Source organism: Strix uralensis, chromosome 5, assembly GCF_047716275.1.
Source record: "Strix uralensis isolate ZFMK-TIS-50842 chromosome 5, bStrUra1, whole genome shotgun sequence".
Taxonomy (NCBI): Eukaryota; Metazoa; Chordata; class Aves; order Strigiformes; family Strigidae; genus Strix; species Strix uralensis.
Window position 1 is genome coordinate 35,175,381 of NC_133976.1, and position 72,089 is coordinate 35,247,469.

General features: G+C 43.1%; 1 protein-coding gene across 3 annotated transcripts; it reads right to left on the reverse strand.

Annotated features, from left to right (window-relative positions):
- Positions 1 to 7,533: 7,533 nt before the first annotated feature.
- Positions 7,534 to 50,302, reverse strand: SLC38A1 (solute carrier family 38 member 1). 3 transcript variants are annotated; one of them, XR_012629187.1, is made up of 17 exons: positions 50,088 to 50,302; positions 41,452 to 41,664; positions 33,730 to 33,805; positions 33,041 to 33,156; positions 27,209 to 27,282; positions 25,487 to 25,579; positions 25,096 to 25,177; positions 23,831 to 23,913; positions 22,917 to 22,975; positions 22,659 to 22,784; positions 20,374 to 20,453; positions 19,092 to 19,192; positions 15,820 to 15,938; positions 15,153 to 15,294; positions 14,946 to 15,043; positions 13,728 to 13,915; positions 7,534 to 10,445 (listed from the first exon to the last, which is right to left on the reverse strand). XR_012629187.1 is itself a non-coding variant. In XM_074870418.1 (17 exons), the coding sequence occupies exons 3-17, from the start codon at positions 41,568 to 41,570 to the stop codon at positions 13,814 to 13,816; spliced, it is 1,470 nt and encodes a 489-aa protein (XP_074726519.1). In that variant the 5' UTR covers positions 41,571 to 41,664; positions 45,190 to 45,243; positions 50,088 to 50,302; the 3' UTR covers positions 7,534 to 13,813. The 3 variants fall into 3 exon arrangements, 2 of the variants coding, with proteins under 2 accessions (XP_074726519.1, XP_074726518.1); XM_074870418.1 differs by adding an exon at positions 45,190 to 45,243 and having other exon boundaries at positions 7,534 to 13,915; XM_074870417.1 differs by having other exon boundaries at positions 7,534 to 13,915.
- Between the last annotated feature and the right edge of the window lie 21,787 nt (positions 50,303 to 72,089).

Below are 72,089 nucleotides of genomic sequence, written 5' to 3' on the forward strand. Positions count from 1 at the left end.
GCTCTCAGTGGTTTAGGAACTCGACGGGGGCCAAGAAGCTGGCTCCGTCCTTCCTGCCCGGCCCCTGAGAGCAGACAGGCAGAGAGCGAGGGTCCCCAGTCTGCCCCGGAGTCTCAGGTCTGAGCTGCCTCTGCAAAAATGCAGCCATGGCTACACCACCTGGGCAAGGGGGAGAGGGGAGGCACCTGAAAATGCTTGGGATTTTTATAAAAACTCAGGAAAAAGATATTTTCAATAAAAAGGCAGAGGGAATGCACATTTTAAGAATATAAATAAAGCACGCTTTCTGAATTATTATAATTATGATAATGTAGCAATATAACGAGTATTATTATTACTAATATTATTGAAATGCATTCAAATTGCTTATGTTTTGACACTGAAATTTCAACCACAGGACAGAGGCTGAGTCAGACAGAAGAGGACAAAAGTGTTAAAAAAGGGAGTTATAAATAAATGGAGCTGCCTTATTCTCCTTCCCTGCCCTCCTTGAGGCCCTCAAATGCAGGATTGCAGGCGAATGAGCCTTCTGGCCAACATTTCCTTGCCTGGCCAACTCTGAGGAGGTGTTGGGTCTCTTGTGGGCACTTTCTTCCTTTGCAGTTTGTTTTGTGCATCTCTGCAGAATGCATTGAACAGAGACTTCACCATCTTGACTGGCTGTGCACTGGGGGCAGTTTGAGCCTCTCTCCTGAGAAACAGCGGTATGAAAGCCTGAGATGAGAGGGCAGCACATTCTAAAAATGAAAGCATGGCTCGTCAAGGGACCTATATTTTTACACAAAGCTTTCTGACCCTCTGTCAGTCTTTTCTTACTTCAACCATTGTTAAGGTTATGTGTGCAACCTTTTCCTCTTACTCTCCTTCTAGGCATCCCAGGTGACACGCAACTTGCATCTCTTTACGGAGTCTACCAAACTCCTTTGGCAGCCAAGATGGAAGACAGTCCTTCTAAAAGCACCATGTGCTGACTTGAAACAGAAAAAGCAGCAGCCACCCAGTGTCTTGCAGATAGGTTAAGGCTGTCACAAGCAACGTGAGATGGGCAGCTAAATGACACACACACATTAGCGTTGTGGTATGACTATTTTTTTCAGATGTTGAAGCAAAACATGGGCTGTCTGTCTTATCCCAGACCTAACCGATGAAAAATGAAAAAGTCCCAGTGAGGCTTGTGGTTGCTCTTTGTTTCCTTTCTGGGTGAGGTGGATTTGTTCCACAGGTCATCAGGAACTTGTGCACTGCAGTAACACTTCTGTTTCTGTGTGTTCAGATATAAAACAACAGTGCAGGAGGAAATACTTTTGGTGACCCAGTTTCACCGGAATTGAGAGCAGATATATTTTCTGTAGCATGCAGTACTGCTGCAAAGCTTATTGGTTTAGTGCTAAACTGCTGGTGTCTGTGCTGATTTACCTCTTGACTTGGATAAGAAAGATAAATTTGTGTCAGTGATTAGTCTGCGTGTGTAGCCCACAAGGAGAAATCATATAGCTAATGATGTTTTTGCACAACTGACTGTGGAGATGAGAGAAAAGAGCAGCAATAGCTAAAGACACACTTAGAAATATGAGTGCATTTGCAAAGTAATGTTGCCCCAAGAATAGAGCAGTCTCTGGTGTCCAGTTGTGCAATTCTCAACAGCCATCACTAGCCATGTTGGCTGCCTCCTCACAGCTTGGGCCTCACGCATTAGATGGGATTTCACTGAGCTTTACACCCACACTTGCACTTGCCTTTAATTTTTTTATTCTCAGTTAAGATTTGCAGTAATGTTGCCCTAAAAGACCTGGAGCTCCTACAACTCCATTGTGGTAGTTTTCATTCCTTAAAATGTTTTCCTCAGCAGTACAACACTGGCATCCTTTGCTATTTATTTTCCTGGGTTTTTGTTGATTCTCCACATCTTTACTGAGTTGGTTTAGGTGATTTTTCATTTCTTACTAAGATTGGAACCAATAAAATATAAATCCTATATCAGCAGTAAAAGATATAAAGGCTTGAAGCCTACCTAGCATTTCTTTCGTCCCCTTCATCCCCCCAAAGCAATGAATGTATAACTTAATGTCTTAGTAGAGACCCACTAAGACAGTTCTTCAGATTGTGAATGTCTGAGACAGTTCTTCAGATTGTGAACGTCTAAAACATTTTATCAGATTATATAAATCTAAGGCTAATTCCATTGACCACAGCGGACCTCAGCCATTTCACAGCAGGCTGCAAACCTTGGAAAGTCTGTGGAAGTAATGCCTGAGAGTAGCTCTGTGTATCTAATTAGTAATTTGTCTGGTCCTTTTCAGTAGTGTTCCTACCACTTAGTGGTGGCTGCTAGTGACCTTTGTGAAATAAGCTTTGTACCAACCCAAGATCTTTGTGGCTAAATTCCTTTGCTCATAAAACTTGGCAGTCTAAATGGCATCCTTGTGAGCCATTAATTCACTTTTAATTCTTCGAAGATGTACAGCATTTGTATATGGGTTCTATATAGCTAATCCGGTCTATTGTAAGTAGACTGGGTTTTCTGCCTTTGACTCATCCAGATCCTCCTGGAATGTCCCTGGGATTGAAATTTTGCTGGGGAAATGTATGTCAAGGACACATGAAATCTCTTTTGCGGCTTTGAGCCATAGGACATCCCAAAGTTAGTACTTCCCCAGCAAGGTAGCGGAGGTGATACCAGCTGTGTGCTGGGACAGTACTGCCTTTGGTGGAGCACTTACGGAGGTCCACTGAGACAACACCTATAAAGTAGTGGGGTTGGAAACAGTGCATGGTCTTATTGTGGGTAAACGCCCTCATCCTGTCTGTCCCCTTGTGAAAAGTACACCTCTCAGAGCTGGCTTCAATGAATCCTGCTCTTTGTGGGTGTTGTTTTCATTGCTCACCTGTGCTAACCACAGTGTTTCCTCAGAGGTAGGTGAGTAAAGAGCATGTTGCAAAAGGTGTTTTCTAGATGTTAATTTTGACCTATTTTGTTTACTGGCATCTGGACTGTTTGTCAATACCAAAATAAAAAAAAGCTTTCCAATTTTAGATAACTGTCCTGAGCCCTCGGAGTGGTGTTCACATGTCCTCAGAGGAAGTATGGGTCATTTCTTCAGTAAACGGGACTAGTGATCTATTGTGCTTGATAGAGGGTTGTAATGTAAATATAGACATGTTCTTACTTGAATGAACTGATTTATAATCATCCTCTCTTTTAGGATAGTGAGGTTGTTGCCAGAGAAGTCAAGGTGTTGGTGATGTGTTTGCCTGGCGTGTTGTAGTGCCAACCCACTTGCTCAGTGCTTTAGCTGCCTGCATGGGGGTTGCAAACTTCACCCCAAAGATGGGGTGCATCTTCTGCTTGATGGGCTCATGCTCTGGTTAGCCACAGGAAGGAACTTCCTTGTGACTGCCCAGAGCATGAGTCCCACCAAGAGCTGAGTTTGCCCCTGTGTAATCTGGAGCAGGCAGGGACATGCCGGAGCACGGGATGAAGGAAGATAATTAGGTGGCACGCATGTGTCTGAACACACTTCCTGCTCCCTAGAGAATACTCTGCATCTTGGTGGGCACTGGCAGCCCCATACAAAAGATTTCAGGCCATTCTTTATTCTTTGGCACAGAGCAGAGGTGAGAATATCTTCCCCTCCCTGGATTAGATTGGTCCTGAATGGTACAGCCAGTTATCACATTTTACCCTAGGAAATCAGCATCCCATGTGAAGATGACACATCTGCTTGTGTAATGATACTGAGTGTGTGTTGAAGCCATGAGCACAACTAGAACACAGTCATTCAGGCTTTTTTGTCAGCTTTCGTTTCACTACCAGAACGCTTTAAGAAGACAAACAATTTCTGCATTCCTGGGTTTTATTCCATTAACTATGGGAGCTGTGGATTCTGGTTATCTGCCTCGGGAAAGTGGAGAAGTTGACCCTGTTTGTTCTGCCTGGAAAGATGCCAATTAGTGCTCCAGTCAAGTCAAAATTTAACAAAGGCTTGAATGTTCCTGTGCCTGTTGCTCAACAAGATTGTTTATCAATTTACAGGGAGGCCACGCTGCCTTTTCAAAGTGCTGCTGGAGGCCTGCCAGCAGTAGTAACAGAGACTGCACTCATTGTTTAAATGCCACTGGATGCGAGAATGGCAGACTGATGCCTGTTTTCCTTTCATTTTATGATGATCTAATTGCAAGAGATATATAATTCCTTGTTATGTCAGGGAAGTTGTTTCTCCAGCATCTGGTACTTCTCTGATTATCTACAAACAGCATCTGAAAATTAATAGGAGATCCAGCTTTCATGTAAGAAATACTAGTGGGAACTGTTGCCTGCACCAAGCCCGAGGAGACTTCAGAGTCTGCAAGAACTAGTTTTGTCAGTGAACATATAATTTTCTTTTTTTTCTTTTTCTTTTTTTTTTTTTTTTAACATCCTAGAAAATTACAGGCTTTGGTTATGGTTTGAAGAAATGTGTTCTACAAATGTTGTAGCATCTGTATGCTGCTGTTTTTACTGCAGCCGTTGTACAGGTCATTAATCTGATCTCACGTCATAAAAATTTCTCCACCCTCTTCATGAGTTTTTTTGTTATCATAACACTTTCCAATACCTTGGCGCCTAACTCCGCTATGCTCCCTTATAATTACCCGGGGTAGAACAACTGCTTTCTTATCCTCAACACTCTTGGCTGCTGTGGTGGTGCTGCTGAGCCCCGTGCCTGCCACATGTCTGCGGCAACTGCACATCCAGGAGCTCTGGAGGACTGGTCCCAGTGGCTGGAGAGACATCTGTCCAACAGACCCTCTCATCCTCATCAGCTGCTCACCAGCATGAGCTCATGGCACAAGCCTGGAGAGGGGAAATGGCAGCCATGGGTGCTCCTGCAACTGATACTTGATTTTCACCTCTCTAATCACTGTCAAACACCTCAGTGCAAGGGCTGTTGCCATACAGTGCTGTGCAAGGGGAATGGTTGAGCAAACCCCTCCTAAGTGAGGTGAGGGGAGCTGACAGCTTGGCCTGGGCTGTGGGGCAGGTCTGTAACAGGCAGTAATGGGGATGGTCCAGCTGTTGCAAAGCCTATGTGAAGTGAGCACTGCTGGGAAAGCAGTGGGTTTGGAAAGAATCACTTTTGGGAGCTTACCTGAGCACAGGTCCCAAAAGGTATCCAGGAAGGAAGAGCTCGTGGGAGCATGTCATGGGCATGGTCAGTGCCTGGCGCATTCAAAGGGTATAGTCTGAAGTAATGATTGCCACCAAAAACTAGGTGAATTTCGCCACCTTTTCATAACTGGCAAGAGGACAGTGCTTAAGTTTTGCTGACCACTGGCCAAACACTCCCAAGGGCACACTGCAGGCAGGAGGAGGAGGATCTGGTTACCTTTGGGAAAAGGACCTGAGACTTTAAGCCAGATGACATTTTCCAAGGAGGGGATGTGGTCCTTGTCTCCATGGTATGTTCTGACTCCTGTGATGATATGCTTCCCTCCGTTTTTCCAGGGCAGCAGCCTCTGTGGGCCCATAGCACAGGGATCTCAAAGAGGGCAGCAGTTGGCCAGGCACCACCATCAGCCTCACAAGGTGGCTTTGCTCTGCAGATTGGCTTCCGGATAGGCCTGCCCTGTGCCACCTCAGCTGGTTGCAGTTTACTTTCTTAGCCCTATTGTCTAAGCCTTGGCTGAATGACACCTTTTTCCAAGAATCCCAATAACTTCATGTTTTTCAAGCAGTGAGCCATGGCAAGGCTGAGGCACACTAAGCCAGCAGCACTGACCCTTGCCAGCACCGTGGCATTTAGCAGTGTAACACCAACAGCTTTGAGTCTCCATTTTCCGTAACTGTAAGTTGAAAGAGAAATGCATGGCACTTAGTATTTACAAAACACAGATGCTAGGCTGCCTGAAAACTTCTTTCTAAGCACACTGGGATCTGTGTTAAGAAGTCAGTATTTCATCCAGAGGTTGCTAACACAACTGACTGCAAAGCAAACGGTGCTGCTGTCCTGCATGGGTCTGAGAACAGGGTGTAAGAAGCGAAGCCCACGTTCAGTTTATCGCGGGTTTGTGGTTAGAAAGGCTTGGAAATGGACTTATCACTTGTCCCTGCTCCTACCATCTCCACTTTCTCCACCCTTCACTTAAAGTTGGCATGAGTGGTTACTTCTTGGTGTAGTGGGAAATGAGACACCTTAACAGTGGCTTGAATTTGGGCTTCAGCCTGAAAACTAACTGCAATTTCACATGAACTTAAGTCAAATTAAGACCCGACTTGAACCATATGGGGGAATCTTCCTTCAGACAGAGCTGCATCCCTTGCCCTAGGAAATAGTAATTTTCCTTTTTTTTTCCACCCCCAAGTAGGGACTGGTCAGGTGAACTCAGAGATCTGGCTGACTTTGGGAGTACAAGACCATGCCAAGCCAAAGATAGAAGTGTGTGACCGGGAAGGATGTTGGCATTTTTTCCTTTGGCTGCATGGTTTTAGGTGAACTTCAGGTGAAGCTGTCAGACTGTACTGCAGAAGGTGACAGATGTTTGTTGTCACCTCTGCAAGCAAGGAAAAAAAGAACTATAGATTCTCCTTTTTTTTTCCTCCGCTCCACAACCCATGTTCCTGTGTCTTAAGGTATGGCTATGAGATGATTAGGCTTGGCTGGGTAGAGAAGTGGGTGCAAATGGTATGCCAAACAGAGGAGGCTATTAGACCAGGTCAGTGCAGAAGCTTGTACCTCTGTGCTCCCATGATTATGACTTGGAGACATTTTCCTGGGCCTGGGGACTGGGCAAAGGCTTGCCAAGGATCCTCCCATCACTTCTCCTGCAGAGGACCCCAGGGAGCTGTGCCAGAGGTGTTGGCTGTACTCACCCTGTTCAGTCAAGCTCTTCAGTCTTACGGCTAGGACTCTAACCAAGAGGTCTTTTTATAAGTGGTCACTACAACCTGAGCACTAGTAAAATTAGTGGTCAAAGGCAAAAAGTTAGCATTTTCCAGTCCCTCTAAGGCTTTGACAGAGGAACTTTGGCAGATCTATCTCGGAATGTTTAAGACATTACTGTCTTCTGATATCCTCCTCATCCATCTCCTAATGGCTTCTGCTTCCATAGATAGCAGAGAAAGTCTGGCAGGGTTTAGCCACTTCAGGCACCAGTCTGGCATCTGAACTCAAACCCAACCCTAACAGCAGCCCTTAAGCTAAACTGCCTGACCTGACCCTGAAACAGACTGGCAAACAAGTCTTCAAGGAGTAGGCAGAAACAAGCACTGGGCTTGAGAAACACTGTCATCTTTGGCAACCCCAGTCTGTGGTGACCATAGATCCCTGCTTCAGGTCCCTCTAAAACTGTATTGGAAACTTTATTTTAATGCTCCATAGACATCTATTGATGTTTTGCTCTATATACTGCACCGAGTCTAATATAGTTGGCTTTGCAAGAGCTGGATGCCTTGAGTTCAGTGAAAATACTTGCATAAGAGTAGGAGCACATGCTGTTCAAGGCATTATAATGATGTATAGTCATCCCTTTGAAAGAATGAATATGGCCTCAACATTTGTTTAGATCACAATTTTAATGTTTAAAAACTATAGAGGTAACAGAGATTATAGAACTTAATACACTTTTTTTTTTTTTTATTTACACACAGAAACCGAAAAACTGCATCATTTATTTGGATATGAGCAGCACAAAGTATGGTGATGTTAGCAGGAGCAAAATATTACCAATGACTGACTCCAACAATCTATTAGAGACGAGCTCATATCAAGCGTACATCATTCAAACAGTATTGTTTATACTGGATCTGGGTGAGCCTTAACATACCCTGGGACACTAAAAACAGGTTTCTATAAACAAGTTAAAGTTCAAGTCATGTGGAAAAATACCTTTACAGTTTATATTTTGTTGGCTATAACACTGAAAACAAAACGTACACTTGTATTAATTTGAAAAGCTCTGTAGAAGTGACTGCATATAGGTTTTTTCCTCTAATTTGTGCTCATGGTGAAAGCAAATGTTATTTCAAGTTTCATTTTCATCCAAGACCATAAAGTAAACATGGAAAAAAATTACAATTATTTTTAGATGCATTTCTCAACCTCAGTTTTTCAGCAGTCCTGAAAAAACATGTTTCTGTGCTTTACCAGCGAGAAAGTCCATTCAAGACTCTTGACGGAGGCACTCTCAGGACATACACAACCTTCCCCTCCCATCATCCTCACCCCTGGACATGCAGCTATCCCATGACCAAAATGCTGGCCTCTGTCCATTCATAGGGTAGGGTGTGCAAGCAGTCCCCGGCTGGGGATACTCTCATCAGCCTCAGGTGCTAGTGTTTTGGTCGTATGATAGCAGCGTGCCTGGGTCTACGGCGGAGGAGCAGCTGCAAGGCTCTGCAGGAAGGGAGCTGGCTAGAAATGGCACCAAGCTGCTGCCCATCCCTGGCTTGTAGTACTTTTTTTCTGAACTACAGGCATTTCTGGGGGCTGAAAATGGAAATGCAGAAGTCTTGCCCTGACTTCTGTTTGTACTAGTTGGGTAAATACATGCCTGGATACAACATGGCATAATGCTGGGTCAAACTGCTGGCTGCAGTTTGCTCTGGTTTCTGCATAAAGCCTTTTCAGCACTTTTACTACCACCTGACCTCAGCTGAGGAGGTAAGAGGTACCTGGGTACCAAAGGGGCCCTTTACAAGGGAGATATTTTACCCAGCAGAAAGACTGGCTAACTTGCTGTTGAGAAAACAGGGAGTCATGCACTGGAATTAATCCTAGAGATTTCACTGGACCTTTTATTTCTGTTTTTCTTGTTACATTAGCAATGTAATTTCAAGTTTAGGATTAAACTTGTGAACTCTTGGGAGAAAGGAAAGGATATACATTTTGCTAAGTCAGAAGCTAAAGTATTTGTATTTCTATTAAAATTATTCTTAATATGCAGAGCCTATCTAACACTTCTATATCATAGGGGATAAACAACTGCAAAAATATACAGCATCCTATTTATTTACAATATATATATGTACATAAAAATGAAATTTCCTACAATACAACACAACTGCATAGATTTGTCTTCAGAAACATAGGCATGTGTACAATTTGTGAATTCTAGACCTTTCCAGCCCTGTAATTTTTATTAATTCATTCTCTTTTTTTTTTTTTTTCACAGTTTGTTACAGAAATCCTTACATTAGATACAAATAAAACATTCTTTGTGTAAATTATAGGAACTAAGGATCTTCCTGACACCAAGGGCTCTGGGGAATTGTTTAAGAAAGCACCCTGGCACCAGTCAATAAAGCCATCTTGTGGAGCTGCTGATGGAGCTGAGTACATTCTGCTATGCCTTTCTCCTACAGGCACTGGGGGAGGACGGTAGGACTGGAGGTGGGAGACCACCACATGGAAAGAGTTTTATTTTGACCAAGATGCTCTTTAGCCTTAATGTAAGGTTCAAGCAAAGAAATGTATTTATTTAAAGATAAGCTAGAGATACCATTGTTACTGTTAATATCAGAGAGCTGTGGTGCTTATTCATTGTAAGGCAGATGTACAGACAACCCATTTATTCTCCTACCTGCATTTGCATGTGTGACCTACTGCAAGTGGAGCACAAGCTATGGGTCAGTATGTGGCTCAGGAAAGCAGCCCTCGGGAGCAGATGGGGATGCCCATCCCCTGACCTCGCAGGATGAGACTGGCCATTCTGCCCTAGGCTCGCAGACGGGCCAGGCACTGCTCAGTCCCCATCAGCCCTACAAAGTGTCCGTGCCGGTCATGGATTTGGCATTGGCCCTCTGACCAGGAGCAAGTGTCACCCAGAGAGGTCACTGCTCCTGAGATACTGTTCCCAAATAACAATTCACTGTGTTTTACTTACTAGGCATGTTTGCCATTGGACAGAGAAGGGCAGCTGTATTCTGCAACTGTAAGAGTGCTTTAAGCTCACGACTATTTTCTTTGCAATATGCTGTGGACTAGGAGAGGCAGCAAGGCTGTCTTTTAAGTGTAGGATTAACTCCTACAATCTTATTAGGAGGCCCTGCTTCTAATTAGTCCTTCCTTGTCCCTCACCAATCTATTGTTGCTATTATGCAAATGAGAATTTTAAAGTATTTTGTTGTAGTTATTTGGAGTAATTTTGCATCCAGTCTGACATTTGCAGTGCTCACAATAGTGATAAAACTCTCTATGAAAAGAAAGCATGCTACCACCTACTAAGTAGATACGGTACTCTGGATCCTATTAATTTAACAACAGAGAAACTCCTACAGCATTTCACTGTGCTCTTAAAATCCTAGCTAAAATGTGGGACTCGTACATTGTTGGCTACAAGTTCACTATTCCAAATGAACTGAATAACAGCAGTACATTTTACAGATAACCTCATACAAATATTGTCATCCATCACTGATGTTGACAGTTACAGCAGGGTCTATTGCATTCTGTTAAGAATGTATAAACCTGATGAGAAAACAAAAAGCACGTTATTTCACGTTCATTACCACAGACATCAATAAACACATGATTCCTTTCCATAAATATCTATAAATATGATGCCAGTAAATCAGTCTAAGCAAAATTCCCTCTTTTTTTTTCAGAGACCCAGAAACAAAGTCTGTTTAAAGACTCAATATTTTGGGTATCTATTTTTCAGTATCTAAGATATGCTTTGATGGTCCAGTACATTGGGTAATTTCACTCTATGCACACACCCAGCTCATTCTTCTCCCTATTTATCCAGTAAAACTCCAGAATACAAATAAACTGAGAAAAAGAAGGCAGAATAGCAAAGAGGAGACAGACGGGTAGTAATGGAAGAGATCTGGGAAGATGCAAGGAGCAATCAGTCACTCAACAGCCCTTCAAGTCGAAGGAAGCTGGGTGCCAAAACTCAGTGGTTGGTATTTTAAACACGAGACTGCAGACTATGGGGGCAGGGGTGGGGGCGGCACGGGTGGGGGAGGGAGGCGTCGCAGTTGTGACCTTGCTGGGACCCTGTGCAGCAGATCAGACCTCTAGCTCATACCTGGGTACTTGAAAGTTGCTCACAGGATCTCCTCTCTCACAACCTCACAATGCACAGAGCTGCACTGCTCACAAATCAGTAGTAGAAGGATAAAGGGAGGGAGGAAAGCAGGAGAGCCCTGGAGCATCTTGAGGATAACACTGTGCAGTGTTCTCAGGTCTGAGTTAGGTTTTTTTAGGATAAGATCCAGAGAGATTATAAGGCACCTGAAAATGTGACCCCAGCAAGCTGAGTCAGAGAATGGAGTGAGATGCTGGACTCCTGCTGCAGTGACCACGGAGGGTTGGGTGCCTGCAAAAGAGGTGCCACAAACTTACATCCCGAGCTGGGAAGATGCCTGGAATGAGCTGTGAAGAGATAGGAACCAAGCACAGGTTCTTCTCTCCAGAGCTTGACCAACACCTGGGCTCGTAGGCTATGGTATGGACTTCTCTGTGAATACAGGCAGGGATCAGTCTCGTAAAGAGACAGTGCAGAGAGAACTGGTGACCTACACCACTGCAGGCAAGGGTTTGAGACAAGCTGCAGGAGAGCACAAGTGACCTTAGCCCAGGGGTCCTGGGTAGCTCAGCAGTTCGTGCCTTAAATGCTGGGCTGAGGGGTGCTTGGGGGGCAGGATGCCACACCGGAGACCTTGCTCGGAGCCTGTGAGTGAAGGTCTGAGGGGCCAGGAGGAAGACAGTAAGGGAACCCTGCACTGGAGTCTAGCAGGTCACTTTGCCCGGAGGGAGGAGGCTTCCAATTTTGTTCTTGCTGCTGGGCTACTCCAAGGACTTGGGCAGCCTGCGGAGTCCACTCTACCTTATTTCTGGACCCTGGTGGAGTATCAGCAGAGCTGGGTACCTCACTGCCTAGGCTGAGGTACAGATCTAGAAGTCTGGGTTTAATAGGCTTACTTTCTGCAGCATGAACATTCTGCATCTCGATGCCCAAATTCCAAGGAAGGCCCCAAATTAACCTCTCTGGATGTTACCTGTAGAAACCAATTTTCAAGGTCCTGAGAAGTGCTCTGTGGTCTCAACTCTCAGTGACTTCAAGCCATGTAGGACAAGGCAATGGCAATTGAGACTATTCAATATCTCACAGAAATCCCAAGATCCTGAATTCTACATCCCTAACCTTAAAAAGAGCAAGCTGCAATGACAGGTTCCCCACAGCTGATGACACTCTCCTTCCACAGTTACAATGGGAGTCGGAAATGAACCAGCTACTGGGAACAAGAGGGTCACTGCATACTGACAGGTATGGCTCGAGCATACCGAGGGCATCACTCAGCCCTTGGGTGCGATGCGGGGCTCCCTTTAGACATTGGTTCTTTCAATGGGAGCCAGGTTCATATTCTGAGACACTTTTGAGCTCACATGGTGAATGACACAAAGTGAACACATATATGCTGCTGGCAGTGCACTAATAGAAGATGTCTGCTCAGGATGGTTAACAATCACCTGCTTAGCGTTTGAGTCTCTACAAGTAGTTCTCTACACCAGCTCTAAGGCAATAGGCAAATGCTTATTTTGTGGACAACAGATGCAAGTTACAGTGTTGCTGCTAGTAGTAATTGGATGTCTTTTATGGAGAATGGATGAGAAATGTAAATGAAACATTTTAAATATAAAAAGTGTTTCTGTTTAAAGAAATGTTACAGATTTCAATTTCCATTAGAAATCCAGTAGTTTGGCAGGGTGAGTCAGATCCTGCTTCTGCTGCTGTCAAAAAACCCGCTGACTTCAGTGGGAGGAGCGTAAGATGCAAGAAAGGAGCCAGTCTCTACAAGGTATGTACAAATGAATCCCAGAATGGAAAAGGCATGAGGTATGATTATATGCGTAGGTTTTGATCAAACTGGAGCTTGGTATTTTTTTTTCTGAGAGAAGTGGGGCATGAGTAAATGGTTTAATGCTGAAGAAAATGCAGACTTCCTATGGAAATCTCTGAGCGTCTGCAGCTCTTCAGACTCAAGTACTCATGGTCTGGGGTCAAGTCTAGTTCTGGTCAGGCTCCAGCTGAAGTGTGCCAGGGGAACGGTGGCTGATGGTGGTGGCTGTCCTCCTCCCGCTCCCTGCACACCTTCACGAAGACACACACACACACACACACACACACACACACAGAGGTCTACACCCAAAGCCATGAAAGGGCCAACCCCTAAAACTAACTCATTTACCAGAACATTAGAGAGAAGCACCAGATTTAGGACCTACGCTTATGCAACACTCATTTACACTCTCGTGGTGCCTTTTGTGCCTGTATCCAGAGTGGTACACTTAACCCACTGAGGCAGATGGTGCACAAAACAGCAACAGAACAAATAAACAACAAACCAGATGCGTACAATTGGAGAGCAGAGTTTTGGCTAAAAGACAGGGGTGGGGAAGGGTGTGAACTGACATCACTCCAGTTGGTATTGATAACAACAGGCGCTGCTGCCCTAAAGGAGCGGAGGTTATGGTTGAAGGGCTAAGGATAATAACAGAACAATGCAATTCATGGGTGGAAGAGGGGATACAAATTAATTGTGATGAATTCCTATGAACAACACTCTAGATAGTCTCACAGACAATTAACACAGACTTAGTGCTGATCTGGTAACTCAGTATTGGGGGCAGAGTGATATGCCTGTTGGAAAAAATGGGTCTGTTTTCTGCAAGAAAATACACCCATAACAGTATTTTCAGTACTGGATAATCATTATTTGGATTTGATTTGAGTAAACTCACAAAAGATGGAATAGATAAGAGAACGGATGGTTGTGATTTTGGTGTGTAGCAAACAGGGGTGTCTTCTTTTCAGAAAGAGGTGAACTTCAGTGGCCTTCGGCACTGCCTCCTGATTGTACCCAGTCATAGATGACCAAGGGAATGCTCACTAGGGAAAACATTATCCCCAGTGCCAAGAAAAGAGAAGCCTGGAACAAAAAGGAGAGAAAATTAATGACTAAAAAGAAAAGACAATTAATTCAAGTATGTTAGCTTCTCCTCTTAAGGAGATTTACAAGGTGATGTATCAAAGTTATCAACTAAAATGGGATAGCATTTCTGGTAAAGACCAGACCCATAGATAATTAAACAGATTAGCATCATTAATAATTACTCACTGAACACCAAAACCAATTTTTTTCTTCTTTCAATTCAATTCTTAAACACCGATCATCCCTAAAGAGGATTAAGCGAGTCTGTTTTTAGGACCAATTGGCTCTGCTCTTTTCAAAGCCTCATGGAAATATGTCTACTTTTCCCATCGAATACATGTCCATCAAAGTTCAGCTCTTTTGCCTTGGGGTCTGTGGATGGAGCCACAAGTGAAACACGGGTTTCCTGCCTGCTCAGAGCAGGAAGGTCTGACCTTACGATGCTTCCAGTACAGGCCCCATTAGACTGGGAATACAAAAAAGTGTTGCATATTTTCAGCTGCAGCTCTTCCTGGGGCTCAGGAAATCTTTCCAAGGCCCATTCCCATCTGATCATGCATGCCAAAGGGCTAACATTTCAGCTGGCTGCTTCTGGGGGAAGAACCCTAAGTCTGACTCATTAAACCATAAGAAATACCACAAACAGAGAGCTTTGCACGCTTTCTGGATCTACACACTGTAATGGAGAAAGCTTGCTGGGCTGAAAGGTTTACTGAAGCAGGCTGGAGGGGTACCCACACCCTGCTGACAGCTACGGATGCTTGCAAAGCTGCTGCTTACCAGCCAGGGAAGAGCTCATCGCCTGCAGAGAAGGGCCCCCTGGAACACAAGGTGCCCTCCATGGTACGGCCCCTCTACTGGGTAAGCAAAGGAGAAAGGCAAGCACGGCTGCCAACTGGCTGAAGCAATGAGGGAAAGTAACGTAAAGAAGCTCACACATATGTTCAGATTAGGTACGCTTTGCATCTAGCACATTATAAGGAATGACAAGACAAAAGCATTGCATTGATGGGAAAGGAATGCATACCCAAATCCTCTGAGTCAACTTTGATCCATCCTGCTGTGTAATTTTTAAATACAACGATGAAGGAAGAATGAAAATCAGCATATTGGCAGAAGTGACCCCTGCAAAATTCAAATAAATGAGTTTTGTTAGCTGTCAGCAACAGCTGATCATTGTTGTTGCTGATTAGCAACAGTCTTTTATTGGTAGTACAAAGCCAGGATACTGTACCTACAACTCCGAAAATATCCTTCATGGTTGGGATAAAAATGACTAGCAGGTTGATGATAACCAAAAGAACAAAAGTAACCAAAACATGACGGCATAAGTCAAATTTTGTTTTTCTAGCCAGCTCAAATAATGATGAACGCACCTGTAGGAAGAGAGAGAGAGTTCTCTGTCAGAAATAGTCTATAAGGCAATTCAAAGCTTCCCAGGTTTATTTTAACGGGTTCTTCATATGACATGCTGCATAGTTCTGTCAGAAATTCTGGGGTCTCTGATGCAATATCCTTTGAAATAATCCTTAAAATGAACTTGATATTTCAAAACTGCAGTAGGATATTTCTCTCTTTCCAACATGCCTCTTGGGATCCTTCTGCACTTAAAAATGAACTTCACCTCTGAGCTTGCTCCAGAGAAGTAACGTGAAGAAAGAGGGGGCCCTTGTGGTTTCAGTTTAAAACAGATTTAAGACCAAAAGTGACTAATTTATTTCCTGTAGGGGGAACTTCTCCAGAAGTTAGTGGGAGTCTGGTGTGGAAAAAGACTGATCCAAGCTCAAGCTCTTTTTGTAGCTGCAACATCACTGTCTTGGCAACTGCTGGACTGTGGTTTGAAGAAACACACTGTGTAGAGATGTTACCGACTTCCAGACCGTGTGGAGCTTTTTACTTACAGTGAAAAACAGCACCGGCACCGTGAGTATCACCGCAACGATCACAGCCAAGCGCACGGTCAGGATGAGGATGTCATCTTTGCTCTGGTACTTGTGAAGCAGATCTGACTGCACATTGTCTACGGAAAAGACAATAAGGTGAGTGTTCTGGCAAACAGGCAAATAGTTCACAAAAATCATTGCTTAACAACAGCCTTCTTGAACAACAAGTGATTTATCTGCAAACAAAAGAGTATGGAATGAAACATTCTGAGTTAAAACAGTGCTTTGAACCAAATCCTAAAGATCCCATTATTCCAGATTAATCCTTTGGAGGTCTGATTTAGGAATGCATCCTAATTCAAGACAGCACATGCCTAAGTCTAAGGTAATTTTCACTGTAGGAAAGACAACAGTGAGACATACACGAAAGCTTGCTTACAAATAATACATATATAAAAAAATAAGTAAAGTGAAATAAGCTATTTCTAATTGGTTCCATGGGCTTTTTTTTTAAAGTTTCAAATGATATAAAAATAACCACATGCACTGCAATGGCTGAGCTTAATATAAACTACAAGGTTTTGAGCTAAATTAGTCTAAACAGCAAATAAACTTCCAGCAAAAAGCAGTGTCCCTGTTCTCAACCAAGAATAAAGCCTATCTCGGGTCAACTCTCAGCAGGACATTCTGACATCTGCACTCAAATCCCTTGGCAGCTCCTCTGAGGGCTGCCCTGATGTTTTTTTCTCTTGAACCTGCCATCCCCGTCGCAGTGCCTGCAGCTCGGCCCTGTGCCGGCCGGCGGCCCCAGCGGCCAAGACAAATCACAGAGGGGTGCCTAATGGGGAGGCGTTGGCGATATTTTAATATGACCTCCTGCAAAAATGTTTCCTTGAAGCTGTGATAAATAGTGCAGAGCAGGTCTGTGTGTGCTAACCAACAGGAAAACCAAGTTGCTGAGGGACCTAAAGGGGCATCTGTTTAAGTGCACCACAAAACATACTCGCTGCCCCTTTTTAGGCTCATGTTTTGTTTCTGCCTCTAATCTTAGAAAGCTGGTGGTAAAACATAACAGCTCTTAAACTGAAGTCCTTAAAGGGAACTCGGTGGCCACATCTAATTTAAAATCTCTGGCACTTGGTAAAACCTCATGTATTCCTGGAGGCAGAGGGATCTGTCCTGCGGCAAAATGTGTGCGCTCCCCCAGGACACTTTTCTGGGGAGACACCACCGGTCAACACCACCTACGCAGTGCTTGAATCCCCACCAGGAGAAAGAAAATGCTCTCCCACCTCCCTGCAGATTAGGAGTGGGGTTTTCAAGCCGGGCACATGCACAGCTTCTGCGACACAGAGCTTACTCTGCTCCTGCAAGCACAGACTGCAACTTCTGTACCGCTCACGGACTGCAGCCAGGTAGGAAGTGAAGGGCAAGGCTTACAGTTGAAGGTCTGTTTTCCTTTCAGCTAGATACACCACAGAGCCCAACCACAGTGTGACCTTTTAGGGGAAGAAAAACACCTCTTTTCTGTAATTCTGCAATGTAAATATAGTCATCACTGCAACACTTTTGAGAACACAGCAAACAGACAAGTATTACTGGTGTAAAGAAGAAATGGCCACAATAAAAATGCTGTTCTTACCCAGGTAAGGGTAGAGAAGAGGGTTAGAAAACTGTAAGTGAACATATGAAAGGTAAGGTGTTGTCAATCTCAAGGGGAAGAAGGATCAAAGTAGAGGAATTTTATACTCCCTTGGTGTCTTTTTTGCTGCCTGTCATGGCACTGACCCTTGCAGAAGCCCCAACAGAGCCGCACAGCTTCCGCCCGCGGGCTCTTGGCGCTGGGTAGCAGGGACACCTGATGCGGGGAGAGGCACATGAGACACCCCAGGGATTCCTCCACCATTCCCCCTTGGGAAGGCCAGAAGGACGCAGCCCCTACCTCCTCCATGGACTCCAGACCCTCGTCCTTGAGGGGTGTGGGAGATTCCCAGAGAGGAGCGCCACGGATCTGCCTCCTCAGATCCCTGGGGCAATCACATCAGAATCTCCTCCCTGCCAAAGCGAAGGGGTCCATGCTGATTTACACCCACTTGCTCCCTGGGGCTGCTAATTTGATGCATTTCTATGAAAATGTGTTAAACAGGAGCAGTTGGATGAGAATGGCTGTTGCTGTTGTCACTTGCAGCGTATTTGCGGTTTTATTGGGAAAATTAGAACAGATGACCTCAAGTTACTTCAATGCATGCAGACTCAAGGCCTCATAATCAGAATGAGAGCCTGAGAAAACAAATATGAGATAGGTACACCTTTGAAAAAAAATGCCACATTTCATATTTACTTATTTTCTTTCTCTTGCAATACATGGCTCACAAGGAACAGTATCATGAATGAGGAGATTGTAACAAAAAGGTCACTTGGAATAGGGTGGAAAACACTGATGACCTTTTGGTGACTCTGAGGTAAAAGGCAAACATCAGTTTTGTCATGTGTCTTGTAACCTCTTAATGGTCCATGGAAAAAGGCTTTTACTTTTCAACATTCCTGTTATACTGGAACACAGGAGTAGCTTCCTGGGCAACATTCATATTTTATCCTACTTTACTTAATAATTGTGCCTTTAGGGCATACATGTTGTATCCTTTAGCAATACAGCATAATTTGTTTGTTTCTTTAACTGAATTGATATGCATGAAAAGAGACAGGGTGCAAGTCTGAAACACTGAAATAACCATCCTTTGGCAGCTGAGCTGGGACAACACTCGAAGCTTCCCCACCTTCACTGCCAGTTTATTTAACCAAGACCTGAAGGGGTCAGCTGTAGGGAGACAGGGAGAATATTTGGTCCTTTGCCTCTAACATGAAAGCGTCAATAAAAAAATGAAAAAGCTGTGATGGCTGATTTGATACTCATTTCCTAGGACCTGCTCTCAAATCTGTCTCATTTTATGCAGATATGCACACTTCAGTCATTACCATTGTACACAACATTCAGCTGAGGACCTTGGAATGAAAATCTTAGTGGGGCCCAGCTAATCCCCAATTCTGTTAAACAAATCTCTCCCTCATATTTTGAATATGCCTTTTGCAAACAATACTTTCACTTGTGCCTTTCATCCACAGGGGGAAAGGAGGAAAAGATTTGTACCTCCGTATGAAAGCTTTAAGGAAAATTATTTGAAAAAGTATTTTAATATAAGTGGATGGGACTTTCTGTTCCAGCTGGGATATGCTATTGATTTCACATTTATTCCCTTTCTACTTTGATCAGTAAAGAACTGCATACTTACCGTAGAAAGTCAAATAGCCAAATATGGCAGTCATAAAGTACATCACAAACATGGCAAAAAATGAGATATTTGAAACCAACTGCATTTTTTTCTGTGAACGGCTGGAGAAAGAAGAAAAAAAGAACACATAAAAATGTTTGGGCTGGATTTTTCAATAGCTGTTTAAAAATGTATTAAGTCTCTGCATAAACATATTAATTCTGGGAAGACTCACGAATGCATTTTCATTTGAAACAGGAATTCATTGACAGCAGCACAAGGAAGAGAAGGGCTGGGGAAACAGACCCTACTTGGGGCTTAAGTCAAGAAATGGTGGGTCTGCCCTGTGGCTCTGGTCACTGTCCATACCCACTTAAACAGAATGAGGTGAAGCTGAGAGGAGAGGGACGGCCTTTAAACACTTCAGTAATTAAATTAAAAGGTCAAAATAAAGCAAAAGTAAAATTGTACAGAGGGAAAAAGAAAACATTCTGAATGCTTGCAGAGAAATATCTGTGTCCTCGTGAGTAGAAAATAATGAATGATGCAGACTACTATAGACCTGTAAAACAGGTTAAGTGTAAACATTTCATTGTTAGCTATTTGTTCTGAAATATTCACACTCCAGTACCTAAACTTAAGACTTTTAAATCCACACAGGGATGCCCTAAATAGGCACCTGGGAACCTGCTGAAGTCACCTGAAACTCAAAGCACCCAGCAAGTGGCTGGGACCTGAGGGCACCCATGAGTCTGACTGACCCTGACCTCTCCCATGGTGCTCCCCCCATGGCCCAGGACCCCACTGCAGCCCCCCAGGGCTGCCAGTGATGTCGCAGCAGGGCTGGTCTCCAGCTCCCCACAGCCCTGCCCAGCCAGAGGTGTCAGCGAGTCAGACGCACTGGCAAAGGTCTTTTAGTACGGGCGAGTCTGAAAGTACTTTTTTTTCCTGGTACCGCAACAGATTTTTAGTTTCACTGGGACAAATGCCGTTAGCTGAACACACGCCTCTCTCCTATGCCAAATAACAACTGGCACAACTTGGCTCTCCCCAGGCTGCCGTGTACTTCCAGCGAAAAAATCCCAAAGTATGCATTATCCTCAACTTCCCTCACCCCCGCCCCAGCCGCACGCCTGGGAGGCCAGATTTCCTAGCTGACAGCCACGCTCGTTGGCTTGTTGGGTGTTACTAAAGTACATCTCCTCCGAATGGCATGAATGACTCAGAGCACCTCTGCACTAACATTTTCCACGTAAAGCAGTTCAAAACAATTAACTGGGAAAAAAAAAAGAGAAAGGCTTACTCTTTAAGTTCGCTGTAAATCGGGAGGACTGATGGATGACACACAAATGCAAAAGCAATGGTGGGCAAAGCGTACACAGTCTGTTTGGAGAGAATTTCAGAAAAGAAGTTAAGAAGAAGTATTTCCCCCAGAAGCGTGAAGAAATGATCCATGTTCAACTACCTCAGCTCCCAACTCTCTGGACCCTTCAACCAAACATTGAGAGCCTTCAGAGAAGGCAGAAGACCTGTCAGTTAGCACGTATTTAATGAAATATGGAAAGCAGTGCCCTTTCAACGGGAGGACAAAGTCTTCACGTTGGTCGTGCGAGCACAGTCCTGACTCTGCTCACAGAGTGCAGCGCTGGACACCACGTGGCTGCTGGTTTTGCTCCCTGGGATGGGTTTCCCTGCCCAGATACTGCCACCGTTACTAACACACCGTCACGCATAAAGGGGATGTATGGTGGGTCACCGCTACGCTACCCTGCCTTGGCATGGAGAGGGGTGCGCACCCATGGTGCTAAGGCTGAAGTCCTGAAGAGGAAGCCCATATCCAGACTGTAAGAAAAGAGAAGAGGAATGCAGAACTTACAAATAAATGTATATTTCAAGGTACCAGACTGAGTCCCTTCATTTCCCAGGCCAACAAAAGGGCTAGGAGGGTGTGGAGGGAGCATGCTTTTCCTTGGGGAAAGAGAGAGACTGTTACGTCACCAGGAAGCGCAGGAGGCCTCCAGGGTGGACCTCACCCCCTTCTCCACCAAAAACCTGAGTGGGTTTCAGTCCTCAGTGTACAGCCAAACTTCACAAATGATCTCAGTGCCCAGGAACTTCCATTCTCCCCAGGGAATGGGTATGAGCGGAGATCACACGAAAAACAGGTCCTCCTGCAAGGACAAAATGAGTCCATCCCTACATACAGCTCTCCTCAGCCCTCTGAGTTCTGCTCACACTGGCCAGAGGCATCCCCTTCCCACAGAAGCTGTCCTGGGCTACGCCCCAGGCCTGACAGTCAGTAAATACACTGATTGGTCTCCAGAGGTCCTTCCTCACCCAGGCCTGTGCTGTCTCCTCTCCCTCACTCACAGCATGTTACTGTTGTGGAGTCTCCATCCGTGGAGATATTCAGAAGTTGCCTGGACATGGAGCTGGGCAACTGGCTCTAGGTGGCCCTGCTTGAGCAGAGGGATTGGACCATCTGACTTCCAGAAGCCCATGCCAACCTCAGCCATCCTCTGATTCTGTGAAACTGTCTCTCCTCTCACACACCAAAGTTGCTAAAATGATTGGCAAACTGTTGGCCCCGAGGGCAAATCTGTAGAGTTCAGTTCCACTGTGCCTAATTCAGATGGACCAATCCTTCTGATAGGTCTCCACTGGCTCTGAGGCGTGTAGGAGAAGGCTGCCCTTCAATGCTATCTAAAATATACCTACACTTAAGCTGCTATTGCACATCAAGTTAACTAATTCTTGGTCTGTCACACCAGATCTGGGCTGATGGCTACCCCCAACTAAAGAAAAGTGCTCAGACTGGCTTCCTCAACTGAAGCTGGTAGGATGAATTTAAAAAAAATTAATTTTTGCACACATATGCTATACAGGCGCATTACCTATGAATGCGACTGCGACACCCTGAGGACCCTGTTCTGCTGGATAAGGTGCTGCCTAACGAGCAGTGCGCCCCAGCACAGCTGACAGGAGCAATCCTCCTGCTCTCACAGCTACAGCCAGTTGCTCTTTTGCATTCTCTTGGCACAACTTTTCCTGCAGCTGTGTGGCGATGGAGGAAAGCATCCAGCTGAAAGGCAATCAAATTTTTGCTGGATTAGCTTTCAGCTGTATCGTTTTCACAATCCAGTTCACCATATGGCTATGGAAACACGTACCCTGTCACAAAGAAGTGGTTTGTGTGCAGAAGGACAGAGGGATTACTTCTGGGTTTTGGATGCAGGAACGGCTTACTCAGCCTCTGCTGAACTACAGCCTAAAGACGCAGTTGCAGTACAGATAGTAAGAAGAAGTGGAAAGGAAAACTCTCCCGAAGAAAGCATTAGTTGTCCAGTGGTAGCTGGGGCTCAGAGCCTTAGCACATCTACTACCAGGGCAGAGCAAAACCGCAAGGAGGTACATTCAGCACGGCATCTCCATAAGACTGCGCGAGGAGACCCACTGCGTGTTCACCATCGGAGCATGAGTGGAAGCATGGAGGATCAGGCCCTATGTGGTGCTGATCGGATTAAGAACATGGGGTGTAGGTGCATATATTATGGGAATTAAAAATAAGTATTATAAAAAGAAACATACCTTGGAATTAAAGATAACATACTTTGGCTTACACATATGTTCATGTGCTGAGCTATTTGACAGAATAGATGATGTTGCATTTAGCTCCGATCCGCCACAGGGAATTTGAAACTTCTTGTAAATAACCTAGAATAAGAGCAGAAGACAGCTAATTGTTAAAAATAATAATAAAAAGCAAATTAATATTAAAACATCAGAGAAATTGTGAATATCCTATCAAGTGACTCTCATCCAACAAAGAAAGCAAAGTGAACTTACCACTACCAGGAAGAATACCATGCAGCTTAATGAAAATCCACTGGTATAGCCAAGATACCCTGAAAGAAATTAAAAGGAAATCTCATACAAAATTATTTTATTAGCCATATCTTGGTTTTTACTTCATTTTGCTGCTTCATGAAAAGTTTAAATGTATTATACATTTAATATGTATCATGAGCTTCTGGAAGGACAAAAGCATGTCCTCTTGGTGTGGGAGTCTCCCATGTTGCAAGCCTCCCGGCTTTCAGACAGACCTGAACTTTTTTCTGACCGGTTTGACTTCCCAAAGGTCACCTTTACAGCAGTTTAACTAATTTTACATTTGAAAGGGTCTGTGATAATTGAAAATGTGCAACTGCAATCAGAACGTGACCCAGATTCCCTGATATGAGCCATCTCAGCTGAGTGCTAAAACTTGTTACGTGGTTTTAAAAAATACGTTGCGTACCTACTGGCATCTCTGTGAACTCAAACACATTTGAAAATGCAATCTTCTATACACATCTTACTTCAAAGTCCAATATCTCCAATTAACCCCACCACTAAAAATTTTGATGCTGACAGAAAAATAAGTTATTTTTTGTAATCTCACAATTTGTGAACTTATTTTTATGGGCTACACATAAAATAGAATTGCCTTATGAAATGAATACCCTCTTAACTATAATTTTAAAAATCAATTTCCACAACTGTATGGATGAAGCTGGTTTATACTGAGTTCAACCGCTGTGACAATTTAGGCCTACTTGTTCCAAGATGTGCAAAACACAGCTTATTCCTGGACCAGGGAGGCTGCTTAGATTACAATGAGAGGACTTTTTTTTTATTACAGCTGAGTTACCAGTGTTGCTGTCAATGGCATGATGTCTGGGGTCCTTTATTTTATTCCCACAAAGGCATTTGCATCTTACCTAAGTTCTTAAGGAGACATAAAGGGAGGATTATACCAAACGTCACTGTGACAACAAGAATCCGCCCATCCACGTACCATGCCCTGCACAAAACATTAAAAAAAACCCACCATGAGCACACCTTAAACCCTCTCTGGTTTTCCTCACACTCAACCATCATCCTCTTTGTTTGCTGCAGTTACAGAGCTATCTTTGGTCTTACCCTACAAGCTCCTACAAAAGGAGCAATGGGGGACACATCTAAACTTTGTACTCATTAAGTATTCAGCCCTTAAAACTTCTCTGACTCAGATGTGACAGTTTTTCATAGTCACTAGACAAAATATCATCCTACTGCTGAGATCAGTGAGTGGGACTGCGAGGCAGAACAACACCCTCCGTAACCTGATATAAGCCACCCTGCCAGGACGAGGAAAGAGCATGCAAAGGGCCACACATACAACACAGTGAGGCAGGGGAGGCCACTGTGATTTGTTTGCTAAACCACTCCGGCATGTGCCTGGAGTGGCAAACCAAGCTCCTACAGGCTGGCACACCCTAGCCAGCCCAAGGCTGCATCTCCTTCTAGCAAAGTGCTTTGAATCCTGGTGGAAAGCAAGAAAGGGGAGAAGGGACAGTGTTAGTGACATTCTGTATGACCTATTTCCACTGCTCGGTCCAATTTAGTATGAAAGCCTGAGGAATGGGATCTCTACCTTCTTCTTGTGCACTACAGCATACCATACAACCCAGTACAAAGGATATTTACTGCTATAAAGAAACACCACCCTCTATTAAAGAAGCTGGTAAATGTCAAGGAGTGGTAAATGTCAGGAATCTAAGTGTAATATTCTGCTGTTGTCATATGCTAGTATCAAACAATTTCATACTATGGACAGTGCTTCAGGGGCAAAATCCTGTAAGATGCTAAGAACACAGGGAAATACATAATAAACTTGCATTGTTCCCAGTATCTTCAAGTGTTGCTTAACACTGTAAAAGATTGGATCCTATGGTAAGAGGTTTGTATAAATCACAATTCTTCATGAAAATCTGGTGTGCGAAGAGAGTAACTACTGATGACTTAACGTTTCATTTCCTATCCATCCTCTTTTCCTTCCCAAAGTTGTCTTGGTTTTTATTAACCCCTGAGATATTCCTGTGAAAATCTACTTTGACAAACCTAAAGAATATCCAACACTTAAGAGCTTTTATAAACATATGCTTAAACTTACCTACATAACGTTAAATTCTATAATCTCATCACCAACATTAATACAACTTACGAAAAAGATTCTTCTTTTCCCATTAGAAACTTTATGGCAGAAGGCAGCTCATTTTTGACTATGAAGAGATAGCTCAACATTGCTGGAGGAAGAAGAAAGTCAGTTTAGAAAACAGGTAAGATGTTTTGCAGAACAAGTACAGAGAAGCATTCTGAAACTTTTCGCACATCAGTGTCTGATGATAGAAGACCCTGAACTATAATTGACTGTAAACTGATCATTTGGTAATACAGCATTTTTAAAGGGCTGCATGCAAAGTGTTAGCCACAGCTATACTGAGGGGCATGAAGATCCCAAGATGTTATTGAGAGGATGAACTGACTGGTTCGTAGCTGTAACATTATTAAGATGTTCTTGTGTTTTGTTTTTCAATATCCCTCATCTCCTTTACCTCCAACGTTCTGCAGAGATGTAGATCCAAAGACAATCATTTTCCCTGGGGTACCAAAGACCTGCTCACCCAGCTTTTCATACACCATGCAGCCTGAAAGAAAAGAAATGAGAAGAAAGGTAACAAACGCAGCAGTGAAAGCCGTTGAGTTGGAACACTTACGATTCCTTTTCCGCTAACCACCCATCTGTGCAGCCATATCTGCCCTTTGCAAGCAAATAGAGAGCTCTTTTGTAATTACTAGTGCTGAAACTTATGTAGGAATGTTTTATTGACGTCTATAAATGTTATCATTGGCTACTGGTCACTTTTGAAATTGAAGCTCTTAATGAGGCTATTACACCCCTTTAATAAGTCTGTCTATACCCCTAGTGACATGTTAAATTCTGGTATCCCCATCCTGGCATATTAGGGTTGCACCCACAATGAGAGTGACGTAGAAAGCCTCCTCTCCAGACAAAATTTGGTTCAGCAGGATCCACAAGTCAGCACTGGCAGCCTGGCCACAGCAGACACAATACTGTGATTCTGCAATTTTGCTTGCCTTGACTAAACAATCTAAATGTGGGCAGCCACTGGTTTACAGGATGATTTACAATTTCTAATGACGAAGACTTAACTTGTGAATTCTCAGTGTGGTATGGTTTTGGTAAAAGCAGAGAAAGGTGTAAATTATAACTAAAACTTCTTCTAAAATATCTGTCAAGCTTGAGAAACTCCTCTATTAATTGGTTCGTGTTTCTGTTAAATGTTTTTTCCTTGGCTGTGATTTAGGCTGAGAAGAAGACTGGACATTGTGAAGATGGTGAGATACATGAGAACAGAAAGAGAAATATTGCAGATGTTACACTGTACAGAAGATTTTAAAAATGCATCCCATTGTTTGGTTTTCTCTATATTTCCTTATAGCTGACATTTCTGCTTTGAAGCTTGTATAAAAAGTAAGTTTGAGCTTGAATGTACCAGTAGCATAAAACCAGGGCTTAGATTTTGGGAACTAACAGGGCACAAATGTGTCCACAATTAGGCATACGTACCTAATTTATTAGGCAGTTGTTGCCATTATACATGTGTGTCCAAATCACATATTAATATATTACCATGTTCTTGTGCACAGATAATTTAAAAAATCTAGCTTCAGAGATTGTTACCCAAGGAAAGAGACTCTTGGACTTCAGAGCACAGTGACATTTAACACTGTGGGTAACTTCTAATTTCTGTGTTTAGAATATATTTTGCTTACAGATACACTTCTCTCTGTGGAGGAACTGTTCCCTTTTATTTTCTTCTAGGGAACCTTGTACTACACCACAAAGGCTATTAGGAACTTCACACTAACCTTTAAGGACAAACTGTATTTTCACGTAAGCTTCACCATAGGCAAAGATTCATTATATTCCATTTGCAATTGGTTTTGTAATGCAAAGAAACTGTATGAGCTGTTCCTTCTAGCTCACTGAAGACAACATTTCATGATAGCAGAATTCACTCTTTGTCCTAAGTTTTTCTTTTTACAGTGATGGTTGGATGCCGTTCTCCATTGCCATGTCATAAATGCTTGTTAATTCTGGGCTTCTGACTCAAAATGTGTTAGGTCTTTCTATTGTATCAGCAAAGTGATAGAAACTCTGTCTTACACAAAGCACCTGGCCTTATTTGAACTCTTTTCACCTCTTGTTCTTTATGATTCTACTGAAATGGTATAATAACATCTTAAATTACCTGTTTCTTTTGAACACACCAACAGGAGATATATTGAATAAATAGACAGCAGCGTCACTGAAACCAAAAGCAGCCTACAAAAGAATGGAGAATAAACTACTGTAAGAGCTGAGCTCTAACATCACAATATTTCATGTTAGGTCATATTCCTGTTGACGTCAAGATAATTTTTGTACTCTTCTGACAATGAAAAAAGCCTTAAAAATACATGTGATTCACATGCTGTTTGCAGTTCTACAACATCACCGTGGAGGCAGAAAGCCCTACATGCAGAGGGATTCAACCAAGCAAAACTTTGCAGAGCTGCAGAGCACAGCCTGTCAGTGAATTACACCTCCCCATATTGAAAGAAGGAAGAATAAAGATGTTTTATCAGATAGGAATTAAGATTTAATTAGAACAGGGATGAGCCAGGTATGTCCCTCACCACTCACTCTATAAAGCTTTTTTTCCTGGAAGCAGAGTAAAAATTTCAAAGGGAAGTCCTCTATTTAAGGACTTCAGTACGAAATGGAAGCATCTTTTCCCAGGACATGTTTCATATGCTACCAAAGGGGAGCCCAAGTGGCTTTTTATGTGCCTCCCAGTGCTCAAGGAGGGGGAAGAGAAGGGAAATTAAGGCTCCATTGGCTTCCCTTGGGAATAAAGGCAGAAACCAAAGGCTTATACTCTGCCTAGGTAGAGACTGGTGTTCCCTCACTGATGTCACTCCTAGTCTGCCATGATCCATAATTTGACTTCATGTAGAAGAATTGCAGGAAGTAATGACCAAATTGTTTGTGTAGGGAACTTGCTGGCACAAACGATAATTAGTCAGTGCTGGGGGCTATGTGGATAAAACCACATTTGCTCATTGCTCTATGTCTTTAAGCCAAGCACCATGTGTGCCTTCCTGTCCAACACTCTGACACACAAAGACCTGATGATGTTTTCATGATGTGTGTGAAGAGCATTCAGACAATCTGCTGGCAATTCCTCTCTTTATTATGACAACTACCCTCAGGACACTGAGAAAAACAAGCCTAAAATTTAACAGAAAACAAGCTGCTGCCATAGACAGCTGCAACACATCTTTTTCATAGGAATACACAAAAAGAACAGGATGAGAAACCTCCTCCCCTCACTTTTTTATTATTTTAGACTAGAAATACTTTAGTGCCAAATAATAACCCACAAGTTTCTTGGGACCAGAGGAGCAGGGAGAAACATAAAGAGGTGATAGGAGGAACTGCTCTTTTGCCAACAAAGATTGATGATTGACAATAACAACACACTCTGTACAGCCCAAAGGGTGTTTCTCTTCGAGAAGGTGGAGAAGGGAAGGGAGATTGTGCTGGCTGAGGTCACTCTGCTCCATTTTTCACAGATTTGCTAAGCCCTGCTCCTGCCCCGTGCTCCCTGCAGAGCTGTTCCGCCCCTGTCTGCCTGCAGGCATGGTGCTCACAGCCCCCAGTGCTCCGCTGCTGGGCTGACTCACTCCCAGCCCCAAATGGCTCTGGCTCCACATGCCAGCATCAAGTCTATTTTATTATTAAAAGCTCCCATTTTTCAGGCACTGAGCTCATGGAGCCTTTGCAGTGGTAAAAATAACACTCCCAAGCAGCCAGGTATTTATCTGATCTGTTGTCCTTAGCTCCCCATAGGGTTCTTACAGAGACACTTGGCATTTTCATTAGCGCTGTATGAAAAACTTATTTGTGTTAGGACTGCGGTATGGACAGGGATATTTGCGCCAGAACCACCCCTTGGAAAGGAATGAAAATGTCCATGCCACTCGCTCTGCACAAATTCAAAACAGAAGCAGGGGAGCTTGTGCTGCAGTCCCAAAAGCACTCCCCTAATTTTATTTTGCCTGCTTTTAAAGAAGTGCTGGCAGCTATGCAAGCAACTGGCACATGCAAAAGCCACCTCCCCCCCAACAAATCTAGAATAAACAGTTTAGAGCAGGGGACTGATACAGTGCTGGGAAGAACAAACTGTTCCTGTGATGCCACTGCTGTTTGCTCCCAGCTGCCACATTACCAGATCAGCTGAAACACGTGCTGTCCCCAGCCCTCTGTAGAGTTCCAGGATTTGGGGCCGGAAGACCTGTGAGGCTCGTGCAGTCACCTGCCTCATTGCACAGAACAGCTCTGAACACTCATAAGGCACAGGGTGCAGAAGAGCATGGCAGAGCATGGGGTTTGCCACCGTACAGCCTCCCACAGGGCCAGTCTGCCAACCTGCCCTAAACCTCTGGAGGAGTTAGGCTGTGGCTTCATGACTGTTTCCAGCCAACCCTAGCAGAACGAGCTGCAGAAAGAAGTGTGAAACTTCAGTTGTAATCTCACACTATACCTCATCTAACAAGCCCCTGTGACTCAGCAGGGGTTTTCAGATATTGCGCACTGCCGGGCTAAATGCAGGCTGAAGGCACCTTGCACTTGGCTGGCCCGTATGTCTCTGCAACACGATCTATCACTCTGGTCCTGGCTCTCCAGGATGAAACCACAGGAGCGATGAGTGCTCCTGCCATCCCTAGGTGGCCTGGTCCGTCTCCTTTTGTGTCATCTTTCTGTAGCAAGGTTTTCTCCCCTTTTGCATACAGGAAAGGATGCTTTTCTTTGGTCTAGGCCAGTGGTTCTCAACCTGTGGCCTGCAGACCCCTGGGTGGCTGAGATGTCGTCACAGGGAGTCTGCGAAGGCTTAAAGCAGGGGTGGGGAACGTCCAGCCTGGAAACATTTGATCTGGCTTGTGGCAAGCACTGCACCTCCTTTTCCCACAGCCCCCTCCCCTCAATGCTCCTCTCATACTCAAGCCCCCCCTGCTGCCTGCCCTGATGCGTTAGTATATTCAGTGCTAGTATGGTTAGTGAGACCCACTTTAACCAGGCTTTTTTTCTCTTAAAGACATTTTCTTAACCCAATGGCCCTCTTTAGGGCCACAACGGGGCTGAAGTCTGTTCCTCCAAGTGGTGGACCCTGGACCCGTAAACAAAAATATATGGTGACTGAACATGGACAAACAAGGGGGGAAGTGAGAAGAATTGTAAAAACTTTTCATCGAATTTTAATGTAAAAATTGGCATCAAATTCAGAATTAGCATGTTAAAATACCATAAAATGGGCTATTTGAGCAAGAAAAGTGTTGATGCTATTATTTTAAATTCATACAGAAACATTGCAATAAAGATATTATGAGTGTGTCCATTAACAGATTAACTTATTTCCCCTTCTCTCCAAACTTGAAGATCCTTCATGAGAAAATTGAAATAAACATTTGATGTGGTCTAGCACTTTAAATCTTGAATTAAGTCTTGGTGGTCCACAGCCACAAAAGGTATTTAAAGGGGGCCTATGGTGAAGGAAAGGTTGAGAACTCCTGGTCTAGGCTGTAGTTATCAACAATACTGGGATTAAGCTCCTCTGAGTTCCTAGCTCAATTGTTTTGCCTAAAAAGCATGACGCTTTGCTATGGCACTAAGTTATGCAAATACGATGTGAGAATATATACTCACTGTCATGTTTATTTTTCCTATGCCAAGAATATAGGATCTGAACTGATCCAGGTGTGTATGGGAGTGCATACTTCACGCTGCAGGAGCCTAAAAGTTGTGAGAGTGGAAATCAGGCTGAGTCTGTTTTGTTAGCGCTGGAAATGCTCCTTTAATTTTTCTGTCTCTGCTTTCTACTTTTCAGGGATGGTGCGTGCCAATACTGGATAAAGCAACCCAGAAACTTTCCAGAACTGTGCTACTCAAGAGTAATGAATTTAAGTGCTTTCTCATGTGCAAAAAGCAATGAAAGCATTTCCAGGACTCTAATCACTTGTAAAGCAGAAATAGTTCTAAGATCTACCTGTGATAGCGACAGTGGATCTATACATTTATGAGAAAAATGCACTGAATGAGAGGGTCAGAAAAAATCTAATACTAATAGACTGGGTTTAACTCAGAGATTATTGCATGATAAAAGAACATTAAAGCAGTTCAACTTTCAGGCATAACTACAGACACAGACACCACATTAGGATCCTGTATCTCCAGGCTTCAAAGGGGAAAGCTCTGCTAGCCTGGACAGTTAGGTCCTGCTAACTTCCTTACCTTTGATCTCAGCAGGCTGGTCTATCTCCAGGCCACCAGATCTAAAGGCATTATAAAGCTAACAAAAACAATTATCCACTTTTAAATATACACAGTTAATTCTGTGGAGAATAACTCTGTTATTTACTGTATAAAATCTCTACATTCAGGTTTGGCAGCTTTTCATACAATGTGGCAGTAACAGATCTACACACTCACTACTCAGACCAAGACGAGCCCAGTCACCATCACATATTGCTAGAAGTTTCTCTGGTTGTTCACATCACTGGTCTGATCTACTTCACTTAAAAGAAACTGCCTTTTTACATCCTTTAGAGTCAATACATTTCACATTTCACTTAACTCTCATGAAAAACTGCTGAAAGAAGGAGAAGAGGATGAGATTATAGAAAACTAAAGCAGTAAGGAGAAATTGAGAGTGCTCCTTGGCTGAGACACTATTATCACAGAAGAGGTAGCAAGGCTGAAGAGAGGTAACTTTTTTTTTTCTGGTTACAGCAGTTTTTGCAACCACCAGTCTGCACTGTCAGAGGTACATTTGTCAGGGCATGGGTATCACATCCAGGTTAAGAGTAATGGGTAAAAAAAGCAGCAAAACTGAAATAATCTCAGTCACTCTGCATAAGAAAAACCTAGAGTCCGGCTACGTTATAGCCTAGCTTAGTGATAACACAATTATAAGACTTTGTACATTCTTACTGTAAATGGATTAACTCCTTGGATTATTCCTAGATTTTATCCACCCACAGCAAATTGTAAGGTAGCAGCATGAATGTAGCTATCCTGGCACAAAATCCCAGAGCAGACGGCTATACGTACCACTTTGGCTATCCACTCTGCTATATACTGGGCTCGTATTATATATTTCCCAAAAACCCAAGAAATAAAAAAAGTTCTAGATTTTTAGATATGACATTCAAGAAATGACATCTCTTTAGAGTAATCTGTAATCTCAATAACTGTGTTGAACAGTTCTCAAAGATTGTAAATGGCTGTATTTCTTCCCTCAATGAACATTTATCACTGAAATCTGCACACAATTCCCAACTGATTTTTCAACAATCACTTTTCACAATGAAATGTCTCATACTGCGATTCAGAATAACACAGAATAACACTGTGTCTTACTCATTCACTGGCACTGTGTCATTTTTAAACTATGAAATTCTCCTTTACAAAATGCCTCTCTTTTGCTGGAGTTAAGTACTCTACCTCAACTCTTTTTTTATACTAAAATCTTGGCTATATTTATGTTGGCTCTCAAGGACTCTCACATAAGAAACTGAAGAAACTGTGGGAGTGAGATGAAAATATTATATGTAACATATAAAGGAATATAAATATTCTTTTTCTTGGTTAAAAAAAAGTAGTTATTGCACCATGCTTTGATGAAAGCTATGGAGATGCTGTGACACAAGTAAGAACTAGGTACTATCCCACTGCAACTGTTACTACTGAATATTTCCGATGTATGTATGGCTTGTGGACCATAGGAAAAATCCCTGGCTAGGCTCAGGCCTGTAGTAAATAACATGGACTTAATTTGCTCTAGCATTACAAGTAGTGGCTTTTCCCCCAAAAAAATCTGACTGAAAAAAAATGTCCGAAACTTGTAGCTAACATTTTCAGGCTTGAATGCTGTACTTGATTACAGATGGACTATAAATCCCTCTGCTTGCCGGCAGCGTACACATTCTCTAAACGCAGTGAAACTGCATGGAGATCAGCTACTCACCACGTGAATACTTACAGAAAAAGGAGAATTCCTGTGTTGGCCAAGGCAAAAGCGAGACCCAAAATACCACTGCCCATGATTGCATTGCTGAGGTTGAAGACGGACATCCCCAGCGAAGTAGTTCCTGGGATCTGGAGAAGTAAAGACAGGCATGTCAGCAACAGCTTGCAATGGAGCAGGGAAATGCATTTATGCTTCAAGCTCCACGTTTTGTGATATATTAGGTATAAGTAACTACTGCTATGGAAATGACTTAAAAATTGGTTTGAAAGAGAAAAAAGCATCACTGAAGCCTGTCACAGCTACACTCTGATCACTGCCCTGTAGATTTTGGAAACCAGTGTTGAGTGGTAGAGGCAATACACAACTCCTACTACACTTTCCATTTTAAACCCCATCTTTCACTATGCCTGTGAAACATCTTCGGTATGTGATTTATGTGTCGTAAGGCCATAAGGAACCACCAGGACTTCCTGCCAAACACAGGCCAGAGGGATTCCTTTGCTTCAACTAGAACAAAATGCTTAGGTTTTTTGTCTTTGGTTTTTTTTTAAAGTGCTGAGCACAGGCAGTTCCTACTGGAACATGAATTTCAGTTACAATTGTGTGTGCCCAACACTTTTGAAGACCATGCCTAAAGGCCCTTCACATACACAGCATAAGAGTTCATTTTGACAGGGAAAAGAACAGCAAGAGATACTTACATATTCATCGCATTTTTTCTTCTCCAGGTGGCTGTTTGTGAGACTTCGTCTGCTTTCTCGATCCGAAATAAACTTGCTAAAAGAAGTCAGAGGATTTATTTACAGCAAGTGTTTAGAAAATGTGAACACATTAATTCCATGAGCAGCATGTGATTACAAAATATGAAATGTATAAAAACTGTATGTGAAAAGAGGTCAAACTCATAACTATTTAATGAGCCAGATTATGCTTCACTGATACCAGTGTACATTGGACATCAATAAAGGTAACACTAGCACATGATCAAAACAAATGTATATATACAGAATGGTCTTTTAGGAGCTTTAGTAAAGCAGCAGCACCGATTTTGTGGACAGGAAAGTAATTTGCTTGCACATACACTAAGAGGAGATACTTCTGCAGGTGTCCTGCAGAGGTGTGTGTGTGACTGGTACCCCCTGCTCCTGACCCCTGCTCATGTGGTTTGTGTAAAAGGCAAGCAGCCGTTCTCTGTGATTGAGCGGGTCATGTATTTATTCCCTTTCCCTCACTATCAGGCCCTGAAGGTCCTGCGAACCAAATAGACAAACCAAACAGATTTCTTCTTCCCCTCCCTATCGGCCTCAAGACTCCTGGGTGCCAGCTTGATTACTCCTTTCCTTGTGAGCCTTGAAGGTCCCAGGCACCTGGCCCACCAGCTCATGGTGATGACCCCCTCACAGAAGAAGTAAGCGTAACAGCACTCAGAGCACTGGCTGTAAAAGCAAACAGTCCGAAGTGGGGAAGCTGGACTGGAGCTGCTGCTGGACAGTGAGACCCGGGACCCCTGGTGGCCAGGGACACCCTCACCAGGGACACCCCCACAGTCGTCTGCTTCTGCTGAGGATTGAGGGAATGATTTGTATTCTTTATATGACTTTTGAGGCTAGATTATGATTGTTATACTGATGCAGCAAACCATGTATTAAAATCTGACCCGATCTGCAGAGGGTCCAGGTGATTAGAAATCATAAGTTGTATTATTAATTGTATTATGCTACTTACAGATTGTACTACACTGATTCTGTTTGTAGAAATCCTGTGCCATTCTAATCATAAATTCTGTGTTACACTAATCATAATATCATGGTAAGAAAATAAAGCTTTAATTGTAATTATGATTTAGTGCTGTCTTCATTCTGACAAGGATCCCTAAAAGACCCTGTCTGCCCCCTCAGTGTCGGGTGACACTGTGGCACCCTACAAAACCCTAAATTGCCACCATAGGGTTGGTATGGCCAGAGTTAAGAGGAGGAAGAGGTGCTGCATGCAGCCAGCACTACGCGGACCACGCTGAACCAGGCAACGTGCTCTGTTGGTGCATCATTCTGGGCTACTGCATTTTCGTTTAAATGTCTTTCAAAACTCAATACTGAATTCACCATACAGCAAAATTAAACATTTCTGTGCAGGGAAACATGGAATAAACAGCTTTTCTTTCTCTGCACCCTTTACTTGTTCTGTGTCCTTGATATATCCACATTTAGGAACTTAACGTCACCAGAACAAGATTTGCCTCCTGAGTCTGTGTTGGTATCCTTGGGATTTACAACACTTCTGATTTGGATGAGCTGTTATTTTCTCCCAGATCCTCTCTTCAGCAAACATTTTAGTTTGTATAAACCATTCTTTCAGCTTTTCATCTTTTGAAGGTTTATGCACAATTAAGTCCCTGGCATCTTCGTTAATCCACAGATGGTTCTTATGCTGCACTGGCTAATGCATCAGTCATTGTACATGTTACATACCTAACCAGGGGCTGTCACCAAGTGTCAGAGACCTTTTTTGCTGTAGATAAATTAAGGTGGCTCTTCTTAAATTAAAATAGACAAACAATAGGCTGAACACAAAGAGCAGCCCTGCGTGGGCCTTTCTCACAGCTGGGAATGTCTACTGGCTGGGGATGTATAGTTCAAACTGTGACTCAGGATGGTGCATCATTTGAGTACATCCAGCGGTATTCAGCCTGGTAATATAACCGTGAACTCATAAAGACAGAGCTCTGACAAACTTCCCTACTATCCCAGTTGTGGCCTAATTACTAGCGATATATGCTAACACAGCTTCTAAGCGTATGCCAAAATCATGCAGTTGTAATGCTGCTGACTTGGCTTCCACAGCTGACACATTGGGCCCCGTGTCTCTAACATTTTGTGTACTACATACGCATTTTGACTTTATCCCTTAAATCTGGGCATAGCTGGCAAAATGTATGTAGTATTTTTGCTGGTTTTGTTGCAACCTTCACTCCTACTCGTTGGTCTGCTTTGACTTCCTTGATATCAATAAAAACCAACTATAGGCTTCTCCTTTATTTCTTAAACTACTAACTTCTACAACTAATTTGCTGCAAAATATGGACAACGTGCCAGGTTTACAAGCCCTAATGCAGCTGGAATAGATGGCTGAACCTCCCCCACTGTTTTAAGAAGTGAAAAGCAACCGCTTCTAAGATAGACTGATCCAAAATTAACTTTCCAAAGCTCACTGTGTAGGTATTTCATCCTCATGGAATAAAATCTCAACCTGATTCAGAGCGTGTGCTTTTTTTTTTTTTTCATGTCTGTTTAAAGCCCATCTCTTGAACGCAGGCAGCAGAGTGTGAACGGTTTGAAAAAGACATTCCAGTTCTCTCTCGAAACACCCCGCAGGCAGTTTGTACAGGCAGAAGCACAGAGAAGAGTTTTGTCTCTTTTGGATTTGTAAGTGATGCTGGGAACATCTGTGGACTTTGCCTTCTTCTGGCATTTATGGAGATCATGTGTCATTTTAGATTTTGTCAGAGTTATGACAGAAGTAACTAGTCTGCTCTCCCCACTTCTCCTCATCCCTCTGCAGTCAGTCTCCCCCTTAATAATTACAAAAATAACAAATTTGTAGATACTATTATTATTGCCACCTGGTATTAAATTTCAATTAAAATTATTATTAAAGTACTAAAACATGATAAAGACAACACTTGAGTAATATTGCCTGAATATAAAGCGACCATGGGACTTTCCATTAGATTTTGACCAACAGCTTCTGTAGAACAGGTATCTTCTGTGGCCAACAAACACATTATTTCCTTCTGGATGGGACCTTAACCTATTACAAGCCAGGCTCCTCACCCACCCCACATTTACAATGTCACACTGCACGTTTTTCTCCATTTATGCTGTGTGATGTGTATGGGAGGGTGAAGTCAGATATGGGAATGTGGCTACCAGGCTCCCAAATCACAGGGTACATAGCATTGCGCCCAGCTTTTTTACAGGGTGCTTCTCAGCACCTGCCTCCCAGCCCCAGGACGGCTTGCCCAGAAAGCTCAGCACCAATGCAGTGGTGAGGGCTGTGGGGTCTGCCTGATCCCGAGGCTGTGCTGCATCTGCCATTGCAGGTAACTTAACCTGCAAGTCCAGACAAGAAGGTTGCCTCAGGACCGCACTCAGTAGGTGGTGCAGACGTACTGTATGACAGCCTAAGGTTTCCATAAATGGAATGTATTACTGAACCTAAATTAAAAAAAAAAAAAAAATGTAGGGGGAATGTAATCCAATGGATTCAACAGAAACAAATTTTCCCAAGATTTTGCTTTTTATAAACTTTTTTTTTTATTTCAGGGTGTTTTTTTCCCCCTAGAGCATATGAAAGGGAACGTATGTTGGAATAATGGAATTTCTAGTTAAACTGTGACATGCATCTGCTTTGCTTAATAGATGTGCTTAGAAAACGAACTATTCATTGTCACAGAATGTTGTATATTTGACCTTTATAAATATGACATGAATGAAATGAAATGACTGTTTACTCCAGCCTCTCCCAGCCCTCCCAAGGACCACAGGCCACTGTGACAGGTGCTGTGGAAATGCGCAGTAGGACCGTCTGTGCCATCAAAGCTTTGTGACTCCCTGACAAGCATGAAATCCATTTGCGCTGTTTGTTGTCTTCATTTCAAACACTTTACTCATCATTAAAAGACATAAGCTGTTCTTATATGCTTCTGCTTTCCTCTTGTGTTTCCTACATCACAGCTGAGTAAGAACAGCTTATACAGAACTTTTCAGATACATTAATAAAATATCCTGGCCAAAAAATAATCAGCTCATTCTTGTAATGCATGAAGCCTCATGGTCGGCTTGGAAAGAATTTCTTCACCTAATTCTTTTCCTGGTTTGATTTAGCACAAAGTAGAAACTTAGTCTTACTGATAAAGTGGCTTTAAAAGGACCATGTTTAACTACAGTTTCCAAATTTCAAGTTATTAAAGGACTTAAATGAGAAATATTTGATTAAGGTGATATCCCCGAGCTAACCATTTTGGCTAAGCAGACTTAGCCAAAAACCATTTAGCCATCTCAGATATATTTAAACATAATTAAAGTGATATTTGACAATGCCTTAAACATTTGTTAGGGAAAGCTAGTTTTGACAAGATGACAGAACTTTATCCTTAGGCAGCTTCTTAAACTGAGCTCTAACTTGAGCAATGGCAAAGGTTTCCAGGGCAGGCAGGAACAAGAAATGCAGAAGAAACCTTGGTCTGACTTACACTATGAAACTTGGACCAGTTCTGGGTATACCTACTAACAACAACAAGGGGTGCTGGTAACTTAGTAGTAGCTGTAAACCAAGAGAGGCATGCAGCCATCCGCTTCCTGAGAGCATCGTCATAGTTACAGATAAGGAGTAAGTCATCTAAATAATGGTTTACAGTTATGTGTGGAGATGGCAAAGTTTTATAGCCAGGATACATGGTATCCAAAAAAGTAACCAAATCCATGTCTGGATTTGATGCAAATCTCTTCACTGACATTCCCAGAAGAAATTCAACATCTGCATACAAAGAAAAACTCCTCCCAACACAGCCCCTTCCAAACAACATCCCCTTCCATAAAACTGCATATATAAATGAATATTTAGGCCCAGAAAAGGCTGGAAATCCAAAGGAAACTAGATAATGCTTTTCCAAGATCAAGAAATATTTGGAGTTTACAACCAGACCTGGAATCAGCTTCTCCCTGGTGTACCTTCTCCAAAAGACCCTCAAAAACTCTGCTCTACATTGAGCTTGAAAAATTATGCACTGGGAGAAAAAAATGTTTAAAATTAAATACAGAGTGCAAAATCAAACAGGTTGAAACAACAAAAAAAATTAGTTGAGAATTACAGATCTAATCTAAAGCTCAAGTGAAATCAACAGAAAAAGTCCCACTGATTTTGATGGACTTTGGAGTTTCACAAGGCCTTGCACCACGTGCCAGGCAGCACAAAATCTGTTCTTCCATATGCCCATTAACCTCTTATTCCATGGAGACAGGGCGTTTGCCAAAATAGTTATAGAAAGGAAATCACCACATCCTTTCAGGATGTGTTTGGCACGGGGTACAGAGCAGGGTCTGCCTGCCGGCTCATCACCCATGTCGGCAGGGAGGTGCTTGCACAGGCCACGGGTGGCTCAGCCCCAGCCTCGGCCCCAGGGGATGGTGACAGGACTGTGCTGGTGCCAACATGCTGCTGCTCTGGAAGCTGTGGTCAGCGTGAGCTGCCTTGACACTCTTGATTTAGACATGGAAGGGAACATGAGCACACTGGGATATATAGGGCAAAATACTCATGCATGAGATGCACGAGTAAATAGCTGTCCTGTGAGCGCCCCGGCTGAGGGATAATAGACAACCGTAATAGGCTACAACCTACAACAAAACCATACTGCAGAGGAAAAACGTTATCCAGAAAGGAATGGAATGGAAAATTGTGGAATATGTTAATCTGCTCAAAAAGCCAGAACAGTAATCAGAAATTCTGCCTCTGAGTTTCTGACACTCTTTCCTCACCCCACTTTTTTTCTTCTTCCCTTTGCAGGCAGGCTGGATCTGACCCAGACCTTGCCACGCTTGCTACGCCCGAACTCCACAAAGCACATTGTGACCGCAGAGGATCAGGCATATATGGCACGCTCCTTCCCCACCCTCCATAAACATTCACTGAAAGACAAAGCTGTAACAGGGTTTTTCCCCATAAGTTATTGGTGGCACCTGCCAAAGCACTGGGGAGGTGCAGCCAGCCTGGTACAGCCGCTCCTTCTCTCAAGGATATAAATCCTCAGCAGGCTCCAGGGAGCAAATTTACCACTGTCAGCCCCTGAGCTCCTCGCCTTATGAAGTGAGCGAGCCAGCAGGAAAACAAGCAGGTTCATACTGGAACTGTTTTGTTTTGGCAAAGTTGGAGGGGTTTTTGTTTCTTGTCTTGCCTTTCTGTTTTTTGTTTTTTTTTTTTTTTTTTTTACAGAAGTGGTTTGCATTTTGTTTTGGCACTTTCCATCAAAGCAGTTGCATCAGAAAATTCCTGACCAGCTCTAATCTTCATCAGTGCAGCTGTGCTGCGGTCGCACTGCTACACAGCACAGCTGGTGACTGCCCCAGGACTTCCCCAGGGTGGGGCAGGTTGGCATCCTTCTGCCGGAGGGGCTTGCCCACGCCATCAGCCAGGGGCCCCTGCTTGGTCCCAGGGTATGGCTGGCTGGTTTTGCTATGGACATGGCATGGCCAACACCAGGTGCTTATTCCTGCACCTGCCACCAAGCTCCTTGTCCACCCGTGCAGCTGTGAGAGCCACACAACTCTACCCTCACTTGGATAAAAAACAGTTCTTAATTTTGTTTTTACACACTAGAAAGTGAGTTTCTTTGGGTATCCAGAGAACCTGCTGCCAAAAAGAAGAAAGGGAAAGAGAAAGAGGTTTTTAAAAACCATAAACACAGACGGCAGCAGCCCAGCCGTAAAGGACCAGGATGATGTGCTGGCAGAGGCTTCCCAGCAGCACCAGTGCCGGGCAGGGCTGGATCCCTGCACAGGCACCGGCCAGCCTGTGTGCTCCACCTTGGTTTGCAATATTTGAACAGGAAGCTTGATTGAAAAACAGCTTCTTGTTTTACAGCTCACAAAACCCAAACAGGGTCTGTCAGCATGTCTTTGCTGTGAACAGGACAGCTCAGCACCTGTTGGAGGCTGCTAGGAAGGCCTGAAGAGTCGCTCTCAGGTGGAACAGGCTGATCTTCGGAAATGACTGTACAGCTTAGAGGAAAAGCCAACAACTTAATAATTTAAACAAACCTGATGATTTTCACCGATATTGATAAACAGGAGCATTTTTTAAACTTGACATGAGTTAGGTGTAAGTCTGTTTTACCAGCTTCTTGCCATCCCTGCCTCAGAGAGCAGCAGCCGCTGCCTGGTTTATCTTGCTCAATTGTGAATGTGGCCTGGGACTACACTTGCTGCCAACCACACCAGCTGTACATCCGCAGGCACTTGGATGCATGGAGGTGGCCAGGCAGGTTAAAATTGTCATACCAGAGATCAAAAGGTCAACGAAGAGATTTGCCCCAAGTTATGCTGTTGGTCTAATTGTATTAATTATTATTACTTCTTTGCTGAGTGCAAGCAGACATTTCAAAATGTTGGCTTTTTGCTACATTGTATGTTTGTGCATTTTATTAGACTAATTTGAAGGATTCAAGACGATGAATAAATTGCCACTCTGTTTGCTTTATCTGCTGTTGCAGCCTATGCCCAACAGATGTCACATATGAAATTCAAATTACATCTTCAAATGGAGCATGACTTGGTAATGAATAATTCAAGATATATGCTGAAAATTAGAATGCTGTTTTTAAACAGTGTGTTTCTTAGCACAGGCAGCGTCAGTGGAAAAATACTCACCTATTTATCTGGCCATTTTCCACCTCTGTGAAATCATTTGAATCATTGCTGATGTTATCATCTTCAGGGACAGTCATATTCTGCAATTCAGTCAGTTCTAATCCAGCTTTGAAAGGCATCCTGGGTGAGGAACTGTACCTATCAAAGTGTTTCTCCAAATACTAGTGTTTGGTTGGTATCACGTGAGTAAACTGCAGCCACAGTGTCAGCAACCTAAATAAAACACAAGAAAAAAAACCCAAGATGTATACCACTGACAGCAGGCAGTATCCCCAGAAGAAACCAGTGAAACCTGGACAAGAAAGATTGTCCTTACCAACCAATTTTGTATCATTAGAAGGACCTCAGGTTATAACCTAAATGCATTGCAGAACAGTATGAGATCAACTTTGGTAACCTTATAAATTTACCCAGTCCCACAATCAACTGCTGAAGACACTACTTGTATTTGTAAACTAGTGAGCAAACCAATCCTATTTGTTTCAGGAAAAAAGATTAACCACCTACAGATTAAGGAATAAAAATGGAATAAAAATGATTTGCTTGTTTAAGTAAGTCCCATTTTGATATTCGGTGTTGTTCTTCTGTATGTTCTCCATTCTTACTTAAAAATATAAAATATATTGTGTTGATGATGTTGCTAAGTGGATGGAACTCAGTACTCTGTTCTACTAATATCTGTATTTCAGATATTTGAATATGTTAAGGTTTTTTTGGTAAAGAGGATGGGCAGAGGATGCTTTGTGTATGGTTAAACTTATTCTGAACAAGGACAGAAACAGACAAAACCAAATCCCTAAACTCATGTATCATAGGAAGAAAGAATAATGTATATCTTGTGTCAAGCAGTTACTATCTAGAGATCAGGTGATCTTTCCTCTGATAGAGATGTGATGCATAAAAGCACCAAGAATAACACCAAAGGCAGACCAGACAAGTCTGCTGCATTGACATATTTCCTCATCAGCAATGCAAATCAACTGAAAGACCAATATTTTCCAGAGTCCAACCACTCTCGGCTGAGCTACAACTAGAGCGTGATGCTGAGGCAACAGGATGTTATTCACAAACAAGCTCCTGCATCACAACTCTCTCAATTCTCATTTTGTGAATGAATTTCCTGCAGTATTGCCAAACAGCTATTCACCCTGGGGTACGTGGTGAACACTCAGATGCCAGATTAATTTAGGGATATTTTCAAATTCACAGGGCTACCACAAACCCATCAAACTGCTCACATGCAACCAAAGAAACAGGAACATCCCTGGCTCTTGTAGGGCACTATGTCAAGGCAGGAGAATGTAGTTCACTGGTTCAGTTATGACATCTGCCTGTTTCAAATTAAGTTTACAGAACCCAATACTTCTGGTTTATACCACACAGAGAAGGGCTTTGCAAATGAGCAATTTTTTCTCCGTAAATACTTTCTCAGAAATGTAGTTTTAAAGTTTAGATGTGCTATTAACATCCCCTCAAGTGCCCAGACTGTACAGGTGTAAAGTTTAAAGGCAAGCCTCCAGTCTTACAGTAGGGCAGTATCTGTTCTTTTCTACTGAAGGAGCAACTAAGAACGTGGTTATGGTGGCTGACAGGGCCTGGTACAGCCTGGTGAGAGGATGGTGTTAGGGGGATGTGAGCTGGGTCCTTTTCAACTCCTCTACAGAGGAGATTTCCATTACAGAGACCAGGGGAGCGACTGCTTGGGTATTAAAATGTTGGCACAATAAAAAAAAAAAATTGGTTTAAGGCTGATGATAAATAAATGCAGACTGGCAAGCAGAGCGTGGTTCTAGCAGTGACATTCTGGAACAGTCTTCCTGGAGGCTGGAGGGATAAAATAGTCTACCTATTTTGGAAGAGAAGCATGATCTTTTTATAAAAGGAGAAAGCCACAGGAGATGCCGACTGCTGAGGTAGCAAGGACTGAGCCTGCTGAATCCTGAAGCTTCTTGTGACCGTGAGTTCCTAAAATAAACAATTCCTTAATAGACCTGACAACATCTGTACAGAGATCTGTATCCCCTGGCATTTAAAAATCCATGTAAAGGTTCATCTAAGATTCAAGCAGAGAGAAACTTTCCCTTTGGGCACCGTTTTGCATCATGGCCCCCCGGGAGGATTTTCAAAACTGCCTTGATGTTGCCTGTGCTTAATAAATTCCCCATTAAGTGTTTCAAAAGCAGGTGCTGAAATTAGCACTCCTGTGAGGTAAACAGCGTACTGGAGAGCAGACTTCACAGCTCACTGACGTGCAGCTCCTGCTTCGCCATTCTGCCCCTCTGTAGCTGAAATGCTGCATGGCCAGACTGGCAGGAAAATGGCTCACTGGTTTATTCGCAAGGAATCTTTGCAGTGCAAAAGTGACAATCTTTTTTTTGTTTTAACCAAAATTCTGACTCTATGGAAAACTCATGGAATGAAGATGCAGCAAAACCTTAGTGCAAGCGGTGCCAGCTGAAGCACCAGCAATCATTGCAGCAGATCCCAGGTGTCAGGCAGACGAGTTGCTCCTGAAGCAGCATGACACATCTCTGAATCTGCCACAGGTTGTTGGTAGGTTAAGTGATTTACTAAAAAAACCCAAAACTCACAAAACAAACCCCTGAAACCAAAAAACTGTTGAGTGAAATAATGCATTACACCTCCAACTACGAGAAAAACTGATCTCAGCGCCAAAACACAAGGAGGGTGAACAGACAGTACTAGTAGGGCTGGGGGGTCAAAACTTTCACTGTCACAGCATGAACTCATCACAAATCTTTGGCAAAGGATAACCACCTCATCCTTAGCACCTCCATCTGTAAAATTAAGATGATAATAGCAACAATAACACTCAGTTTGTGAAGCACTTGTGGATTCAGAGGGAAAGGGTGACAGAAGTGTGATACTTGGAAAAAACCACTATGCAAACGGCCAACTTTTGCAAAGATAACTTTACCTTAGATATATATACAGAACAAACCCTTTGGCATTGCTAATCATTCCAGGCACCCTCCACAGTCAGTGGAGTACTGGTGGTCACATGAATTTCACCCCCAAATCACCTATTTTAAACTTCAAGTTCATGGATGCAGCAAATCACAGAGTCTAAATAAAATCTATAATCTCAAAGGGTTGGGTTCATATCATCAAGCTTTATTCCCTACAAGTCGAGCGTCTGCTTCAGGCTTGTCACTTGGCCTCTACAGCGGAGCCTGGCGCTGCCAGAGGACAACCTGTCCTGGCCCACAGGAGGGGTTTGCAGCCATGCTGAGCTGGTCTCTGCAAGTACGATAGCTTTGCTCCCAAAGGGAGCTTCTACACTGGGATAGCTGAGCTAAGCAAGTCACCACCTCAGGTATAGGTGCCACTGATGCTGTGGGAAGAAAAAAAGAATTGCTTCAACTAATAAAAATTCACCATATGTTGATGCTGACCTATATATTGGAAGCAGCACGGTAATATTTGTACTTTAAAGACCTTTTCATTCAAGAAATGCCATGAAATAAATGCAAATAAAAATGCTATGTTGGCAAAAGCTCCTAGACTGAGCTTTATTCCCAATTCACATTGAAAGGCAGTAAATAATAATCTGAAGAGTGACTGTAGCAATCCCAATCACTTCCAGCCACTGTGCCCACTACTCTGCCCAGCCTTAAACCTCCCAAAAAGAAAAATTCCAGCGACCTGCCATCAAACCTCTCTCTCTAGACACACACATAATAAAACGACAAGAAGAAATAAGAATTTTGCTCTTACTTCAAATTTTTATACTCGGATGGGCAAACACTCCTTCTTGAAGCAGGAATCACCCTGAGAGAAAACAAAGAAAGAGCTAATGACCCTTCTAAAGGAACCTCAAAGGTCTGTGTTTGGTAGCTGATCCAGCCCCTCCATTTAGTAGAAAAAGCACTCCTCTGGCCTGTGAGCTTGGTTTTCCCTTTAAACATCCCATGACATGACTTGTAAAAGCCATAATGGATGATTTATTCATCGTGTGCTCCTTGCAGAATACGGGAAAGATTACAACTGGTCACAGACTTCAGAAGGAGGACTGTGAGATGACACAAAAAGATAAAATGAGTTTATTTTTCTCAAGAACACTGAGACCTTCACAAGCCATTAAAACACATTCCAAGAACAGGGGTAATTTTCTTCATTGCTTCTGAAACATCAAAAAAAAAAAAAAAATCCCTGCAACTCCAGTTTTCTGGACTGTTAAAATTCCACAACAGGAGTAATGGGCTCAGATGTTTGTATTTGAAAAAATACAGCAATACAGACATCTAACGTTATTTCTTCTGCTGGCTCAAGCATGAATTCTTTCTGGGCAGTACCTCGAAGAGGTGTAAGCTCAGAAAACGCTTCACTACAAGTTGTGTTTTTAACAGTAACATCATCACTCCTGGTGATGATGGTGATGGCTTAATTCACAGGCAACTTTTTTTCGTAGATGTCATCATTCAAAAAAGTGCCAACTTAAGACACGTGGCTGCGCGAAAGCTGACCCAGTACGTGAGAGGCATTTGGGTAAGTGGTCGGGCTGGACACCATCTCGCCCATCTCTGGGTATGGGTTTTGTCATGTGCCCTTGCACACTCACTGGGCACTTCATTCACTGCACACCTCCCGTAGTCAAATGGTCTTAGGGATGGCAAATATCCAAGAAACGCTAAGCAATTTTAACTATGGAATTCAAGATAATTTGCTTAAAAGCTGAAATATGACTCAACTTTCTTCTTGAAGGGAGTTTTGCCAAGAACTTCTCTCGGTCCATTACAAATCATCAGAATCCAGTGCTTGAGTTTCACACAAGCTGTTTTTATTCCTGCAAAGCCTGAGATGTGATACGTCTTTCTTTGCTCATACTTCTGAAAGTTCTTTCAAAGAAGAGCAATATGACCAGTAAGACACCATGGATATAAATAATGAAACACTGAGCCTGAAACTCTGTGTACAGACTATTCACTTAAATGACAAAAAGCAATAATAGGCTTGATACGTAACAGTATCATGTTGGGAGGCTGGGAAGCAACTATCTCCTTTTTGTTCAGCATTAGTGAGACCTGACATGTGGAACATAAAGCTCCCGATGTACTCCTCATCTACAGGAAGGACAAAATGGAGAGATTAGAGAAGAGCCACCGAGATAATAAAAGCTCTTGGAAATTAAAGACTGACTCACATCCACTGAACAAACATCTGCAGTGCTTGAAATGTCACTGCCTCCAGCTCCACGGTACTGCCCCTCTGCAGCAGGCTGCAGCCGGGGGAGCGGCGGAAGGAAGGGGGTTCACCCTGGCCCAACTGGTGGGCTTGAGGGTGCCATGAAAAATGACCAAGGTGCTGGCATGCGCCTGTCCTGCCCACCAGCAACACCACCAGGATGAGGGCAGTGTGGCAGCCAGAAGGCCTTCCAGCTGCTGCAGCTGTTTGCTTGGTGGCTGCAAGCCATCACCTTTCATTTCCAGGCTCCTTCTCTCTCACACAGCCCCCACAGTGCGAGGGATGGAGTAGTTAAAAGATAAGGGGGGGTGGGGGGAAACAAACAAATGGCAGAAGACTTGAGAAGGAAGCTCAGAAAAGGATACTATAAAAGAGAAGTGATGAGCACAAATGTGGATTCTCACCCCTTCTCTCAGTACTATGTGACCTTGCGCTGCAACAGGAAAATGTTCCTGCTCTGCCCCATCGCTCTCCACACTGCCCTTCCATGCTGCCATAAAGAAAGGGAAGACAGTCCCAAATTAAGTCTCGACAGGCTACTCAGCTGATCAAAGGCAGGCAAATAAGAAATCATAAAATCCCAGTCTGATTCACCCAGTGATTCATTACTTTAGGCAAAACACTTAAAGATGAGCCATAAAGGAAAATGGTTTTAAGTACATTTTTGTTTTGAGCCCTTCCCAGTCAATTTAGGGAAGGCATTTGGCAGAGGAATATAGTCACATTTTTTCCTAATTATATTTCTCTGTGAAATCCTCTCAACAGTCTTGGTTTTGCTGAAGAGATCCCAGAACGCACTGCCACAAATAAATGAACTCTTGTCTTCTACAGAAAGTGGAAGTGCTGTACGAGTGGGACTTTACAGGTTACAGCAACAAAACAGACTATCCAGATGTATTTGTAAGGGCTAAACAGCAGCTCTGAAATTCTTACTTAAAATAAGTTTTGTACTATGGAAGAAAGAACCCTTTGCATAAGTTCATACGTAACTCACTTCTTTCTGCCCCAGCTTACAAGTAATTTCTTCGCTTCAGCTTTCTTGACTGTAAGCGACACAGAGTGATATTTACCTGATAGGCTTACACAAATATTATGAGACTTAACTGCAAAAGGGCCATGAAACACTTTCAACATAAAAAAGCTGCCATTTTTCCCAAGAGTGGCTGCTCAAACTTTGTGGATTGGGTTAAGGTCACAGCAATAAATACCTATCAGAAAGGAAACTGAATTCAGGCTTAGAATATTTAAATATTCCCACAATGTCTCATTTGCCTTCACAATACAAACTTTTACAGCGGTGGTTATTGTCACACTATGTGCTAAACGTGCTTCTACAGAAATGAGCAAGCTGAGAAAAAGACAGAGGAGAACATGGGAGGAAGGAGAGACCTATTTTTGCTCAGTCACCACTCTTCCCCTGGTGAAGAACAAACCCCAAAACCAGAAAAAAAACAAGAAAATGTAGGACAGAGACCCAAGATGAGCATCCTGCAAGCAGAGCAGCTGAGAAATCTCTGCCTCCCCTTCCATCCTTTAAAACCCTTGTCAAAAGCAGGATTTGGACACGAAGGACAATTGATCCTCCATGTTCTACAGCAGCCTGTAGAAAGCCTTGAACAACTCGGAGGATAATCCTCTGCACAGGGGTATGTGGAACATGGTGCTCACTGCCAACATGTCTCACCCAGGCTGGAGAGCCCAGTTGGTCCAACTACAGCATAAATAGTCTCAAGTGACAAGCCAGAGGATGCTGCAGTGTGCTTCAGTGAAGTGCTCTCTCTGTGGTGCCTCTTAAAAAGAAAAAAAACCCACAAACCCTTCCAAAAAGTCAAAGTCAAATAGGAGTCATTCAGTACGACGGTGAAGCAGATCCCATTTTAGTCAGTGAATTTCCACCGAGCCACAGCAGAAGGCCTCTGCTCACCAGCAATATGGCAATTCCTAGATTTCAGACAGGTTTTGACGGTCGGTTTCAGCGCAATTTCGGCATGGGCTCCTAGCCTGAAAAGGGCAGTTACTGATACAGCAACAGACAGAATTTCCTTTTAGAGGCTTTTTAAACAAAGTTGGTATTTTGGTGGCAAATGAAGTAAAAGTTAGATGGAAAGATGATGCTCTTTCTCCCCCTGTAGCTGTTTTCACTTCTGATCTAAGATGGTTAGAGTCAGAATGTCTTTTTTTCCTTCCAGAATGTATTTTATCAATTAACAAGGATCCTTTTCTAATACTTTACTTTTAGAACAATGGCTGGTCCATAACATGGACATTTTGCCTTTCAAGCACGTGTTAAAACCCAAACAAACCTAAAGGTGAATGAAGCATCACAAAGCACAGGTTACCATAATTTGGAATAGAAATACCTCACAGCAGTCCGTGGGACACTGAATAGCCCAGGAATATGTGGCGGCTTCAGCTGGTGGCACAAGAAGGCTATGGCTTTGCCTTCCATAAAACCAGCTGCCAAACCTGGGGTCTATTTCAGTCCTTCTAATGTCCCATAAACAAAGCACGGGTTTACACACCTCCTCGTCTCCTCTTTCACAAGGAGACACATCCTAGCTACAGGTTGCATTACAAACTCTGCAAAACAATGGAACAAACCCTCTTGCCGTAAAGGCAAGGTGGACGGACATACACGTGAGCAAACGCAGACCCAGGCATTCAAACCTGCCCCTTTTTGTTCTCGCCTAGGGCTCATTAAAACCGAGCAGCTTAGCTGTTACTATGTATTTACGGGCAAACACACACACACACACACGCGTGCGCGCCGTGGGCCGAGCCTGCATTTTCTAAATACCGTAAAACTTCCACTGACCCTGTGGCAGCGCTGGATTTAAGCGAAAGGCGACAGCGCTTCGCAGCAAGGCAGGGCGAAACCCGCGGCCGCGCATCTTGCGGGGGCTGCGGCACACGCGGCCCAGCCGCGCAGCTCCAGCCATCACGCTTGCCGGGCTCAAACTATTTTTTTTTTTTTTTTTTTTTGCCGCTGCCAGCGAAAGCTCGTAGATGCCGACTGCCGTTTTTCTGGTTTTCTTTTTGTGTTTTTTTTCAACGGCATGCTGCAGCGGCTCGCTACGGCAGCCCCCGGCGGGCAACCCCCCCGCCGCCGCGGGGAGATGCCGCATGGCCGGCTCCGTGTCCCCCACCCCGTCCCTTCCCGCCCCGCGACCCCGCCGCAGCGATGCCGCTGCGCTCCCTCATCCCCTCCCCGACTCACTGTGCGCTTTTAGGGTTTGAAATCGGCAGCGCCCGGGGGCGAGGAGGCACGTTTGAGCGGCGGGGGGAGGGGGGTGGGGAAGCTGCGCACACGGCGGAGACAAAGCGCGGCCCGCGGCGGGCTCCGGCCCGCGCTGCGCGACCGCGGCGCGGAGACAAAGGCTGCGCGGGGAGCCGCGTCCCCGTCCCCCCCGATTGCATCAGCTGCTGCCTACCTTCCCGAGGAGCCGCGGGGATCCCCCGAGGAATAATCCACCCTCTCCGGTTTGAATCGGCCGGAGCACCCCGACAAATAATTACAGTGATAATAATAAAATAAAAATTTTAAAAAATTAAGAAAAAGGGGCGAGGACGGGGGAAAATTAAATTGGCGAAACGAAGACGGCGAAGAAGATGCCGCTCCTCCTCCAGCCGCGGGTGTGTGCATGTGGAGGTGGGCGGGCGGGCTGGCGAGCGGGCGGGAGCGCGCGGGGCGCGCCGCCGCGCTGGGGCCGGGGCCGGGGCCGGGGCCGGGGCCGCGCCGCCAGGTGCTGCGGGGCGCGGAGCACCCGCGGAGCACCCGCGGAGCCCCCGCGGCGCCGCCTCCCCGGGGCCGCCCGGTCACACGGACGCACGTGGCCCCGGGCAGGGGACCTGTGGGGCTCCCCGGCACCCCCTGCTCCGCGGCCGCGCATACTTTCAGCACCTTTCTTTTTAAAAAAACCCCATTTTTTACAGTTTTTACAACAACAAAAATAATTTTTCTCTCTCTTTTTACACCACGGCTTGCCCACAGGAGAACCCCTCCTGGCAGGCAGGCCGGATTTTTGTGGCGTCTTCCCTGAAATGGCCACGGAAGATCTGGCATCATCATGTTACCCAATTTCCTGTTTCGTCACGCAGAATGTATATGCTGAAAATGCTGCCATTTGTGCGAGAGGTCAGAGCATTTCCAACTGGGGCCAGGCAGGCTTTTCAGAGACAAAGGGGAATTTGATGCCCAGATGATTTGCTGTAGCTTGTTATTTCCATACTAATCTCTAAAAAGCATTGTATGAGCTTTTTGGCTTGGAAAAAACTTTTTAAGGACAAACCTGAAGCAAGATGGCATTGCAGCTGTTGATTTGAGACCGCAGTCCTTGGTTTCACTCCACACAATGCATGAGTTGCACGGGATGTCACGAGGTGAAGAGTGAAAGGATGCTGGAGCATGCGGGTTGGGGTCAGTCTGCCTGGCCATCCGCAGGCCTCCGCGGAGGGGGGACAGCTGTTGGGAAGCTCTCACGGTAGCTCTGCCAGCAGCTTCTTGAGGCGTTTGCTCTGGAAGTTCCCTTACCGGGTCTCCTAAATGTCAGGCCAAAAAGGCAGATGACACACACGAAGAACTGTGGTTTTCAAATTACCACCTTTACACGTACAAGTTGGATTCCCATTTTGCTGTTTGCACTGCTTTTTTTTTTTTTTTAACTAGGGTAGCTCTTTGAATGTGAAGCGCTGTGCAAACAATAATTTAATTAACACCCATCACATCCCGCTAGGACGAGAGCCTATCATCCCAGTAATGAGGGTGAAGGCAGAGGAAGAGCTAGCTGCCCAAGGTCATTAAGCCCAGGGCTGCTCTTTCAACATTTCCTCATGCAAATAAACCTCTCTGGGGCTCACAGCAGCACCATGTGCAGCCCCGTAGAAATTTCAGATCCACAAAGGATGGGGGTTTGGATTCCAAGTCAGGGGCTTGACTCCCCATCCAGGCCTATGGGCAAGGCACCATGCCCAAAAGCAGAGAAGAAAGTATTTGCAATTCACTCTTACTCAATTAGGCTTATTTCTCTTAAACTGACAATCAACCTCCCCCCCCCCCCCCCAATTACTAAATAAAAATGTGTATTATGTAATGGATGTGGTCAGGTGGTATTGTTGTAGGGAATAAGAAGAAACGCTACTTTGTTTCTTTAAAAACAAAATGTGTATCAGGCTGAGTATCAGGTGAATTGTTGTTGATTTGATGTGTTCTGTTACCACAATTCATTTTATACCTGTAAATTTGATTTAGAGATAATTTGATTCTTACCTTGTCATGCATATTCTTAGCACCAAGGTAATTATTTTTCATAGAATTTGGAAAAAAATTCCTTTTAGCGTATTTTACCACAGCTTCACAAAAATAATAGCAGTTCTCAGAAATGAAAACTGTTTTACTTTGCACTTTTAGTATTTCAAATTTCTCCACTCTCCCTCTCAATATCTTTCAGATTTTTTAGCACTGCTGGTTCTGTTTACTTCGAGATGCTGTGAAACCTTCATGCTTGTGACCAGCATCTCGGCATCTTCTAGTTCTAGCTTTTATGATTTCTTGTAAACTTTTTTCAATAGATTTTTGTGCCATTCATTCCTTATTGACCTCATTCACCCCTCCTGAGTCTTTCACTTTAGCGTTTTCACTTACTATTTTGTTCCTGTATCTATTTCAGATATACCAAAGATTCAAGAATTTGCTTTTATATTTCATTTTTCTTCCTCTTGTCCTTCTAGAACTGGCCGTTCTCTTCTTGGATGCCTTTCAATGCACTTTTATATAGTCAAAATGGATCTTCTTCTCTTTCCTCTGAAATAGTGCTGAGCCTTTCTCTGTCTGTGATAACACCTTTCCCATCCTTCTTTTGTTCAGACCTGCACCTTCCAAATGCTCTTTAGATTATATTTCAGCTGCCTGAAATGCATCAGCAGCCATGCTTATTTTCAGAACTACACTCTGAAGTGCAATGTACTTCCAGAGTCTGGAAAATTCCCTTCTGAACTGCCCTTCAAAAATTTATGCTTATTGACTAATTTAAACTGTCTGATGGAAACTGCAGGTATGCAACAAAAAATATACCTATATAGTAAAAGTGAACTTAAATCAAAAGACACCAAATGCTTCTTTCATTGACTAAATTATCACGTGTGACCATTTGGCAAGCTTCTCCTTGTGCAGTTTTTACATGCTGTTTGATTTGGGGTGCATTTCACTGAAAGTGGGGCTTGGTTGGCTTCTTTGTTGTCTTTTGCTTCCAAATTGCAGTGAAGCCTACAAGAGATTCCAAGCACAATTCTTGCACCTGGCACAAAGCTGATGACAGAGGGTCATTAAATTTGGATGATGCTGTTCAAGTATTTTACCCTTGGGCAAATATATGGCTACAGCCCAGGGGAAAGCAGTTGCTGGAGTTGGAGGTAGCTGTGCCCGGGGTGGAGGGATTCACGGCTGACGTGACAAGCCTGGCAGGAGGAGATGGAGGTGCTTACAGAGTTCTCTTCACGTCTATTTTAGTACCTCCGTCACTGGCATGTTTGAATTTACGTGTTAGTGCTTGTGTGAAAGAGAGGCAAATAAAAGAGAACAGATCAGCAGCAGAAAGCCAGCTGAAGAAGAAAAATCCTGTGTTTTGCAGAGAAGCTGCTTGCTGCCAGAAAGTGACCTTGAACATCTTTGAAGTCTCTGACTGGCCTTCAAGAATTGGGCAAGAGTGATGAGGAAGCACAGGGTGTAGGCAATGGCTATTTTTGCATCTCAGTACTACATCTAAATCTTGTGCTAGTTGAACTAACATTCACATAGACTTTTGGGGCTTTTTTTGTTTGGTTTTGTTTTTTGGAAGGAAGACTTTGTGTCCATTTGCTGCAGAGACCCGCAAGCTTAGGTTTGATAAGGCAGCATCTAAACTACGGGGCTGCTCACAGGAGGGGGCAGTACCGGTCCTCTTTTAGGAAGTAGTGAGATCCTCTTCCAGCCAAGGCTTCACAGAGACTGTGGGCTCAAAAAGTGTTGCAAATGTGCTGCAAGGAGGAATAAAGTCCTGATACCTACTTGGGCTGAGGATGGTTCAAACCCAAATGGGGGCCACTGAGATGGGTGATCTCTTCCAGGGTAGTACAGTGAGCTATTGCACTGCCTGGTGCAACTTTCTTCTTGGAAATAAAGTAAAATTATCAACAAATATCTATGGTTTCTCTAGTCTGCAATGCCAGGATTTGCTATCAGATGTTTCTTGGAAATCTACTGCCATGTTAAAAGCCTGCTAGTGTTAGCAGGGTCCCAACGTTCATTCTGTGACATTAGCTGACAAGGATATTTTGCCTAGCAGCTAAGCAAGGAAAAACATCATTGACTATGATGCATAATATACGATCTGTACATGACTGGTCTTGCACGATACTCTGAAAAGAACTGCCCACACTTGTCACACATTTCATGAACACTGATAGCATCAACTGTGTTTGAACATGTGTTCAGCCGCCTCCAACTCTGCATGTTGAGACAATCAGTTTTCGAGGGCTGCGAAATCTTGCATGCATGTCTGCGACTCTGTGATCATGAGATGTTATCGTTTGTTAGTTTCCTGGCCAAAGTGTGGTATAGAACTACAATGACTAATCCTGGTTTAATAGGAGGAGTTCTCCTCTGCTCTTCCTCTTTAGATTCAGGATTTCATACAATGAACCAGGTAGTTGTGCTTTTTCTCCTTACCTTCTGATCATCTGCTCTGACTTTTTTCTCTGGTCAGAGTAAGTGTTTTGCTGGAATACAAAGGTTTCAAACTTCTTGCATTAGGCTAAGGAAATAGCAGTGACTAAAACAAAGAGATCTGCAGGTATGATAGATGCCTGTAGTGATAGTAAAAGCTTCATTAAATCACACTTTAAAAGTATGTGTAATAAAATGCTCTTTTGTTTAATTGCTTTTAAGGCGTTGCTTCTTACCATCCATTTATAGTGTTATAGACAAATTTATATGGTCTGAGTAGACCATAAAACTTCGATCTTTCTGAAATTAGTAGATTCAGACTTTGTCAGTTTGCAACACAAAGAGGAGATCCTCTCTCCCGCAGAAAAGGATATTTTTTGCCATTCCATTTGTATAGAATAACTTTAAAGGCTTGCTTAGCTTATTGAGCGATAGTACCTGTTATGTCGGGTTGCCAGAAATGGTCCTGGCAACTTACAACTCCTAGTACCAGCATAAGGCATGGCTATGGAAGATGGGATGCATCCAGAAACATGAAATAATTGATAACTATTGTGAATTAAATCATACTAAAGATAATTTCTTTAATCCAGGACTGGCCTGATAGTACACAGCCCAGGAATTGATTTCTCCTTTGTTAAAAAGGATAGATTAGAAGATACGTATATAAAAGAAAAGAATATCAAACTTTAATTCAGAAATTGGATGCCAAATATTATATATCTAAATCCCTATCACTAATTAGAAGCATTCAAAGTTGCTGAGCATCTCTCACTCTTGTTTAAATCTATGGGAGCTGAGGGAACTCACTATGTCTGGAAATCAGAATGCTCATTTACCTGTCTATATATGAAATCAGATGCTAGCCTGTAAGTATCCATGTTGCACATACTGACCTTATTGTAATCCAACAATAACATATTCTGGAGTAAGTTGTGGGACCATCAAACATAATGAAGTGAGTGAAGTTGAAAAAAAAAGGGCAAATTCTTATTTTTGACAATTCCTATCTAATAAGATGACAGATGACATAAGCCTTTCCATATGGTGGTAAAATGATGAACTCTTTAAAATCACCACTGTAAAAAACCAACCAGTATAGATTAGCTTTACACTCGAGAAACTCATAGTAAAGAGTAGAGGACTAGGGTTTTTTAATTAAGTCCTTTGAAAATATTTTGATAGCTAAGAATAAACCAAAATAAAGCTATGACGTGCCCAAGGGCATGTCAGGAAATATGGCTGAAGTACAGCAGAAATAGTAAGCTTATTTAAAAGCTGAGGTTGTTAAGATATCTGTAAGACCAGGCAAGTGCCTCATGTGGTGCCCAGTACCCATCCCATTGTTCCTCTGGTATTTACATTAGCTTTTGCAATTCTTTAAAATGCAAACAAATCCCATTTTCATTAAACCTAAGTGAAATCAGTGGAAGCAAAATTTAATCCATAATTTACAAGGCTTTGGGTATCATGTATTCCATGTAAGTCCTTCCCTAGAGATTGTGACAGTGCTGTAGGCCAAAGCAGTGCTCTGTGCATGCTTGTTCAGTGGTTATTAAATGTGCCTGCATTTAATAATGTGTTTATGGTGGAGTCAAGTTCTGTAGAAAAAACATTAAGCCGATAAAATTAAGCTAACCAGAACTTCATGTTATAAATATAGCAAAACTTCCTGATCTGCTTGAGACAGGGAAGTCTCCAGCACTGCTGGTGTGGCTGCTTCCCCCAAGCCTCCCTTGCAGCACCGAGCTGGTCAATGCCAGTCACACCTCCCTGACATGCTATTGAGCTCAAGCTGCAAATAAGGGAAAAAGGCAAATAGCAGACAAAAATATCAAAGTATACAGCTCTACTAGCAGTTGTGCTTAAAAACATTTTGAGGTATCTGTGCGGTAACCTATTTCTCTCTCTGGTTTTGGGTTTCATATAGCAGCTGTCATTACAGTAATGAAGTGATTAGATCTGCTCTGTTGCCTAATTACAGGACTAGAAATGGCATGCATTCCTGCAATCTAGTTAAGTACTTCATATCTGAATCCTCTGATTTCAAGGACAGTCTTTGGGAAATTATCTTTAGAGCATATAATTTTTTTTTTAAGTGCACTTGATTGAAGCGAGGAGTCTATCATATTGTAAAATTATTGATTATGATAAGTACTTTGAACTTACACAGTGTTTTTCATCTCAGAATCTCCTAGTATTTTGCTGCAAGGGGCAAGTATTATTAGTCCCATTGCCGATGGAAAACTTGTAGGAAAAATGAAAGAATATGTTATTTATTTAGGATTCCTGACAAATGGTGGAGCAAGACTAGCTAGTTCAAGACTAGCTACTCTTTCCTTTAATGTCCTTGAGGGGCTCCTACAAGCAAAAGGCCTTTTGTTACATTTCTTCAGAATGGAAGATTCTTCCATGCAGGACCTGGTGCTATAGATTTTGGGTACAAAATGAGACTGCTCACAACCTCCAGCTTGGACACAGCACCTGCAAATTTTCTTTCCCAGAGCAGATCCCCTCTCTTTGTACAATAGCCAGGAAATTCTGTGAGGTCATATTAATGATAGGAGCACAGTATTACAAGAAAAAAGACATCTTAAAAGACTTTATGTGTCTGCCTTAATTATCAGTATTTGCCTCTACAGAGGTAGGTCTGCCTTCATGCCAGCTCCTGACATCTTTGGAGGTGTAAAGCTGAACCTGCTCCCTACCAGCATCTGTTTTATTGTCTTCTAGCAGCTGTATATTTGCCCACCTAAAATGCGTCGCAGAATTGTGGGCTTACATCCCTCTCCTATCTGGGCTTACATCTCTATAGCATCCTATCTGGGATGCTCAGCGTGACCAGAAGTTGAACATCTGAGTGAACACCACCTGCCTTGTCCTACAGCCTCTTCTGGTAAATGGGAGTCAGTGGAAGATGCTGTTCACTTAGCAATGTATACAACTAATTGTGTACATTCTTACATCAAACAAGATAATGATTATCAGTGGAACATACACAACTCAAACATTGGTAGAGGCTCTTCACACTGAAAAGGAATTCCATAGTTCTGATTCCCACTGCTTTCTCATCTACAAGTCCCTCCTGTTTTTCCATCTGTTTCACACTGCTTAGTCAGAAGATGAAGAAAACAGGTAACATTTTAACAAAGCTGCATCAGAGGGAAAGTACAATAAAATTTCTAAGTCCCATGTAAAAGTCTAAAAGTTGGTTTAAAAGAAAGTATCCTGAGGTAAGGGATAGTAGAAAAAATTATTGCAAGATCAGAGAGCAATGCTTTACCAGTAGACCTGGTGTATAAAGCTCTGGGTAACCAGAAGGCAGAAGATATATTACAATATGTAGTATATATAAATTTATATATATTATTATTTTATAGCTAAAATTTACACACATATATGGTGTATATTATATGTTAGCAGATGTCTACTGTATCTCATAATAAATTAATTTTAAAAAACCCTGCAAATGGGTTTAGAACTTGTATTTGATGCATGAACTTGACGGTAGTTTGTTAGATTGTTCTTAGTCCAAAATGGCCATTAGAAAATGCTATCTTCCTAAAGCCTTTCCTTGGCAGCAAATCATAACCTGATCCTGCAAATTTTGTGCACCCAAGTACTGAATTTGCATGGGAAATGTTGTTATGGAGCAGCATATGCGAAGCTGTCTGACCCTATATGTTTTTACTGTTACCGTCATGGCCTAACGCAGTTGTAAAAGGAAGGAGTAAGTGCATTTTGTAAATGAAATATTAATCCTGATCACAAATGCTACCTGGTTCAGGTTGTGGATGTTTTTCTAAAAGAAAATCTAAAAATGCTGTTTTCAGAGAGTCACAGTGTTGGTTTCACAGTCCATCACCCTGATTCACTCCCTGTGTGCGGGGGCTGTGGAAAGTCATGGCTTTGGCAATCTCAGGCAGTGTTAGGGCTGACTGGAAGCTTGCTGAAGTCAATGAAGACAGACAGGTACATAAAATAAATGCTGGGCTGAAACACTTTCCCAAATTTGGTCCATAATGAAGAGTCCAGGGTGTAGTGATGTAAATAATTGCTTAGAAGTTACAAGGGTTCAGGGGGAAGGAGCAGTCCAGGGAGGAGCACGCCTCCGTCGTAGGCTGTGGTTTCACAGACATCTCTTTTGCTTTGAGTCAGGCTGAGGCATGTGTCCAGGTTAAGAACAACACCCTTCCAAGACCTGAGCTCAGATCAGTTCCCAGAGGGGCCTGTTAGGAGGCAGAAACAGGCAGGTGGTGAACAGGCTACTTTGCTGCCCCAAAGCCTGCACTAGCATTTTTAACACACAAGTTGTCTACAGGAACTTGTCTGGGACCCGACTTCCCACTGCTGGACAAGGGACTTCTTCTCCCACCCCTTCTTGTCCCTTCCCCAGACTGGGTGCTCAAGAGTCCCCACTGTGCTGCTGTTTCCTTTCAGCAGAACAGGTCCCTTTCTGGGACCCAGACAGCCTCAGTGGGGTGCATACCAACACTGGAGGTGGCAGGGTCAGGACCAGGGTGATGGAGACCAGAGCAGGGTCTCAGTGTTGCCAGACTTGGTGAGGGCTGCCTGAAAATACAGGGGAAGGAGCAGGTAATGCAAACCTCCAGTAAGAATGAGAAAGGACATTTCATATAGCAGCCTGGAAGGAGCACTGGAGCTTGCCCAGCGCCCTGCAGCAGGAAGCGCAGCCCTACAAGAGCTACATGGCTCTCTGGATTATAAAACCACATTTATGCTTGCGTCCCAGGTAAATGAAACAGTTCTGCAAATTTTCTTGGTTTTTGCACTCTCTGTTTTTTGCACTAAAGTTTATGATTTAGTGCAAAGATGAGAGGTGTGAAAAACCCGGGCGTCGAGTGGCAGATCCGCCAGCGACAACAGCCAGAAAGTAGCTGAGCTCAGCCATAGCCTCCCCTCCTCTTCTCTTGGCTGAGACAGGACAAATCCAGGCCCACAGCTCCCCCTCAACCAGCTAATGCTTGGAGCACACCTGGCATAAGAATTGTGAAGATTTTGATTGTGGTTTTAAGAAACCCAAATCAGGATCTTAAATGAAAGAGCAATCAGACTTTGGGGCATGCCCACTGCCTGCAGTGTGAAAAACCCAAACAAAACCAGCAGCATGTGCTACAGGGAACTAGGAAACCAGAAATACGGTATATCAGAACTTGTTTCACTTGCATAATTCTGTTTGAAAATGTTCTGAGTTTAACCAGGGGAGTGACTGATAGTGAATTACTGGAAACCTCACCCCACTCACAGTAAATATTCAGCAAGCAAAGAGGCAGTGTCCATAAACGATCAAGAAGCTCTTGAAGCTTACAGTGCTATGCAATTATTACAATCTGAGCATTTTTTAAGCAGAGCAAATATTTGCTTTCAATTTCACGGCTAGCTGTTACTGGCGATGTATGCAGGCTCTGTGGGCACAAGCATTCACTTGCTCCTTGTTTGCCTTTTGGTTTTCATGCAGGAGGAGGGATTGGTGCCAGCGTGTAGTATTACATATATAAAGCTATTTACTTTTCTCTGACGTTCAGCTAGTTTGAAATGGCTACTGATGCTTTTCATTTAATTTCTCATGTGGATTAAACAAACATGTGCCACTCACAACAAACACTGCTGCTCATGACTCATTAAGTTGTGTTTCCTAACCAGGTAATCAATTGCCTGAAAATGCTGTGACAACAAAGTTGATGAGCTGTGTAATGCGAAGAAGATGGCAACACAACCAAAGGCTGCCTTCTTCAGGCCTTTTGCATGCAACAGTGTTGCATTGGGACTTCTAAAAATGGAGGGATTTTTCCTCATAATTTTAATCTCGTGTTTGGAAAAGTTCCAGATTAAAATTCATGGGTTTTTTCCCCTGCCTTTTTCCTTACCTTTTTTTCCCTTTATCAAGGCTAGGTTATATCATAGATAACATGTTACATCGTGGAAAGGGTGGAGCGCCTATGTCATTAAGGACAGACAAAATTTTCTCTTTCCACTAGCTTCGGTGCGTAACACTTTGCTAATTAAAATACCCCACTGCCAGCTCACCTGCCTTGCCCGGTGCACTGGATACGCAAAGCTGATCCAGACTGCTCCCCGGTATGCCTGATGGGACACAGGGACAGCAAGCACACACTGTGCCCTTCCTCATCTCGGTGACGATATGCAAAACCTGGGTGGTCCATTCAGGGATGTTTGAGTATGGACATTTATTTGCGTGCTCTCTCAGAGTTTTGGAGTCCACATTGCTCATTTGGGTAGTGGAATAAAACTTTTAAAAATAACTTTCCAATCTAGTGTTGAACTGCTCTTGGAAAGTATTTGGCTAGTAATAAAAATTACCACCCCTGCTGCATTTATCCAGTCTAAAAATACAGTGTCATACAGAATTCACTCATATTTTGTTCACAAGCATATCATTTTTCCGAATAAATTATTTCTTACTGTGAAAGTGTTTATTTTCTCTTATGTCAGTGACAGGAGGCTATTAATAACATTACACAGGTCATATCGTTGTCATGCTGCTGCAGTAAACTTGCCCTCTGGATTCTAGTCATTTGGACTATTCTATGTTAGCACATCATGTGGGATGGCAATGACCTGGGACACAGTCATGCAGATGGAGTACACTAACAGACGCCAGCAAGCCGAGGTCTGTACACTGAGTAAATCAAACTTTTGAGCAGGCACAGCCTTCTTCAGGTAAGATGTAGAAGCAAACTTCAAAACTTGGCAGAAGTGGAGGGAAGCTGCTCTAAGCCAAACTAGATGTGTGTAAGTTAGGCCACCTGAAAGAAAAGGCAGCTGGTACTTGCGCAACAAAGTGGAGAGGTTTGATAAATTTATCCCCTGAAGTGTGAGGAGGGGTAATGCGTCACCTGCCTGACGTGAGGGTCGGAAAGGAGCAGACTGTGATGTGCAATGAAACTTAGTTTCATGACAAACTTATGTTTGCTGCTTCTATTTCAGGCCTGCACAAGAGCTTGTGTTCCTGAAAGCATTTTTTTTTAGTTGTTTGTTTGTTGTTTTTTTTTTTTTTAATATTAGATCAGTTCATCTAGTAAAATTTATAATCTCTACCTACAAAACTTGTTTTGTGTATGTTCTTATGCCTTTTTGGCTACAATAATGCTATGCTTTTTGATACAAATATTCACTGAATACAACTGACTTTGATATATATATGGTAGCATATTCTCATTTTTCATTTTACAGCAAGTGAAGGAGATGATAATATATTCTTGTGACAAAGTTCATGGAGGGAAGTAACAAAACTAAATCATGATTCTTATGGGACACTCCAAGGTTTATAATGGACTTTTCTGAGAATATAATTTCCTCTGCTACATTGCAGTTTTTCTGCAGTCCTGTTTAAGGTGTATAGAAAGATTTCAGTGTTAGTTTTTTGATGTCCAAATTGAAAATTCTTTAGTTTATTTCTGTTTTCCACGTCAGTTTTGGTATGCATTTGGTTTGGGATATACAGTTTTGTCTCTTTTCTTTTTTGCTGTTCCAGGAGATAGGTGTACACCTTTCAGAGAAGCGGAAAGTGCTTTGTCTTTAATAGAAATGTGTTATGACATATAATGCTCTTATTGATCTATCGTGGTGTTGTCCTCAGATACACTTTCCCTGCAGAGCATTTTTCAGAGCCCAGAGTTAAAGAAATGAGCAGCTGCTGAAGTTCTGATAATCCCAAACTAAATCTAAATCATGCTCATAAGTCTAAATATAAAACTAATAGCAAGATGTGATCAGGTCTTGAATATGTCAACTTCATTTGCAAAATCAAATTCTGACAGGAAATGGAAAACACGAAAATAATCCTCAAGAAGATTCTAATAACTCTGAAATTTGAGTATTTTTATCTTTTTTTTGTTTGATCCTCTTTAAGGATTAATACAGTACGTCAGGATGGTGCCTCCTACACAGGAAACTTAACAGACAGAAAATAACGCTAAAAGGTCTTATATCACAGCAGAATGAAAAAATGTTTGTAACAAGGAGAATGAAAAGTGAATTTAAAGGATATGGTGGTTTTTTTGTAACTCGGCTACTTAACAGCATCAGGCAGGAATTGTCCTAATTTTTTCTGAGGTATCAGATTGGCCAATAATTAGTCAGTGGGAAGGAAACACAGCAATAATGTTCTGTGTGCTGTCCTATGACCTCACTGAACGGGTGTCTTTGCCAGCTGGTGTGAGGGGCTCAAGGAAGCCCCGGCACATGCAGCATGGCTGCTGCCCACCTGCTCGGCGGCCATTTTGTGTGTGGGCGCCTGCACAGCATGGCAGTGGCTGCAGGGTGACACCGGTGTTTAAATAACATATTCACAGAGCAGCCACGTTGAGGCAGTTCTCTTCATCTTCCTAATTCCCCTGCTGAGAAGTCTCCTTCCAGAAGTGGTCATGTCTTCCCTGAAATATCTTCAGGTCCATTATCTGAGAGTTCCTTGAAGCATTTCCCATGAAAGGGCATCTGTGAGAAATTTCGTAACTGGTACAGCTGGAGCAATGTGTGGGAATATTTGTAAGAGCCCATAAAACTGAAAAGATGGTTTGTTCAAAGACCAACTACTTGGTAAATGCGTTCCAGAAGCTCAGCTTGTTTTACCACAATTGTCCTACCTGGCCATGCCAACTCCATGCCCTCTCTTCCAACTGCCATGCCCATGCTGTGAAACACACACAGGCATTTCAGCCTTGAAATGGAAAATATCACGAGAACAGTTTTGGTAATGATCCAGGCACGATTTGTAATAGGATTAGGTATGAGCAGCAGGTCTGGGAGTTGGGGTAACTCTTCTCATATCATGGAGCTTTTCCCTGTTGCCTTTCTCAGCACATGCCTGAGTTACTTGCTTGCTTCAGTGCAAAGTTTGAGCTCCATTTTCTTTTTTCAGTTTCCAAATTAATTTTGTATAGGAGGACTTGAGTACAAAAATAACTTATTTTAGTCTAGAATCCAAAACTACTTTAAAATAAACGTTAAAGTTAGTGGGACCATTTGAGCTGCTCAAAGCATATACTTAATTTGGATCCCCAGAGCCCCAAGAACAGTGTAGTGAATGCAAAACGTTGCCTTTAAGTTCAGGCAAGGCTGCTGGTGACCTCCAGTGCCATCATTGTGCTTGTGTTCCAGCAAAAAACACAACCCTGGGGCTGTAATAACGATGCTGTCAGGTTTTAAGATGGTTTTAGTAAGACCTGGCCACTCTTCTGCATAGAAGAGTTGCTTAGAAGATGAGTGAACACTTTCACTGGGTTTTGGAGGGGATTTGCAGCTCTGTTTGCCTCAATTAATTCTTGTAACTTTGTGGTAGGTTTAAAACAAATGAGCTGGGGTAAATATGTGACAGCTAGTAGCAACATTACATGAGATCGCCACTGTTAAGACTGAAATCTTCTCAGAGCGAATAATTTATCTATTTTTGTGTCTTCTAGATAAATGAACAGCTTGACAACAGCAACATAACCCAAACTAATTATTCAAAATCCAAACATCTTTTAATTTCTGTGTTGGTATGCTTTTTAAAATAATTCATCACTGTCATCTGCCTTTGGTGCAGTCAGCTATAAAGAAAAATGAAAATGCCCTCACATTCCATTAAAATACTTCTTCACCTTGTTATTCAATAAGCAAAGTTATCCTTCCCTGAAACACAGGCTTAGTTCAGGCCATCTATTTTGTTCCACAAAGGCTGTTTTTAAATCCCCAAGAACAAAGACATTTCCTATGAGTCAAGGCAAATTCCTCCCTTTAGATGTGAATATCGCCATCAATCTCTTGGCCAGAAGAAAATGCTTACCCTCTTTTCCTTCCTATCTGGTTCCTGGAAAATTGCACCGAACCTACTGTTTTCTGCTGATTTATTTTCAGGAAGTGGTTACTAACTCAAGGTCAGAATCTTGTTTGTGACTTTGCAATTTTTAAATGATCATTGTGTTTCAGAATATTTTAATTGACTGTGAGTAGAAAAGCATGCAACATCGCACACTTTGGTATAGAGTGACAATCCTGGGGTCCCTGAAGGCTATGGAGCAGGCTGACCATTTTCCTAGGGAATGAATAAGTTTTACATCTTATATTTGTAGCACCAAAACTCATCACTGCAAAAGTTTTCCATAACAAAAGAGAATATTTTTCTGGAGGGGGCACACCCATGCCTGTGCATTTGATCTGTGACTGTTTAGAAGAAGGAGAAGTGATCTGCCTGCAGTTTGCCTTTAAGGGCTGTTGCATGGGCCATGGCTGCTACACCAGCCATTGCTGCTCACCAGTTCTTGGCTGTCCTGGGACGATTTACCATGCTGGGAGCCAGCACTCCTTTGTTTTCCAGGATGAGTTTGCTCCCTGTCAGCTTGAAAACCAGGACAGGGAAAGGTTTATGTATTTCTGGCTAAGAGTCAGAAACAAGTGAAGTCTGAAAAAACTTACTCATTCCTTTTTGCCTTATTTCTAATGGTTATCCACTCTAAAAATCCATGTTCAGATGGTGATCTGGACCTCCATGCTACTTGGATGATCTATCTCCTTGATTACACTGGGTATATAAATGCTAGTAATTGTTCACAGTCAGCAGAAAAAGGTTCCAGCTTATAGTGATTTATTTTATTACTTATGTTAATGTGCCAGTGGGATAGAAGATAGCCTTGTGGGCACTAAGTAACAAGAGTTGAGTAATGACTCAGGTTTCTCTTGGAGACTGTCAACATGTACAAATATCTCCAACCTTTTGTCACATGATTTCAGAACAATTTCAAATGATTATGAATATTTATTAATTGAGCTGCTTTGCAGGCTGGGCTGGCTGATGTTCAGTTCTTCACACATTCTGTTATATGTACCTTATCCAGGATTATTTCCACCACGTCCTTCCTCCCTTCCTGTTCAGGGAAAGCAAGGAGGCAAACAAATAACCATGAAATCACTTTGGGATTTCTGATGTTTTGCACAGACATTCTTCTCATCTCCCTTCTGGTTTATCAGTGGGTCTACTTTCTCTCTTCTTCACAGTCATGAAATTCTTCTCTTTTTCTGTTCCTCTCCAGGCCTCTTTTTCCTCGTGTTTCTTCATTGTCAACTCTGAAAAAGCAGTCTGCCTGTGACTTCACTCATGCTTGTGGGAGCCCTGGGTGACACCAACCTGCTTGAGAGCATGCTGGGGAGGGTGAGAAGAAGACCTCAGGGGCTGACAGCCCCCACTCTGATGGGCGCTTCACTGACAGTAGTGTCTCCTTTCCCTGTACGGGATAACTGCCTGGTGGCAGCTCTCACTTCCACCCTTCAGGCAGCATGAGGCAGGCACCTTTGATCAAGCATCCCTTTCGTTAGCACACACTCGAGTTTTTGTCTTGGTCACCTCTCCTTTTTGGGCAGTGCAGCCAGTTCAGCAGCCTGCCCACCCCTTCACGCCTGTGGCATCTTTCTGCATCTGCCAGCTCCCCAGGAGGCTGCAGGGTGAGTGGGCTCATGGACATAATACTGGCTAAAAGAAAAAGGCATAAACCCTGAAGATTTGCACACAGATCAGTGTGCAGGGCAGCAGGTAAGCACACCCGAGCTGCAATGGTAGGATGCAGAAAAAACTTTGTGCAGTTACGTTTTGAGTTATCCTCTCCAGTGTTGAAGATGAACCATAGTTTAGTAATATTAATCCATCAGTTGGCTGTCATACTCACTGCCATTATATTGCAATATTTCTCACTGTTTCTTTATCACTGAGTCTTTAAAAAATTCCCTCTCTTTTATAGTTTTATAAAATCCCACTGTAAAATGGTGTTGTAGACTATTTGCTAGACTGGGTGAAAATGACCTATGTACTTCCTCTTTGAAATCAGTTCATCTTTACAGTCACTGAGCAGATCATGTGGGAAACTCTACAAAACAAATGAAAAGCAAAGACATTTCTTTGTGGAAAAAAAGAAGTCCTAAGAAGTTTGCAAAAACTTGTGAGAGTTTGAAAAATGAATGGGTTTGGATGTCTGTGGTGGAGAAGGGAAAGCTACAATGCATTAGTCTAAAGAAGAATGAAAGAAATGAAAGCAGGAAAGATCTTGCAGAGGAACTTCTGTAGTTTTATCTCTGTTTTGACTATGTATAATACTCACTGTGCACAGACAGGGAAAGCACCATGTCTAGTCACTTCAGCAAGGGAAAATTCTAAATCACACAGGCAACTCGACTCAGGTAACAGCAGAACTGACAAACAAAAAGATCTGTAGAAGTACTTTAGGTTCCATGTATTTAAGTTTTCTCAGTATTGATAAAAATAATAAGGCAATCAGAGTAGTTACTCCAAGTAGTTGTTGATGCCTTTTTCAGAAGGATTTCATGGTTCTTCAGAGTTTCTGGATAACAAAGATAGGATCTGATTCTTTCCCACACTTAGCCATAAGCTAGTAAGAAAGGAAGTACTTCAGAGGTTTAGCTTTGGTCAAGTTGCTGCTAGAAAATGCAGAAGAGAATATGACTGCTGTTCCCTGCCAAACTAAAATTTGCAGGGGAGGACAGATGGATATTCTAGCAGTTAGCCATGCTCAGACATAATAACCGTCATAGGACTTCTCCACTGGGACTCGGAGATAAGCAGTGTGTTGATCCAAGATACGGATTGTTTAAATGGGTTGAGAAATTTGACCACAAGATGGAAACTGGCTCTCTTAAGTGCAGGAGTAGTGAAGTGCTGCCTTTGATCTACCATGATGGCTGGAAATCTGTGGCAGCAAAAAACCAGAACCATTTGTTTTATGTTAAACTACTGACTCAGTTTTGAAACACAGCTCATATGCTAGTGTGACCTGGCTGGTGACATGGCTTCTATTTTCTTTGATAGTTTAGAGGAGCTCACTGCAGAGTTTGGAGCCGGGTCCTGGGAAGGGAAAGGCTGCTGCATTTGTACCTTATAATCAATTTGGTGTTGAATTTGACTGTTCAAGATCTGAACGAGCCAGGTATGTGAGATGTGCCATACCTGAAATGAATGCTCTCGCAGAAGAAATGAAGAATAAAGGCCAGCTTGCTGCAGCTACTAGAGTAAGTACAGGTTTCAAAAGTATGATATGCAAGAGGAATTTGGAGAATCCTGGACCTTTCTGGAACCAAGAAAAATAATGTAGGTGTGGGAATCAATATTGGTTCTTGTCTAGTTTACTAGAAGAGGGACTTGTGAACTTCCCTTCCCCATTTGACTTTTTATTGTCTTTCCAGATAAGTCCAAGTAGATTGGAAAAGCCCTTGTACCTTCTATTCCCAGCGTGTACACACAAACACAGAGTCACCCCAAACCATTATTACATCAAGCATTAATCATTTACTTCAGAATGTTTTCTAGGACAGCCGTGGTTTTAATAATCTGATTACAAGAACTTAAGTCTTATTTGTGCTTGGAAATGTCATTGCAGGAAGGTGAGAGACCCGTCTGATCTCTGGGAAGAGGACAAGTGCCAAAATCCCACACAATTGGGAAGCCTGCAGCCCCTCTGAGCTGGGTGATGGCAGGAGGCTACAGATGGTCCCCACAGGCAGTCGATCAGTGTTAGTGCTGATTTCATCATTTCCTGCAGTCAAGACATTTTGGCTCAGTCTCCGCAGGCAGGCCAGTGTATGCGGCAGGCTCGCTGCTCCTGGCGCTGCTCCTTGGCAGGAAATACCTGCACCCAGCACTGGCCTCTGGTAACTCTTCAGCAGCTTCTTGTGACAGCTTGGTTTCCTGCAGCTGGTATTCTTAGGAACTTCCTCACTTGTTCCCCAGAAAAACACATCCCTCATATGCCATTTTCATTTCAAGCCCAGTAATCCTTGCAGAGCATTGGTTTCACAGCTGATGCCTCCCTGATTGTGTTAAAAGAGCAGTGCAAATATTTTAGTGGCAGCTATTTTCAAACCTGTCTTCTGAAGGTCTCTCTTCTGGTTGCTTCCGTTTACTGATGGACACAGAGTGAAACTCTGTTCATGCTTTCTGTGGCTGCTCTCCACGTTGCCACAAAGTTGCAGCTCTGCTGCATCTTTTTTGACTGCTGTCTTGTTTTCCTCCGCTTTTTCCTCAGCCACTCCCTGTGTTCTGCCCACAGTGGAAGCGCCTGCACATCACCAGTTTTATTCAACGTCCAAGGCCAAGGGTTCAAGCAGGGCCTCCAGGTGACACCACTGCAGTCAGGGTGAGGTGCTGAGGGGGCAGCTCCCAGACCATGTCGCCTCTCATGAGACCTGTCTGTTCTGTCTGTTCTGTGTAGTGACCTGGGCTCCAGTCCTGAGACACACTCTACCAGTGCGTTAAATCGTTTTACTGAAGTGGACAGGAAAGAGCAATATTGGCTGTTCATGAATTGGTATTTATTTTAACAAAAAGTAGACGTGTGGTTGACCATGTTAGCCATGGTCCAATAACTCCTGAGCATTTGGGAATACCCACAACACCTCACTTGCCTCCATTTAATTTTACTGCAATCTGAGATGTTTGGAGATGATGCGAAGAAGATTTTTAAAGATCACCAAAAAGCTAGTTATATAAGCTACACTTCCTTTCCAAGACCCATACTGATTTTCTACGTTATTGTTAGTACCTATCCAACGTATGTTACCTATCAATTTATGACCTGCAACTGGAAAACCTTTTTTCCCTTTTTAAATATATGTAATTAATAATGAAAATAAAAAATAGCACTTATTTCTAATTTAAATAACATTTTCAAACATGGATGATGATGCCACCTGTTACTGGGATTACCTGACTGTTCTCTTACTGGAATATGTTTCTGTTCTTTTAAACGTTACCTAGCTTCAGATGTTTCTCCTGACATTTTCCATTACGAGTAACTGCACCAGGGTGGTGGTTTTGTGCATCTGTGTGGAAAAAACAATCAGTCTGAATGATTTGGCCTATCTGAGAATAAAATCGGGGAAAAGAGGGTATTTTCCCATAGTAAAATAATGAATCTTTTTTCCTGAGGAAAGTTGCCCCTCCCATTCTCTACAGCAGGGCTTCGTGCTCGGCCAAAGGCTGGAGGGACAAGAGGTGCCTGTACTGAGTGTGGCAGTGGGCTTCTCCAGGCTGCCAAAGGAGTCTATGCGGGGCTGCTGGAGAGCAGGGACTGGAGGGATGACCAGAGAACAAGAAAATAAGGTTTGTTGTTAGAGTGGAGGCCATAAGGACACCATCTGGGCAGAGACTAGGAAAATCAGAGGAAGATGTTTCTAGCTGTGCCTGGGTAAAGTGAATGTGGAAGTTGGACTTCGGCAGGCATGTGGTTGCAAAGGTGGTGTTGCTGCAAAGCTGGCAAACTGTGACTGGGGTCAGAGCAAGAGTGACAGAGCTGACAAAGAGTCACCTTATGACAGTTGAAAGCAGCTGTGCAAGAAGACAGCACATGCATGGGAAAGTGGCTGGGATTTAGACTGTTAACACTCAAGAGACCGAAACCAGAGAGGCCAAGGAAGGAGATGCTGGGCATATCTGGACTGGAGATGAGATGGCACATCCACATTCCCAGGAGGACAGGACTGGAGGCTCCGTCATGGCATTTCAGGTCCTTCTGGCACTGAAACTTGGGCATACACAGGCCACCCTCTGCCACCCTCTGGGCCCCTCACTACAAAAAGGACATTGAATTACTCGAGCATGTCCAAAGAAGGGCAACGAAGCTGGTGAAGGGTCTGGAGCACATGTCGTACGAGGAGCGGCTGAGGGAACTGAGGTTGTTTAGTCTGGAGAAGAGGAGGCTGAGGGGAGACCTCATCGCCCTCTACAGCTACCTGAAAGGAGGTTGCAGAGAGCTGGGGATGAGTCTCTTTAACCAAGTAACAAGCAATAGGACAAGAGGGAATGGCCTCAAATTGCTCTAGGGAAGGTTTAGACTGGATATTAGGAAGTATTTCTTTACAGAACGGGTTGTTAGGCATTGGAATGGGCTGCCCAGGGAGGTGGTGGAGTCCCCATCCCTGGAGGTGTTTAAGAGTCGGGTTGACATAGCGCTGAGGGATATGGTGTAGTTGGGAATGGTCAGTGTTAGGTTACTGGTTGGACTGGATGATCTTCAAGGTCTTTTCCAACCTAGATGATTCTGTGATTGTTTCTCCAGAAAGGAAACCTGGGCACACAGACTGCATGGGAGTGGTGCTGCCCTACAAAAGGTATACAAGCTAAGCCATGGGGGACCTTAGGGCATGACCTGATGTGATCCAGCTGCTGCAGAAACACTTGGGTCTGAGGTGCCTAGGTGTGACTGTAGGACAGAACAGACTTGGCAAGGCCAGCAGAGGAGAGACGTAAACTTCAGGGGAATCCGAAGAAAGTAAAGATGCTATCTCTCACCTGCAGAGGACTCAAGAGATTCCCAAATCTAAGCATTGTGAATAAATCCTAAGTGACAGGTTATCCCTCTTCAGGAGCAAAGGTCGCATGCTGGGTAGGTTCCAAAGCACAGGATTTTAGACACTATCACACAGTGCCATTTCTATTTTTTTTATCATTGCACCATCTCATTCATCGCACAGGGTGAGCCAGCTCTTGGGAGGAATCAGAACTGTGTAGAAAAGATTACCTCACATACTATTTAAGTTAATGGAAATGCCTGACAGAGGAGAGGTGGGCTTCATTGTTCAACTAGTCAAGCGGCATTCTAGGGAAAGGGCTTCTCTACTGCTATGAAATTCTTTTCTGATGGTAGGCAATGTATGAGAATGAGCATTTCCAGGCATCCCTTCCAAGTGGCTAACTTGATGCTTAGGACCCTAATTGCAAGAATGATGATCAATCAAACACTGTTTGCGGGTACACTTCAGACGCATGTAAGCAAATGCTGAAATACAAACTAAGCAAGTGCAGGACATTAAATTGCGGACTCAAATGCAGGGCTGCTTCACAGTGCTGCCTCTCCACACTCAGGTCCCCAGAGGTACAGACTGATTAACACCTTCTTACACACCTGCAACATTGTGAAAATGAGTAATCATTTACATTTCACAAAGATGATGTTAAAATGAGAACTAGAGAGAAATGAGGACATCCATCCCTCATCAGGATGGGCTTTGCACTTTGAGCAAATACATAACCACTGTGAACACATGGAAAATGTGATAAAAAATAAAATAATGAATAGCTACTCAGTGGGGGTTCCAGCAAAAAATACTATGTGATCATGTAATTAAAGCAATCTTGAGGCATTTCCTAATTTCATGGTACTTAGCTATGCCTCTTTAATGTTCCTTTCATACGGTGTTTTGTTGTATACATAACACACCCAGTTACACCTCCCATGTCTCTCACACCCAAATCTTAATACTTGGGAAAGACAAAGATTCCTACGGATTGATAGAGATTTCTGGAGAACAAAGAACTGATATGCCACGCTTGGTTTGTACCCAATTGCTAAAATACAAGTGGAACAGATGCACCAGTTCTGAAAATTTTTACAGACGCAGTTATTCTTCTCCTGGAGATTCAGTTGCAGGAAAATGGCACAGGATTTTGGCAAGCCTCACTCATTTATTACACATAAACAAGACCTAACGCATTGAGTCTTGTCTCCAGATACGCCTGTACTGCAAAAAATGACAGAATATAGGTTCCTTGCAGAATTTAATCTCTTTCTTTAATGTCCAGACTTGTTCTGTTTACTCTCTAGTGTCATAAATTGTGTACTTAGCTGTATGCTATATTTCCTTTTTTACCCCCCTTTCCCGAAAAGTGCTCGTAACCAAGTATAAACATGCATGAAATTAAAGGTAGACTTTT

Excerpts from the sequence above, each read along its gene's own strand:
- SLC38A1 (XM_074870417.1), bottom strand. The coding sequence starts at position 41,570 with ATGCCTTTCAAAGCTGGATTAGAACTGACTGAATTGCAGAATATGACT. Across the intron at positions 23,914-25,095 it reads GGAAAAGAAGAATCTTTTTC|GGCATGGTACGTGGATGGGC; the intron begins GTAAGTTGTATT and ends TGTTTTGTGCAG. Across the intron at positions 13,916-14,945 it reads AGTTGACTCAGAGGATTTGG|GCTTCTCTTTTCTTGGCACT; the intron begins GTATGCATTCCT and ends TTTTTGTTCCAG.